General features: G+C 47.5%; 3 protein-coding genes across 4 annotated transcripts; 1 reads left to right on the top strand and 2 right to left on the bottom strand.

The window, feature by feature from the left end:
- The first annotated feature begins 3,484 nt into the window (after window positions 1–3,484).
- CCDC78 (coiled-coil domain containing 78) lies at window positions 3,485–13,170 on the top strand. Of its 2 annotated transcripts, none has more exons than XM_044303755.1 (15): window positions 3,485–3,617; window positions 5,870–6,001; window positions 6,288–6,374; window positions 6,550–6,729; window positions 6,994–7,152; window positions 7,695–7,745; window positions 7,889–7,977; window positions 8,057–8,135; window positions 8,232–8,357; window positions 10,226–10,428; window positions 10,963–11,137; window positions 11,224–11,258; window positions 11,767–11,842; window positions 11,990–12,090; window positions 12,474–13,170. In XM_044303755.1, the coding sequence occupies exons 2-15, from the start codon at window positions 5,930–5,932 to the stop codon at window positions 12,595–12,597; spliced, it is 1,557 nt and encodes a 518-aa protein (XP_044159690.1). In that variant the 5' UTR covers window positions 3,485–3,617; window positions 5,870–5,929; the 3' UTR covers window positions 12,598–13,170. The 2 variants fall into 2 exon arrangements, with proteins under 2 accessions (XP_044159690.1, XP_044159689.1); XM_044303754.1 differs by lacking the exon at window positions 3,485–3,617 and adding an exon at window positions 5,180–5,525.
- A 5,215-nt stretch (window positions 13,171–18,385) lies between these two features.
- ANTKMT (adenine nucleotide translocase lysine methyltransferase) lies at window positions 18,386–21,644 on the bottom strand. The gene is made up of 6 exons (XM_044303748.1): window positions 21,624–21,644; window positions 20,637–20,800; window positions 20,427–20,531; window positions 20,210–20,350; window positions 19,165–19,215; window positions 18,386–18,932 (listed from the first exon to the last, which is right to left on the bottom strand). The coding sequence occupies exons 2-6, from the start codon at window positions 20,796–20,798 to the stop codon at window positions 18,744–18,746; spliced, it is 648 nt and encodes a 215-aa protein (XP_044159683.1). The 5' UTR covers window positions 20,799–20,800; window positions 21,624–21,644; the 3' UTR covers window positions 18,386–18,743.
- A 28,104-nt stretch (window positions 21,645–49,748) lies between these two features.
- On the bottom strand, window positions 49,749–59,609 carry METRN (meteorin, glial cell differentiation regulator). The gene is made up of 4 exons (XM_044303747.1): window positions 59,369–59,609; window positions 54,023–54,444; window positions 52,785–52,844; window positions 49,749–51,500 (listed from the first exon to the last, which is right to left on the bottom strand). Exons 1-4 carry the CDS (start codon window positions 59,458–59,460, stop codon window positions 51,184–51,186), a joined length of 891 nt encoding a protein of 296 aa, XP_044159682.1. The 5' UTR covers window positions 59,461–59,609; the 3' UTR covers window positions 49,749–51,183.
- Between the last annotated feature and the right edge of the window lie 12,480 nt (window positions 59,610–72,089).

Here is a 72,089-nt window from a genome sequence, read left to right as displayed (position 1 = left end):
CATAATTTTTTTTAGTTTTCTGCAGGGGCTTGTTTTTTGCGAGAAGAGTTGTGTTTTATTGGTACCATTTTGGGGTGCAAATGTTTTTTTGATCATTCAATATTACACTTTATGGGGCAGTTTTTGGCATTTTTTCTTTTTTTACAGAATTCACCTTAGAGGGTAGGTCATGTGATATTTTTATAGATCAGGTTGTTACAGATGCAGTGATACCTAATATGTCTTCATTTTTTCACTGCGGAGTGGGTGTGGCCTAACTGGGTCAGGGCGTGGCTTAGTGGTACCTGGGGGCAGGGTTTTTAAGTCTGTCTTTTGAGGGTGGCCAGAATGGCCACCCCACCTGTCCCCTTAACTATGAAGTCCACAGCACTCCGCTCCCTAATCAGTATCATCCACATCCCCTTTAAAGCTGACCTACAGCAGTTAAGAAAAATGGCTGGGTTGTTATGGAAACCTGGTGTAAAACTGTGTGTGGAGACTAAAGGCCTGCAAGCTTCTATTGGCTGATAAGGGACATGTGACCGGGTGTATGCAGGCTTCTATTGGCTAATACATTTTTGGGGAATATCCTAGAGAGCCGAAAACCTTCCCGGAGGTCTTCCGTCATGCTGGCTAGAATGGCGAGGTGTATGCTTGCTTGCTTACTTAAAGGGGTTCTCTGGGAATTAAGAAAATACAAATACTTAAATATTACTTCATTATAAATATATTACCAAATACCATTCATTAGTTATAATGGCTCGTTTTGTCCGGGAGCGATAATTAGGAAAAATAAAATGGGCTCCATGCTACTAGTCCACACAAAACCTGTCCTAATTATGCAGGAGTATAAGAGCTGCGCCATCTTCCTCTCTTACTTGTCAGGGATTAGAATCCTGAATACAGTTTAATATGATCTTCAGATAAATCTCTGTAGGAATGGAGTTCATTAGGAGACATGAAGTACAGAGAGGATAGTGGGGGTGTAGATAATGAGCAGCAGCACTTGTATGCAGTCTCCATTACCACAGTCTGTCCTGTCAGTCCTCTCTGTACTTCATGTCTCCTCATGATCTCCATTCCTACAGAGATTCAGCTGAAGATCTTATCATCTGTATTCAGGATCATAATCCCTGACAAGCAGAGCAGAGAGGAGGATGAGGCAGCTCTTTAGCTCAATGTTGTAAAGTAACTTGTCCTCCTGTGTGATTAGGACAGGTTTTGTGTGTTCTAATAGGACGGCGGCCATTTTATTTCTCCCAATGATTGCTCCCTAGACAAAATGTACCATTATAGCTAATGAAAGGTATTTGGGAATATATTTATATTAAAGTAATATTTAAGTATTTTAATTTTCGGAGAACCCCTTTTATGACAGCTGTATCCTTACTATATAGCAAGCTGATGATTTACTGGGTAGCCAGTACCATTACTGTTACACAGTCACCACTACTACTACTACCCCTAAACAACTATACACACGTTTACTGCCTTATGTTCCATGATATGCCTCTACTGACATATGTTCCATGCTGTCCTGCTCCTCCTGCTGCTACTTCTGTGGCCACATGCCACTATTACCCTACCCTTTCCACATCCACACTGTACTGCTGCTGCTCCAAATTAAAAAGGAGATTTTTTCCAAGCTTGTTCAGAACAAGACACTCTTTCTTTTGTGCGTGTATAAATATAGGCATTAAAGGGAACCCGTCATCACCTTTATGCTGTCCATACTAATGGCAGCATAAAGTAGAGACAGGTGAGTTGATTTCAGCGTCTGTCATTTATAAGTTAACAGTAAGTGGTTGCCGAGAACCAACATCACAATCATTGCAGACTGGGCCTGGAAAAGAGTCCTGGCCACCTGAGAAGAGTCCTGGTTATTCATAAATTCTGCTCTTCCTGCCCACCTGCTGATGACTGACAGGCGTCTACTTAGTTTTCTCCCTTTCTCTCTAGGAGAGAACTGCCAATCATCAACAGATGGTCGGGGAGAGCAGGAGATTATGAATAACCAGGACTTTTCTCAGGTAGATTTGACTCTTTTTCAAGGCCTGCGCCGCAATCATTATGATGCTGGTTCTCGGCAACCACTGACTTTCAGCTCATGAGTGAAACACCGCTGACATCAGCATTTCTGTCACTAATTTATGTTGCCCTCAGTGAGGTCAGCATAACGTTGATGACAGGTTCCCTTTAAGGCATCATTTCTGGATACTTTTGCAGAACAAGACACATGTGTGTGTATAAACAGAGGCAGGGATCTGTCTTCGTTGAGGCATAATTTTTGGGCGCTTGGTCCCAACAAGCCACAGTTTTTTTCACCATAACACTGGGTATGTTTAAACACCTTATGTGCCCATAAGGAACAATTTTTGGAAGCTTTGGAGTATGAAAAAGCATAAAACGTGTACCGGTGCAGTGTGTTTTTAAACACACTGTTCATTTTCACCGTCATCCATGTAAGTCAGTGTCACTCAGACATGATTTACTATTGATGCAATTGTGTTTAAGAGCTAAGGGAGGGGCTGAGAAAAAGCAAACATTTATTTTAAAAAATTAACCAAAAATATATAATAAATATAGTTGTAGGACACTAGAGGGTGTTATATACCAATGTTTAGGGCAATTGAAGCAACTTCGATTCGCATAGAATTGATTTGAATATTAATTGAACTTTTTGAAAAATTTGTCAAAGCAGATACGAAACAAATTTGAAGAAGTTGGTGTTCTTGTTCAGACTTTTAATCAGCCAAAGTCTGTTTGATGTATCTGTGATTTGGGCTGAGTCTCGGTCAGCTCTGTGATCCTCCTGACGACTCCTCGGTCATTGACCCTGGGGCAGTTGGCTGCTCGTCACAATAAACACTGGTCACCATCCATTATGAATATGGAGAGCTGCGTTCATGATAAGGGCACACCTGCAGCCGGAGCACCATAACAAAGGGTTAATGTGACCTGTACAAAAAGGGGAAAGGATAAGGAGTGATCGAGGGGGATTCACCGACCCAGAGCAGGAGCAATCAAGGGGGTCCCATTCAGCAGGAGCGATCGAGGGGGTCTCACCCACCTGAAGCAGGAGCGATTGAGGGGGTCCTACCCACCCGCAGCAGAAGCGATTGAGGGGTTCCACTGACCAGGAGCAGGGGTGATCAAGGGGGTCTCACCCACCAGGAGCAGGAGTGATCGAGGGGGTCCCACCCACCAGGAGCGTTCAAGGGGATCCCGCTTACCAGGAGCAGGAGCAATCAAGGGGGTCTTACACACCTGGAGCAGAAGCGATCTAGGGGGTCACACTTACCCGAAGCAGGAGCGATCGAGTGGGTCGGACCCACCCGCAGCAGGAGTGATCAAGGTGGTCCTACCCACCCGGAGCAGAAGCGATTGAGGGGGCCCACCAACCAGGAGCAGGAGCGATCTAGGGGGTCTCACCCACCCGAAGCAGGAGCTATCGAGGGGGTCCTACCTACCTGCAGCAGGAGTGATCGAGGGAGTGCAAGAAGGCTGTAAAATTGCAATCATATCCAAAGCTGCATAGATAACTGTACTGGTCATCAACAGACTCCTGAATAGCTCCACCTGCTGTCCGGCATGTGAAGTCTAACGTTGAGCTTTTACTTTTGAATGCAGCTTTGCATGTGAGTGGAGTATGTTATTATTGATATTGGGTACCGTACAGTATTATGGGGGTGTGGTCTGATGAGTTGCCATGTTATTGGGGGTGTCCTAATGTACAGGACATAGAGATAAGATGCTAGAAATCCCTAGTGGAGGGTGCGGGAGGCGTCACGTGTTTACAGATCAGGGTTAGGGTTAGATAAAGAGCTGACGACACTTCCACGATTTTATGGAACAAAATGTTCCCGGGAGGGTGACCTATAGACCTACTGTAAGTCTACAAGCGAGGACACGTTGGTCACTATACCGGGGAGCATTGACTTCGAGGAACGTGTCACAATCTACACCAAACCTTGCTGCATTATTAAACACAGCGAACGTCTCATCCTGGAGAGAGACACAGAAAGATGGCGGCAGTGACCCTGGAGTCCAGACTGCTTGTACCCGAGCTATAGATTGTATGCAACTGCAGGAGAAGGATGGCAGACTGCAGGGTCCGTGTCTACATAATCCAGATACATGAGTCTCCAGTCACATCCAGAGCTGCAACAAGCAGGACATAGATAGACCATCAGAATTGTGAATGCAGCTCTGGATGTGACTAGAGTATAGACCACAGCTATGATGATGATGCCCTGAGGTAGCCAGACACCCACTTCCTGAGGCTCTAACTTTGTCCACCATGCTTTATACCACAGCACATCTTGTTGGTTAGTGCAGACATCCGACAAGTGCCCCCCCCCAGCCCATAAATCAGAATACTGTATGTGGCCTGTGAAGGGTGCCATTTGTTTCAGCATCACCCATACCCCCAGCGTCAAGCACCTGGGTCCCCATAACTGCGGAGGGAAACAAAAAGATGAGACAGGGAAGAATCCAACCCAGTGGGTTCTTGTTTCCCTCCAGCCATCCGCATAGACATTAGATAGTCAGTGGATCGGGCCAGGATCCAAAGGATCGGCTGAGCTGGACCAGTAAAGGATTCTAAATCCTGACAGATCCCATTAAATTCTAATGGGTCCATCAGGTCCCCAGTGTTTTCTATCTGTATTATGTTGCTTTTATTCTTTAGCACTGTCCCTTTAAATTATTTACCTGTTGCTAAGCAACACAGCCTTCCCCAGGAGTCACTGAGCTGTTCCTAGAAGCATGTGACAGCGTTTCCTTAGTAACCAGCTAGAACTTCATCACACATGTGGAACGCAAGCCACTTCCTGTTTCTGGCTGTCTGTGACAGGAAGTAAGCGTTGCTTAGTAACCATAAAGCTACAGCTGTAAATTCAAGGGGTTGTACAGGATTGCAGAAACATTTTAGGGTTTCTGTCATCAGTATTAACCCTATTAAACTAGCTGACATTAGCGATGTGCTAATGTCAGCTAAACCTAACTAGCCTATTCCTACTTTTATCTATGCCCCCGTTGAAGCACCGTTCTCCCACCTCTGGACGTGCCCCGCTGCACTTGATTGACAGGGCCAAGCAGCCTTGGTCTTCTCCTGCCGGCCCTGTCTGCCACCACTCACTGCGCCTGCGCCGAACACTTAACGGGACAGCGCAGGCGCGAGATACATGGCAGACAGGGTTAATTCTGATGACAGAAACTCTTTAAGACTCGTCTCGTGTGTTCTCCTCCACACACACATAAAGCTTTGTGCTGGTGTCATCACAACTGCATTATAAATAGACCTGGTGACGTCACCGCGCCTTCGTTGTATCCTGTGCTGCAAGCCTTGCATTCCCCTCCCTGTCACTGGGGAGTCACCGGCTGATTGCTTGCCAGGTCTCCATGGTAACTCCTCTCCCGGCTGTAAACACATCCAGCCCGGGGTGCATTGTTCTGCCTTTCTGTGCTGTGTGACAACCATGGACGCCTCTGAAGACAGTGACTTCTCTCTGAAGGAGCAGGTCAGGCAGCTGAGCAACGAGAATGTGAGTAGATCGCGACGATTTAAGAAAAAGTGGGTCTCTGAATGAGGTTGCAAGGAATCAACTAGTTATGCCTGATAAAGTCTTGTCTCTCTTTGGAGCCCTCTCGGAGTACATAACAAGCCCTTCATCAGGTCCAGCTTGACGAAGGGGGTCAGCATTTTGACCGAAATGCATGAGAGTCTATACGTTACACCTCCAAATAGTGGGTCTGTGTTATGGTTTGGGAGGTTGGGGGGTGCTGTCCTTCTAGGTTCTCATTCATGGTCACCGGAGGACCTCCATAGTTGGAGCACTCTTCTATATCTTGTGCCGTTGAAGAGGGTCTGATTTCTTTGATCTCTCAGGTTCAGCTGCAGGATCGCAACGAGAGACTGTACGCCAAGCTGACCGAACTGCAGGACAAGATGGGGAAACTAGCTGGGTCCAAGACGGATCTGTCGTCACGACTGGTGCTCAGCGAGGAGGGGAAGCTGAAGGTACGAGATGTTCTATGGACTCTAGAACGAGGTGGGTCATGCTGGAGAAGTTGGATGTTCTAGAACCCTACCTTTCGTGTTTTAGTACGAGGTGGGTCATGCTGGAGAAGTTGAATGTTCTAGAACCCTACCTTTCGTGTTTTAGACTCCTACAGAACCTTGCTGTGTATGTTCTGCAGCATTTCATAGTGGTTGAGACAGCTGAGATATGAGGAGCTGTTTGATGGTGACATGGATCTTCATGCATTTTACGTCCCCCCCCCAAGTTACATTTTTCTCTTCACAGATTTCTAAGGAGTTGATAGAACTTCAGATTGAAACCAACAAGATCAGGGAGCACTACGAGGCCGAGATTTTTGAACTTAAGAACATAGTAAGTTGGACTGAAATCAAATCTCCATGGACTCACTTCCTGCAGAGCTTTTGTTGATACATAGCAGCCAATGTGAACAATCTGAGCTGCAGTGTAAATCATGGAGGAGAGACAGAGCAGCCTCCTGAACCTTTGATGAAACAGGCCCCCTAACTACATTCTGCCTTCCACGTAGATCTTGACACTGGAGAACAGACTTATGACTGTAGAACTTCATAAGGAGAAGTTATCTGGAGAGTACGAGGCCTTGAAGGAACGCCTCCGATCTGTGGAGGTGAACCGTAAGGAGCTGGCTGACGAGTACATCGTTTTAAAGAGTAATTACCTGGCACTGAGCAAAGAGCATGAACGTGAGGTGAGGACCACGCCTGCAATCAGTCTGTGTCCCTGCATGCCTTTTATTTTACTGTTCAGCTTGTGTGTTAGTTTACACTGTAGTTCAGGAATTTTATTCATGAACCTGGAACATCAGGATGGATATATATCTATAGGGCTTCATGGAAAAACTATTTTCTACATTTTTTGCCAATCTCATTGCTCTATACAGTATTTCACCAACCTTCATAGATTGTTGTTTTTGGATTTTTTTCACTGTTGTCTAATGTCTCCGTCTGCACAGGTTGCCAAGAATGATGAGCTGAGCATGGAGCTTCTCAATTTGGTCAACCGAGAGCGAAATGATGCCTACACGCAGTCTCAAGCTCTGGTCAATGAGGCCACGTCAGAGCTGGACAGAGTGCGAGCCATGGTCAACCACATGTCAGCGCGTAAGATCAAGGTAGGTGGGTCACATTCACACCATTGCCTGCAATGTAATATGTTCATACGGCGGTTTATGCCGCTGGAATTTCAGCGCATACTCCACACCCGCAATTTCCTGTGCCAGCTGCGTGGTGTCTGCCGCCCATTGTTTGCAATGGGTCACCCATGCATTAGTCATCTGAATGGCCACCATGTCCACATCGCTCCTGTAGTGGACACATTTATATGACCTACTGGAGCACATAGACTGGGGTCACCATGATGGGACAACACCTTTAAAGGGGTGTTCCAGGATTAACATATTGATGACCTATCCTCAGGATAGGTCATAAATATGAGATCGGAGGGGGTCCGACGCCCGGGACGCTTTTCAAATTGTGAATCTATGCCACAGGGTCTTCCAGAATTATCCTCAGGTAGGTGTCCTCTCCATGACTGACCTTGCGCTCACCATATATAGGTTGAACTATACGGGGTTTGTAGACGGTATCACAGGTAAATGTTACTAAAAATCACGGAAATTCAAACAAGTAATTATGAACACGTTGGGTTTTTCAGCCTGAAGAGCTGGTGGCCTCAGAGCATGAACGGAAAAAACTAGAAAGAAACGTAAGTCATGATTTCATGTTTAATCAACATCTATAGGACTCTGGTTTTTAGAGAAGATGGTGGAGCTTGCTCCAGGCTGGCGGTCAGCAGGAGCGGTTTATCCGTCTCTATATCTTCTCACTTTGACCTTTGTGTCTTTGCAGCTTCTTGGGAACCAAGATGAAATCAAGGAAGAGATTCAAAGCATGAAGAAAATCCACGACACCCAGCAGCAGAAGTTAGAGGAGCGAGTGTAAGTTGTATTCAAGGTTACTTCAAGATCTAGAAAACTCCGTAAGATGTCTGTCTCACGTGTTTTTATCTAACCACAGCATTGCCATGGGTAAGGAGCTCCAAGAGGCGAAAAGAGGCATCCGCAACACTCAGCACAAGATGGCCGAACAGTCTGCAGTGAGTGATGGCTCTGTTGTGTCCTTTGTGTCTACTCTTATCACCTGGGGAAGTTGAATTTTTAGATAATTATTTTTTATCTACCCTCTGCCTTAGGTTCTCTTGACATCTCAGAGTCAGCTGAAGGAAATTGAAGCTGAAAACTCTCGTCTCCAGATGCAGCTGAAGGAGCTCAATGAGGAGTATCGATCAAGGCTTAACCACTATATTCAGGATCTAGCTGTGAGAGCCTTTATAAGCTACGGCTACTCATAAACGTGGAATGGTGGTAGGGTTGTGAGATGATGGTGAGATGAGGGATGAAGGAGGGGATGTAGGATGATGGTGAGATGTAGAATGAAGACTGGATGTAGGATGATGTATGGAAGAAGACAGGATGTAGGGTGATGTGAGATGAGCACTAGTAGTATGATGTAGGACAGAATGATGATGGGATTTAGGATGATGGGTTGTAGGATGATGATGGGATGTAGGATAATTTTAGGATGTAGAATGATGGCGGGGTGTAAGATGATGGTGGGATGCAGGATGATGATGGGATGTATGAAGATTATAAAATATAGGATAATTGCAGGATGTTAAGAACATGGCGGGATGTAGGATGATGATGGGATGTAAGAAGATTATGAGATATAGGATTATGGTGAGATGTAGAAAGATGATGAGATGTAGGATTATAGTGAGATGTAGAAAGATGATTAGATGTAGGATTATGGTGAGATGTAGAAAGATGATGAGATGTAGGATTATGGTGAGATGTAGAAAGATGATGAGATATATGATTATGGTGAGATGTAGAAAGATGATGAGATGTATGATTATGGTGAGATGTAGAAAGATGATGAGATGTATGATTATGGTGAGATGTAGAAAGATGATAAAATGTAGGATTATGGTGAGATGTAAAAAGATGATGAGATGTAGGATTATGGTGAGATGTAGGATTATGGTGAGATGTAGGATTATGGTGAGATGTAGAAAGATGATGAGATATATGATTATGGTGAGATGTAGAAAGATGATGAGATGTAGGATTATGGTGAGATGTAGAAAGATGATGAGATGTAGGATTATGGTGAGATGTAGAAAGATGATTAGATGTAGGATTATGGTGAGATGTAGAAAGATGATGAGATGTAGGATTATGGTGAGATGTAGAAAGATGATGAGATGTAGGATTATGGTGAGATGTAGGATTATGGTGAGATGTAGGAAGATGATTAGATGTAGGATTATGGTGAGATGTAGGAAGATGATTAGATGTAGGATTATGGTGAGATGTAGAAAGATGATGAGATGTAGGATTATGGTGAGATGTAGAAAGATGATGAGATATATGATTATGGTGAGATGTAGAAAGATGATTAGATGTAGGATTATGGTGAGATGTAGAAAGATGATGAGATGTAGGATTATGGTGAGATGTAGAAAGATGATGAGATGTAGGATTATGGTGAGATGTAGAAAGATGATTAGATGTAGGATTATGGTGAGATGTAGAAAGATGATGAGATGTAGGATTATGGTGAGATGTAGAAAGATGATGAGATGTAGGATTATGGTGAGATGTAGAAAGATGATGAGATGTAGGATTATGGTGAGATGTAGAAAGATGATAAAATGTAGGATTATGGTGAGATGTAAAAAGATGATGAGATGTAGGATTATGGTGAGATGTAGAAAGATGATGAGATGTAGGATTATGGTGAGATGTAGGATTATGGTGAGATGTAGAAAGATGATGAGATGTAGGATTATGGTGAGATGTAGGATTATGGTGAGATGTAGGAAGATGATTAGATGTAGGATTATGGTGAGATGTAGAAAGATGATGAGATGTAGGATTATGGTGAGATGTAGAAAGATGATGAGATGTAGGATTATGGTAAAATGTAGGATTATGGTGAGATGTAGAAAGATGATGAGATGTAGGATTACAATGGGATGTAGAAAGATGATGAGATGTAGGATTACAGTGGGATGTAGAAAGATGATGAGATATAGGATTATGGTGATTATGAAGTGTATGATAAGATGTATGATGATGGTGGGATGATGAGTAGAATGGTTTACTCTTTGCTCCCTTATAGGATTACGTGGATGGGAATCTGAAGAGTGGAACAGGAGGTAAATTGGAGCCGGCTCGCATGAAGCAATATGTGGACAACATGCTTGGTGACATCAAAGCTTCTCACAGGTCTAGGGAGGAGCAGCTGGCGACGGCAGCGCGGCAGTACAAGAAGAGGATGCAGAACCTCCTCAAGAAACATGAGAACCTGATGATTGCATACCGGTAATATCAGACCAGGAGCAGGAGGAGACACAAATGTGGCCCTGGGCAGAAATCCTAGTGGGGGCCCCAGCATGGTCACTGAATCTGACACCCAAACCCATGTCTCAATCGGTTCCTGTTGGGATCTTTACCAGGAAATCTCTTCTATGTATGCTCTAAATGGCTATCCATAGCATAATGGGAGTTGTAGTCCCAGGTAATTTGGAAGAAGGTCTCAGATTCAAGTAGGGTCCATATTAAAATCGCTTCTTTATTTGGACATCATACAGACATGACAGACTGCCACACAGTCATGTCTGTCATGTCTGTATGATGTCCAAATAAAGAAGCGATTTTAATATGGATCCTACTTGAATCTGAGACCTTCTTCTAAATTACCTGCAGCTTGCGACGGGGTCACTCCCCTAGAGTTTCAGAATCGGGATTATACTTACTGGGAGGTGAGCTGGATTTAAGTTTTTCTCTCAGTTGTAGTCCCACACCCCTAGCCACTTCCCTTATACCGTGCAGTGATGATTTCCCATCCATTTCCAGAATGCAGAGGGAGCAGATCCTGGCTTTGGGGGACAGCGACGTTGACCCCGGCCCCCCCGAACATCATTTCTCTATCACTGACCCCGATCTACAGTCTCAGTCGTCCCTGGAGTTAAACCGACTGAGAGAGGACAAGGCCCGGCTGGAGTCACAGATCCAGGATCTGAAGGAGAAGGTTGGTAGATTAAGTAAATATTTATGGTGGGCGGAGTTACCTGTTAATTATTCCAATTACTAATTGTTTGCCGTTTCATGTTGCAGAGAAGAATAAATGACAATGCCGTATTCAATCAAAAGTAAGTTAGAGGGCGGGGCTAGATTTAAAGGGGCTTGTCCACTTATGACTGTACTGCAGCTCATTGCCCGGGTTCTCTCTTATACTTCCATTTGATAACGTAGTGGACAATCCCTTTAAGCTACTGCACTTCAAGCAGGCAGGGTGCTCATCACTGTTGGCAAGTCTCATGTGCCCCCCCCCCCCTTCCATGACGTGGGTGGGGAAACAGGACATGTGACCCTCTCAGCATTGCTGAGTGGCTGACAAGGCTCTGGGCAGATGCATAAATACATACTGATCACCACGCTAGTGGGCCGTTTAAAGGGACTGTCCAAGGTTAGAAAAACATGGCTGCTTTCAGTTGCGCTGATATGGGGTGGAGCTGCAATACCGCACACACCCTGTGGACAAGTGTGGCGCTGTTTTAGGTAGAAGCCAGATATGTTTTTCTAACCATGGACAACCCCTTTAAGAGATTCAGTCGGATCAGAGCCCACAATCGGTGACGCGTCTCCTTTACTCTACAGACAACGCAACCAGCTGAGCGAGGAGAACTGGGCAGAGATCAGGAAGCAACTGAGAGAGTTCACCCACAACACACAGGTAAGTGAGGGCGTCTCCATACTGAACCCCAGGTCCCGCCTTTCCCTGTCGCTAGCGGCCATAAACTGTTCTAATGACATCAGAGTAATGGCCACTACTGCCTCCTAGTGGTGGGAGAGAACATTGAGTCCTTTTTGCTCCCCCTAGGAGGACTTGGAGAAGGAGAGGAGTCAGCTGCTGGCGAGAGCGGTGGTAGCGGAGGAGCAGGTAGCGGAGCTGCAGGAGTATGTGGATAAGCACTTGGGAAGGTGAGGAAATCTCTATAAAAATCTCTAGAAAACCACCTATGTCCACCTATATTATACTCCAGAGCTGCATTCACAATTCTGCAGGCTTTAGAGCTGAAATCTCCAAGCGTTCTCTGCTAGAACTGTCCTCGTAACACTGGACTCTGTGCAATAATCTAACGTACAAGAACTGGGCCCCTCTGACTGAGAGGAGGCTTTTGGGGAGTGTCTGTCCGCAGGCTTGCTGACTGTTTCCACTGACTGCAGCTCTGTAGTATAACAGGCTGTAATGTAGTCTGTGTCTACGCTGCAGATGTACTAGGTGCGCACAATAATGTGCAGGGGGGGGGGGGGGATTTATTATGACGCACGGCAGAACTGTAGCTCATGATATCTTTCCACAGATATAAACAGGAAATCATGCGGCTGCGGAAGCTGATGGGCAGCGACGGTCAGAGGGCCTTCAGCGCTGACGCTCCTCAGTCACTGCACATCAGGGCTCTGAGGAAGAGCAGCCATGAGATGTGATCCCCCTCTACAGGCCGTCAGTGGTACTGCGTGCCGGACTCTTCACAGACTGTGTCACCTATGGAAGGTCTCCGGCTGTAATCTGGGGTCGGAGGACCTCTCTGTCATTGACTTTATTAACGACCATATTATAGTCAGAAATATTTTTTTTTACAAAAAATTTCTGCTTCTTGAAAATCTATTTATTCTTATCAATCAGTGCAAGATGAGGTTGCTTAATCCTACTCCATGAGTGTACAGCTCAGCTGCCTCGTCTGTTGGAGTCTATGGTAGCCTGAAATCCACCTCTCGCCTGTATTATCCTTATACTTTACACTGCCAATTTGCTCCATTATTGCACGGCCATGACCAGCGACTTCAGCTCATTGGGAGTCTGAGTTAGCCAGAAATCTACCTCCTGTCTCGTCAGAGGCACAGACTGCTGCTGTATCCCCCATGCTTTACACTGCTGCTCTGCCTGTTGACAACTGCTACGTAAAAACTCAACAGGAAGTCAGTACATGATTATTTCTATTCCTGGACATAATGATTATAAACTGCAAGAGGAAAGAATATTATCAGGAGCCAGATGCATCTGGAGTAAGGGGAGGGACCATAACAAGGGGGAGGGGGGGTCTGTCAGTGAGGGGGAGGGGCTTCAGTAAGGGGGAGGAGTCCAGACTAGCTGCCAGTAATAGAATTGAAAATGCTCCAAAGGGAGGGCTGACAACTTATCTGACAACTATCATGGGCGATAAATAAGTGGTCACCCAGCTTTCCCAGAAACAGATAAAACTGAAAACTCTTTTCTACCAGGAACAGCACCACCCCTGTGAGTGGGTTGTGTCTGAAATAGCAGCTCGACTTCACTGAAGCTTATGGGGATGAGCTGTAATACCACACTTGACCTGTGGACAGGCGTGGCGCTGTATCTGGAAGAAAGCAGCCATGATTTATTTATTTTTAAACCTGGACAACTGGAGAAGTCACAAACCTTCCAGTTTAAGGAAGTGATAAAAAAAAAAATGAAAATTCATTAAAATGATATAAGTGATACGTTCTCAGAGAATTAAAAAATGATCGTACATTGTAAAATCAGAGAAAAAACTAAAACCTACATAAATAGCAATAAAATGATCATTGTACAGTTCATAAAATACATTACAGCCTGTGTTATACTCCAGAGCTGCATTCACTATGCTGCAGACGTCAGAGCTGAAATCTCCCAGCATCCCCTCCAGAACCTGCTGTAGTGACGAGCTGATCGTACACTGCCCCAATGTTATAGGGCGGGTCTGATGACAAGCTTGCTGACTGTTTCCACTGACAGCGATCGGTAAACAGAGGACACAGTGACGGGATGTGAATGTGCAGTACGCAGCCCTGCAGGGTGAGCGAATGGTGAGGTCACAGGGGTAGTTAATAAACCAAGGGTGTTCTTGGTACTCAGTTTTTATATACCCTGGGCAGGCATACAGCAGTGATGGAGAGGCTGGCACAGGGATCCTCTGGGGCACTCTCTATGTATAGGGACCAGGCCGGGTGGTAGGTGAGGTGCCCTGGGTGTTGCAGGTTTAGTGTGCCTGTGGCAAGATCCCTTATAGTTTGTGACGCCAGTGCCGGTAACGGGGGCACACCGATTTGTTGTAGGAATAATTGAGGAACACAAGTTGCAGTGAACCAGAACTTCTTTTTACTGAACAGTTCAACTATTTACATTCTTTAGTTAGTTCCACACGTAAAAGGTTGGTAACAGGCAGGCTCCTGTCTGGCTTTCGACAAGGCCCGTATGCCCTATTGCTGGCTTTATCCTTAAACCTTCCTCTGGTATATATCCTCTTGCTGTAAAATATCCTTCTGCCCTTCAGCTCTCTACTTGGCTGGATAAGAGTGGCTCTGCACTGTACTTTTAAAGGAACTAGGTTTCTTCAGGAGGCAACTTCTTCCCCTGGATGCAAGCTAGGAACCTGGGCTATCTAGCTGCATGTTAGAAGCTGATCTTCAGCTCCTCTCTAGCTAAAGTGCTAACTTCACTCCCTTCTGGACTGACTCTTTCCTGTCTGGGCCTTACTATATATACTAGGGGGTTCCCTAGCTCCCTCTACAGCTTAGGAGGAGGAACTACACCCCTAACAGGCCTGGTACAGGAGATAACAGGAAAATACACATTAAAAATACCATATAAAACACAATGACCATGTTCCACAGGAGGTGGAGAACAACGTGTCCCAATTGACCCTTGAGTAGTGCCCACATTTACATAGTGGGACACTACATACCCCACTGCTTTGAGGTTGCCCGTCCTCGGCGCAACACAGGGGGCCCGCCCAGCTGGAAACTGTGACCTGAAAGACAAAAAATGCAAAGCAGGCATATACAATAATCACTACATTTGCAATAAAATATCAGGCAGCTCCGCTGGAAAAGGAACAAGTACGTTGAAAAGGGGCGTCGTTCTCTTCACAGGATAGAACAGGGAACAGGGGCGCTGACCTGGTACAGCGTATCAGGAATAACCAGGATAGGCCATAATAATAAAATACAATAGTCCTATAAAACAGCATCTCAGAGTCCCACATGTGTTGGGGTCATCTCTGGGCACAGTTCTTGAATTAAGATTGCACATAAAAGTCACAGCACAAAACTCCACATTTCAGGGATACTTTCCCCTGGCGAGTCCTGGTAGATAAAAGTGGTGCTGTAATATCCCTATTCAACCTGATAAGGGGGTTAAAAGGGTAAAGGTGCAAAAACAGCAGGCACAACTTGGATTAGCACTTAAAGCAGGCAGGATGTTCTGGTAAACAGTATGGCAGCAGAGCAATTGGAATTCTCAGTGGCCTTACAACCACCACTGGGCCGTGGGAAAACTGGCAGCAGCTCATTGTGCCAAAACATAGGACTCCAGTCCTGAAACAGTTAAGTTACTGTAAGGGTCCCTCAGTAATCAAAGCCTAGCAGGCCTACTCACAGGTACGTGTCCAGTTCATACTGATCGTCAGACGTGGTGCATCCTGGTTCCGTTCTGAGTCTTGGCCTGGAACGGGAATCCGCACTTGGCTGGGCCCATAAAATGGTATTAGCAGGCAACTGTAGAACAAATGGGGCTGTCAATGGTATAGGCTCCGCAAGCCTGGGGGTTAACGATGCAGGAGGCTCCATGGGTCTGGGTGTTGCCGGCTTTATGCGACGGACCCGACTCCTGGTATAACAAAGTTTTTCGGGCACAGTGATGGTGGTCGCCGAACTGGTGGCGGCGGGATGTTTCACTGCAGGCCCGGGGACATCAGAGTTCTTGGACGACTCACCATTGTCCGGTGGTATTGGTGCCACTCTGGACGCGGCAATTTGGCGCAGGCCATCAAGATGGACTTCTCGCCTGGGGATTTGATCCTCCAGAGTCTCATGTAATGCTCCGCTGCAGGGATCCGGTACTGTCGCAGCAGGTTCAGGTACGGAGTCACAACTCTTTCCTCGCCGCAGGACGTCAAGAGTCTCATGGAATTTCTGCATGTTTTCCATCTCCACTTGTGTCTTCTCCCTGCGGGGCAACTCAGTTTCTCTAGCACTGTTTTCTGCCAGAAGATATTAGGGCCGGTGAAGGAACCCCTCCTGGTAAGTATTGCAAGCAGGTTCCGCTGGACTCTCTGGCTCGCATTCTAGACTGGCGGGCTCCTCAGGCTCTTCCCAATCCTCTGGTCCCGGCTTGGGACGGGTTATTGCCGTGGCATAAGGACCCCTCAGGCCCTCGGCGGGGTAAATTCCACTTTTTCCCCTTTGCGGAGGTTATGCAAATGTTCGGGTAAGTAACTGCGTTTTACAGACCTCTGATTCACAAAAAGGTCTCGGCCTGTGGAGAAGTCCTTGATGAACCCGAAACCTCTGCCTTTATCAAACGTTACCACCACTCCCATCCTTCTCTCCAGATGGGGCTGAGTATTTGAGTGGGGCTTGTATACTGTCTTCGCGAGCTCCTCGAAGTAGATTTTTTTTTCAGTAGTCTTTCGTATTGCCGCGGCGCGTATCTCGGCCATTGCGCAGAGGGCTTGGCAAATCCCCTACACGAGCCAAGGCATGGCTCGGACTGCGACCGCGATGGGAAGCAAGGTGGCCTCTCCGGTCCCGAAGTATAGGCAGGCGGTGCTTCTCTCTCTTCAATCATCTCAGGCTCTGGGGTCTTGTTCGCAGATAAGGCCATTCCGGCAGGAGACTCTCCCCTCTGCAACATTCCCGATCCTTCTACTGCACACAATTGGGCGGCACGCAGTACTTCACACAAGACCTCCCACTGCTCCGGGAGGCCGCCCCCTAGGTACTCCAACATGGGGGAGGCGGAGTCCATCTTGGCAGAATATGCAAATTAAAGGCTGTGGCGCGAAAATACAGTCCTTCCTGCTCTCTCAGCAGAAGGCGCCAAATTCTTCCCGCCAACAAAACACAGCGATGGCACAGCAATAATTCCAGTCAGCTTAGGCGGCCATCTTTAAGCATAAGGCTGTCCATTCACTGACAGCAAGAGGTGACTTAAGAAGCAGCAAACAGTCCACAAAATACAGTTTTCACACCGCGGTTTCTCACAGTTCTTTGGCCCAACAATTTTCAAATAAACAGATAGGGCATTTATCACTTTTTTAGGCAATAATGGCACACAGTTCAGATTCCACTATGGCGTAGGGATATTCGTATCCTGTTCGTGACGCCAAAATATGCAGTACGCAGCCCTGCAGGGTGAGCGAATGGTGAGGTCACAGGGGTAGTTACTAAACCGAGGGTGTTCTTGGTACTCACAGTTTTTATATACCCATGGCAGGTGTACAGCAGTGATGGAGAGACTGGCACATGGATCCTCTGGGGCACTCTATGTATAGGGACCTGGCTAGGTGGTAGGTGAGGTGCCCTGGGTGTTGCAGGTTTAGTGTGCCTGTAGCAAGATCCCTTATAGTTTGTGACGCCAGTGCCGGTAACGGTGGCACACCGATTTGTTGTAGGAATAATTGAGGAACAAAAGTTGCAGTGCACCAGTCTTTAGTTAGTTCCACATGTAAAAGGTTGGTAACAGGCAGGCTTCATATAAATGGCAGGCAAAGTCCTTGCAAGATACTCAGAGGGAATAACATTTACAGATCAGGCTGCATTTTCCTTAGGTCCTGTCTGGCTTTCTCCAAGGCCCGTATGCCCTATTGCTGGCTTTATCCTTGGGTAGGGAAACCTTCCTCTGGTATATATCCTCTTGCTGTAAAATATCCTTCTGCCCTTCAGCTCTCTACTTGGCTGGATAACAGTGGCTCTGCACTGTACTCTTAAAGGGGTTGTCCAGGTTCAGAGCTGAACCTGGACAACCCTCCATTTTCACCCAGGCAGCCCCCCTCACATGAGCATCGGAGCAGTTCATGCTCCGATGCTCTCCTTTGCCCTGCGCTAAATTGCACAGGGCAAAGGCATTTTTCTGAGTGACGTACCGGGCTCTCTATGGGGCTGACAGGAACCCCGGTGACGTCACCGGCACTGATGGGCGGGATTTGGCTCTGCCCTAGCCAGTAAAACGGCTAGGGCAGAGCTAAAGCCCGCCCCTCAGAGCCGGTGACGTCACCGAACACACTACTGGGCGGAAGTTACCGCCCGGCAGTGTGTTATTGAAAACACAAGAGCCCGTGCCCTGCGCGATCTAGCACAGGGCACGGGAGCGCATCGGAGCATGAGATGCTCCGATGCTAGGCTCAGGGGGGCTGCCGGGGTGAAAATAAGGGTATGTCCGGGTTCAGCTCTGAACCTGGACAACCCCTTTAAAGGTACTAGATATCTTCAGGAGGCAACTTCTTCCCCTGGATGCAAGCTAGGAACCTGGGCTATCTAGCTGCATGTTAGAAGCTGATCTTCAGCTCCTCTCTAGCTAAAGTGCTAACTTCACTCCCTTCTGGACTGACTCTTTCCTGTCTGGGCCTAACTATATATACTAGGGGGGTTTCCTAGCTCCCTCTACAGCTTAGGAGGAGGAACTACACCCCTAACAGGCCTGGTACAGGAGATAACGGGAAAATACACATTAAAAATACCATATAAAACACAATGACCATGTTCCACAGGAGGTGGAGAACAACGTGACCCAATTGACGCTTGAGTAGTGCCCGCATTTACATAGTGGGACACTACAAATGTCCCTTCCGTGGTCACACCTCGGTGCCCGGCTCTTTGGTCTTCACAGCTTGCCGTACAGTCCTAATATCATAGGCCCAGGCTCGGTCTACACCCTCTCCGATGATGTCACTGGGTACCCACGTGGGTAGTGGGAACCGTCCAGCCACCACCCGGGCACCGCTGGGCAGCTCCGCCAGCATCTTGTTCTCCAGCAGCGAGAGCTGTGAGCAATAAGTAAATTATAATCCGTATAAACACACCAGGCAATCGCTTAAATAGCAGCTGCATAATATATCACTGGGATGGCAGACTCCAGGCTGCTGTTTATACCGCCTCCACACTACAGGCTGACGTAAAACAGCAGCGCGCTCCACGACTCATCTACAGTCCTGTGTGTCAGGCTGCAGCACATCTGGCGATTGCGAGAAGCGTCCGGAAGCAGCGACCACTTACCACGCTGGGGGCCAGAAATACGGAGACGTTGTCACAGTCGTGCAGCTTCACCTGCGCAAGGAAGACGCCATGTTATTATAGACACTGCAGATGGCGGATTATCAGACGCTCTGGATTATCGGACGGCCGTAGCCCCTAAGAAGACAGCGGGTCAGCCATCGCACCGCCCCGGAGAAGGGGTGATGTGCGCCATCAAGAGGAGGCTGCCCGCCAGTGCAACTATGTCCCGGGGGTTCCCTACAGCAGCAGCAACCAAGAGGTTTTATAGATACAGTACGTGTGAAGCTATTACATATCATAAAGTGAAAAGTTCCCGTGGACTTTGTGAAGATCTCTGCTTGCTGTCAGTGAATTTGAACCTTCATGTTGCTAACCAGAGGCTAAAAACCTTCCAGACCTAATACTTCTCACAGCTGGGGGTTTGTCACAGTTGTGTCCAGTCTGTGAGGTGAACCCACCGGCAGCACAGATCTCTCTCTCCTGTCCTGACAGTTTGTTACAATGTATCAGTGCAGGTAAAATACATCCAGACCGATCAGCTGGCAGAGAGTAGGCTTTACTGGATACAATTGTAACAAACCCTCAGCTGTGAGAATTAAAGGGGTTGTCTGATCTGGGACTTTGATGCCACATCGCTAGGACAAGCCACCAATGTCAGATAGGTGCCGGTCCCACCTCTGAGATCGGAACCTATCCCTAGAAATGAGAAGAGCTCACCCTGCGCACGTGCGGCCACAGGTCTATTCCCTTCTACGGAAACTCCGGAAGTCCCATAGAAATTAACAGCGCGCACACTGTGCATGCGCCCCTGTCAGGATGGGGCCAGGGCGGCTGGACATAAGAGCACAGCTAAGCGAGTCCGATCGGCCTTCCTGGTCGCTGCATCCATACGAATGGCTGAACTGGGAGTGTCCCTTTAAGAGACCAGGATAGGTTTTCCACTACTGGATGTAAACAAGGTTGTTTTCATTCACTGGCAGCAAGCAGTGATCTTGACACAACGCTGTGTACATGTTAAGCGGGGCTCAGACGGCAGGGGCGTTACCTTCCACAGGTCCTCTCGTAAGTATGTGACCCGCCGGTGGTATCCAGCCCTCCAGGCGTAGAGATAGGCCACGCGCACCAGCCACGGGTTCAGCTCGTACCCCACGGTAGGATGGAACCCCCTCCTGGCGGCCTCCAGCACCTGCAGGGTGAGCAGCGTCATCAATATGGCCGCAGCCGTAAACATGCGCCGTGACATAAAGAAGTGAAAGTCTCACGATTCTGCCGTCCCCGGAGCCCAGGTCCGCCATCTTTCCTGCGCGCCCCCTCAGCAGCGTCATGACGTTCTCCACTTGCTTGGCACTGGATGGCACGTAGGGCACCTGGGTACAGAGAAAGAGATACCATCACGCAGCCAATCAAATCGCGGGAAGCTGATGACATCACTGAACCTCATGCGGTGAGCTCATAGGCGGTGAGAAGTTTACCTGTAATTTTAGCGGCACTTTTCGGAAGCCGGGCATCAGCACCAGGGCCCAGACCAAGTAAGCCACCAGCCCTGTGCCCCCTGCTATCTGCAGAAGCCCCCAGCCGCCCACATCTTTCCCCTCCAGCTCCGACGCCACGTCCTGGGCGCCATCGTCATCCATTCCTGCAAGGAAGAACTAGTATTACTGACACCTTACATAGGACTGCAGGTGACATCTACTACATGATCTGTACTCACAGACTTATCACCGTGTTATCTGTGGTGTTACATAGGACTGCAGGTGACATCTACTACATGATCTGTACTCAGAGTTATCACCGTGTTATCTGTGGTGTTACATAGGACTGCAGGTAACATCTACTACATGATCTGTACTCACTGACTTATCACTGTGTTATCTGTGGTCTTACATAGGACTGCAGGTGACATCTACTACATGATCTGTACTCAGAGTTATCACCGTGTTATCTGTGGTGTTACATAGGACTGCAGGTGACATCTACTACATCATCTGTACTCAGAGTTATCACTGTGTTATCTGTGGTCTTACATAGGACTGCAGGTGACATCTACTACATGATCTGTACTCAGAGAGTTATCACTGTGTTATCATTGATGTTACATGGGGACTGCAGGTGACATCTACTACATCATCTGTACTCTGAGCTATCACTGTGGTGTTACATAGGACTGCAGGTGACATCTACTACAGTACATTATATGTACTTTTCTCTGCAGGTTTTATATTATGTCTTCTACCACATACAGTGATATATATGGGGAGGTGACAGTAATGGCCTCCTGTCAGCGCTATGACCGCCGCTGCCTCCCCCCCTCAGAACTCTAGAGGTCACGTGTAATCCTCTCTTCATCGCAACCCGTTTCCCGCCCAAAAGTTCCCACAATACCCCGCGCAGACTGACAGCTGCTCTCCCAATGCCCCTTATCTAGCGCCTATCACCATAGCAACTAGAAAGCGTCTTACCCCTCTTAGCCGAACTGAGAGAACCGGAAGTGTGCGCACTTAACAACCGACCGGCCGGAAAATTGTCTGACGTGTTGTGTTCCGTGTAGGTGACTTTGTGTCTCAGGTAAGTGGTGTGCAGTTGAATGGAGATGCTGGTAATTGTAAGAAGCATTGAGTAGTCGGCCTGGAGACCACCAAATGTTCGTCCAGTAAACGAGTCATTAAAATCAATGGAGTTAGTTCCCACACAACATCAGAATTAGGTTTCTGTTCAGAAAGTCTAATCATATTAACACCGATGACTGCAGATTCCCCCTAGACCTGTCAAATTAGAGGAACTCAGATCTAACAACAGACCTCAGACCGGACCCCCTGAAAATACAGACCTCAGACCGGACCCCCTGAAAATACAGACCTCAGACCGGACCCCCTGAAAATACAGACCTCAGACCGGACCCCCTGAAAATACAGACCTCAGGCCGGACCCCCTGAAAATACAGACCTCAGGCCGGACCCCCTGAAAATACAGACCTCAGGCTGGACCCCCTGAAAATACCGACCTTTAGACCGGACCCCCTGAAAATACAGACCTCAAACTGGACCCCCTGAAAATACAGACCTCAGACTGGACCCCCTGAAAATACAGACCTCAGACCGAACCCCCTGGAAATACAGACCTCAGACCGGACCCCTTGAAAATACAGACCTCAGGCCGGACCCCATGAAAATACAGACCTCAGACTGGACCCCCTGAAAATACAGACCTTTAGACCGGACCCCCTGAAAATCCAGACCTCAGACCGGACCCCCTGAAAATACAGACCTCAGACCGGACCCCCTGAAAATACAGACCTCAGACCGGACCCCCTGAAAATACAGACCTCAGACCGGACCCCCTGGAAATACAGACCTCAGACCGGACCCCCTGGAAATACAGACCTCAGACCGGACCCCCTGGAAATACAGACCTCAGACCGGACCCCCTGAAAATACAGACCTCAGACCGGACCCCCTGAAAATACAGACCTCAGACCGGACCCCCTGAAAATACAGACCTCAGACCGGACCCCCTGAAAATACAGACCTCAGGCCGGACCCCTGAAAATACAGACCTCAGGCCGGACCCCTGAAAATACAGACCTCAGGCCGGACCCCTGAAAATACAGACCTCAGGCCGGACCCCATGAAAATACAGACCTCAGACTGGACCCCCTGAAAATACAGACCTCAGACTGGACCCCCTGAAAATACAGACCTCAGGCCGGACCCCTGAAAATACAGACCTCAGGCCGGACCCCTGAAAATACAGACCTCAGAACGGACCCCCTGAAAATACAGACCTCAGACCGGACCCCCTGAAAATACAGACCTCAGACCGGACCCTCTGGAAATACAGACCTCAGACCGGACCCCCTGGAAATACAGACCTCAGACCGGACCCCCTGAAAATACAGACCTCAGACCGGACCCCCTGAAGATACAGACCTCAGACCGGACCCCCTGAAGATACAGACCTTAGACCGGACCCCCTGAAGATACAGACCTCAGACCGGACCCCCTGAAGATACAGACCTCAGACCGGACCCCCTGAAGATACAGACCTCAGACCGGACCCCCTGAAGATGCAGACCTCAGACCGGACCCCCTGAAAATGCAGACCTCAGACCGGACCCCCTGAAAATGCAGACCTCAGACCGGACCCCCTGAAAATGCAGACCTCAGACCGGACCCCCTGAAAATGCAGACCTCAGACTGGACCCCCTGAAAATACAGACCCCTGAAGAAATATAGACAGACCAGACAGTCCCTAAAAAATAGAACCTAGACGAGGGAATAAACACAGACCCCCTAAAATATATAGACCTTAGACCAGAGCCCCTAAGATATACAAACATCAGAATGAATAGAGACCCCCTAAAAGTATGAACTCCAGACCAGAGCCACTAAGAAAAAAACCAGACCAGTTCCCCTGTTTACAGACCCCAGACCGGACCCCCCTCCTGCATAACGGAAACAGATGGATCCGTTTTGCAGCCCATAGACTTCTATTATGACGGAATGAATAACGGAATGCCTCTAAAGGCGTTCCGTCGTAGAATCGCGTCATGCTCCGAGGTAATGGAATCTATAACGCAATTCTGCTTTTACCAAACGAAGCGCGAGCGGATTTCACCCCTAATGCTAGTATACGCTGTGTATGGTTGGATTATTGCATGCCGGATTTCTGGTTCTAATAGATGGTCCTTAGGACTGAAGAGCCGCTGATTCCCCCCCTGAATAGGACCCTCCACCATTACCTAGACCTGGGAGCGGTGGGGTTCGTGGGGGCTCCTGACACCCGTCCTCTGAGTTCTATGTGAACCTCCAGCCGTGTCCACATGTTACCGATGTGGAGGATTTCTGCCTCCTGCAAATATTAAAGGATTTCTTGAAGACAGACCAAGTCTGCGAGGGGGTCTTCCTTGATACCTTAAACAATCCCAGCTGCCCCGTCAGTCATATTCTGGGGGGGTTCGGTGAGAATCGACAATACTGCTCCAAATCAAGAACAGACCTCAGCTCTATGGGGGGGGTTTATACTATCTTCCTGCAGTACCCTGTGCTGACACTAGGTGTCGTCCTGCACCGCTCCCTGCGCACATGCCATATGTAATGACTCCATACACTACGAGAGCACAGGCCGTATACATCTATAATGGTGACGAAGGACTGACGGGTTGTATATGACGGATGTATATAGTGTATATGACGGGTGTATATGTAGTATATAGTGTATATGACGGGTGTATATGTAGTATATGACGGATGTATATGTAGTATATAGTGTATATGACGGGTGTATATGTAATTTATAGTGTATATGACGGGTGTATATGTAGTATATAGTGTATATGACGGGTGTATATGTAGTATATAGTTTATAAGACTGGTGTATATGTAGTGTATATGATGGGTGTATATAATGTATATGTAGTATACAGTGTATATGACGGGTGTATATGTAGTATATAGAATGTATATGATGGATGTATATGTATTATGTAGTGTATATGACGGGTGTATATGTAGTATATAGTGTATATGACGGGTGTATATGTAGTATATGACGGATGTATATGTAGTGTATATGACGGCTGTATATGTAGTATATAGTGTATATGACGGGTGTATATGTAGTATATAGTGTATATGACGGGTGTATATGTAGTATATGACGGATGTATATGTAGTGTATATGACGGGTGTATATGACGGGTGTATATGTAGTATATAGTGTATATGACGGGTGTATATGTAGTATATGACGGATGTATATGTAGTGTATATGACGGGTGTATATGTAGTGTATATGACGGGTGTATATGTAGTGTATATGACGGGTGTATATGTAGTATGTAGAATGTATATGACGGGTGTATATGTAGTATATAGAGTGTATATGACGGGTGTATATGTAGCATATAGTGTATATATAATCTGCACTCCCACAATGCAGCTCTGGCTGTGACTGGTGTATAAATCATAGCCGTCTGTGTAGGTATTCAGTATTGCACAGGGGTTTACACCGCGACGCGGACTCGTGTCCTTAATGGCTTCCTCCTTTGTCACTCGCGCAGTAATTGGGTTGGATAATCCCCGAAAATCTCGAATATTCAAAGTACTCGTTAATTAGCAATGTTTTGCCTTAATCCCCCTCCTAGAGGCGACAGAAGGAGGCACAATGGGGGGATTGGGAGACAATAGAGAGGTGTAACCTGAGGGCCAAGCGTAGGAGGCGTCCGGACTTGTCACCTGTGCGTGGATCAGCAAGGCCACCATTTTGAGGGTCGGCTTCGCCCCCCGGGGGCAGCGCAAATGTTCAGACTTTGTGACACTTCAAGGGAACACATCCGTGTGTGAATGACATGGTGACCTGAGGGTCACTCCTGCCGATTAACAAGACCCCCACCTGTCTGGAGGATGGGGGTCCGGAGCAAGCGACTACGATGGCGGGAGCAGAGGAGATCCGTCCATTCGCTCCCCACCTGCATTTGGGGTCTGAAGCTGCTCGCTATGTACATCGGGGCCCCCCGGGGGGAGGTGGTGGTACCTGAGTACCTGCTGTGATGCTGAATCCTCCAGGACATTAACATCTGAATGACTCCATCTGTCCTGCTGGACAAGTGAGGACACGTCTGAGGTTACCTGCGGACTGCCCGGGCTGCCATGATGACCTCTCCGTCCTCAGGAGCGTTCTCCATGATCAGTGACAGCGGATGTGGCTGTGATGTCACACGGGGCTCATTGGGTTACGGTGATGTCACAGTATAACGAGGCAGGAAAGCTGGGTGATGGCCCCCGAGGGAGCTGTCATGGCCGCCAGGGTCCAATAGCAGACCTAGTGGGCCATAGCCGTTAATGGGGTCCTCAAATTGCGGATCTCCAAAACACGGACACCGGCATGTGCGTTCCGCATTTTGCAGAACTGAACGTCTGTCCCTCTGTAGAACAGTCCTATCCGTGTCTGTAATGTGGACAAGAATAGGACACGTTCTATTTTTATGCGGGGCCGCGGGATGGACATACGGATGCGGACCGCACACAGAGCGCTGGCCACATACTTTGCAGCCCCATTGAAGTGAATGGGTCCACACATCCAACCCGCAAAAAACACGGATCAAATACGGACCAAAAATACATTCATGTGCATTAGACCTACAAGAGACGTATAATGTATGTAGTGTATATGACCGGTTTATATGTAGTATATAGTGTATATGACGGGTGTATATGTTGCGCATAGTGTATATGACGGGTGTATATGTAGTGTATATGACGGGTGTATATGTAGTGTATATGACGGGTGTATATGTAGTGTATAGTGTATATGATGGGTGTATATGTAGCGTATATGATGGGTGTATATGTGGTGTATATGTAGCGTATAGTGTATATGACGGGTGTATATGACGGGTGTATATGTAGCATATAGTGTATATGACGGGTGTATATGTAGCGTATAGTGTATATGGCGGGTGTATATGTAGCATATATGACGGGTGTATATGTAGCATATAGTGTATATGACGGGTGTATATGTGATGGATATGACGGGTGTATATGTGATGGATATGACGGGTGTATATGTAGCATATAGTGTATATGACGGGTGTGTATATGTAGTGTACAGTGTATATGTAGCGTATAGCGTATATGACAGGTGTATATGTAGCATATAGTGTATATGACGGGTGTATATGTAGTGTATATGACGGGTGTATATGTAGCGTATAGTGTATATGACGGGTGTATATGTAGTGTATATGACGGGTGTATATGACGGGTGTATATGTAGCGTATAGTGTATATGACGGGTGTATATGTAGCGTATAGTGTATATGACGGGTGTATATGTAGCGTACAGTGTATATGACGGGTGTATATGTAGTATATACTGGATATGGCGGGTGTATATGTAGCATATAGTGTATATGACGGGTGTATATGTAGCGTATAGTGTATATGACGGGTGTATATGTAGTGTATATGACGGGTGTATATGTAGCGTACAGTGTATATGACGGGTGTATATGTAGTGAACAGTGTATATGTAGCGTATAGTGTATATGACGGGTGTATATGTAGTGTATACTGGATATGGCGGGTGTATATGTAGCATATAGTGTATATGACGGGTGTATATGTAGTGTATATGACGGGTGTATATGTAGCGTATAGTGTATATGACGGGTGTATATGTAGTGTATATGACGAGTGTATATGACGGGTGTATATGTAGCGTATAGTGTATATGACGGGTGTATATGTAGTGTACAGTGTATATGACGAGTGTATATGTAGCATATAGTGTATATGACGGGTGTATATGTAGTGTATATGACGAGTGTATATGACGGGTGTATATGTAGCGTATAGTGTATATGACGGGTGTATATGTAGTGTACAGTGTATATGTAGTGTACAGTGTATATGACGAGTGTATATGTAGCATATAGTGTATATGACGGGTGTATATGTAGTGTATATGACGGGTGTATATGTAGCGTATAGTGTATATGACGGGTGTATATGTAGCGTATAGTGTATATGACGGGGGTATATGTAGCGTACAGTGTATATGACGGGTGTATATGACGGGTGTATATGTAGCGTATAGTGTATATGACGGGTGTATATGTAGTGTACAGTGTATATGTAGCATATAGTGTATATGACGGGTGTATATGTAGTGTATATGACGGGTGTATATGTAGCGTATAGTGTATATGACGGGTGTATATGTAGTGTACAGTGTATATGACGAGTGTATATGTAGCATATAGTGTATATGACGGGTGTATATGTAGTGTATATGACGGGTGTATATGTAGCGTACAGTGTATATGACGGGTGTATATGTGATGGATATGAGCAGTGAGCGGTCTCGCTCTCGGCTGCGATTCCTCTGCTAATGAAAGCCATTCTCTCCCAGAAGCCGGGCTGTGGGAAAGTTCTGAGCGGAGACAAAGGTGGGCCTGAGAGCGGAGGAGGGGGCAGTGAGGGCCGCGGACCTCCTGAGCCCCTCTCCTTCTTTCTCACACATCTGGATGGAGGCCGGACAGGTGCAGCGCGGCCCCTCTGCCTCCAGGACGCGGGGCTTACAGCCAACAGGTGCAGGAACCGTACGAGGGGGCCGCGAGGACAAGGCAGGGACACCGCTACCTCCACGCCGTGAAAAAGCCCAGATCTGGGCATGAAGGGGTTACTATCATTTTATAGGCTGCATTACCCATAATCCTGTGCTCCGCACATCTGTCTGCAGGGGGCTGTCTGCTGCCAGTGGGCACGGGGTGTAATGTCAGCCCCCCGCCAGCTGTGCGGACTGGCGGGTTATCAGATACCGTCTGACACGTCTGATGCCCGCGACAGGCAGGAATTTTAACCCCTGGAATGATGGAGGATTAACCCCCGGCATGCTGGGATGGTGCATGGAAGATTAACCCTCGGCATGCTGGGATGATGCATGAAAAATTAACCCTCGACATGCTGGGATAATACATGGAAGATTAACCCCCGCCATGCTGGGACGTTGCATGGAAGATTAACCCCTGGCATGCTGGGACGTTGCATGGAAGTTTAACCCGTGGCATGCTGGGACGATGCATAGTAGATTAACCCCTGGCATGCTGGGACAATGCATGAAAGTTTAACCCCTGGCATGCTGGGACAATGCATGAAAGTTTAACCCCTGGCATGCTGGGACAATGCATGAAAGATTAACCCCCAGCATGCTGGGACAGTGCATGAAAGATTAACCCTCGGCATGCTGGGATGATGCATGGAAGATTAACCCTCGGCATGCTGGGATGATGCACACATGTGTACACTATGTGTAGGTGTGTGTGTGTACTGTGGATGTAGCATGTTTGTATGTGTGCTGGTACATGTATTGTACATGTTTATATATGTATGTATGTTGTATGTACAGGATATGCATGTTTGTGTGTATATTGTGTGTCTGTATATGTTTGTGTACATGTATGTGCCCGCTCCCTCATCCTCCTGGCACCTCGCACTCATTTTCCGGTAAGAAGCGAGTATAATTGTGTTGCTGAGATTGCAGCAGGTGGAACGTGAAACCTTCGAGGGTTGTCATATGTCTTAATGACAGAGCCATGTACGGGCTGCTGGGAAAGTGGGCTCCGGGCCCTCAGAGGCTGTTAAGTAGCAGTGAATGCAAAGAATTTGTCACTATGCATTGGGAACGATGGTCTTCATCCAGCTGTCGGCAGCCACTGCTTCCTGGAGACACAGGGAGGAGAGAGGCCGCCGAGACCCCGATAACATACCCCGAGACACAGGGGAGGAGAGGAGAGAGGCCGCCGAGACCCCGATAACATACCCCGAGACACAGGGGAGGAGAGAGGCCACCGAGACCCCGATAACATACCCCGAGACACAGGGGAGGAGAGAGGCCGCCGAGACCCCGATAACATACCCCGAGACACAGGGAGGAGAGAGGCCGCCGAGACCCCGATAACATACCCAGAGACACAGGGGAGGAGAGAGGCCGCCGAGACCCCGATAACATACCCCGAGACACAGGAGAGGAGAGAGGCCGCCGAGACCCCGATAACATACCCCGAGACACAGGAGAGGAGAGAGGCCGCCGAGACCCCGATAACATACCCCGAGACACAGGGGAGGAGAGAGGCCGCCGAGACCCCGATAACATACCCCGAGACACAGGGAAGGAGAGAGGCCGCCGAGACCCCGATAACATACCCCGAGACACAGGGGAGGAGAGAGGCCGCCGAGACCCCGATAACATACCCCGAGACACAGGGGAGGAGAGGAGAGAGGCCGCCGAGACCCCAATAACATACCCCGAGACACAGGGGAGGAGAGAGGCCGCCGAGACCCCGATAACATACCCCGAGACACAGGGGAGGAGAGAGGCTGCCGAGACCCTGATAACAAACCCCGAGACACAGGGAGGAGAGGAGAGAGGCCACCGAGACCCTGATAACATACCCCGAAACACAGGGGAGGAGAGGAGAGAGGCCGCCGAGACCCCAATAACATACCCCGAGACACAGGGGAGGAGAGAGGCTGCCGAGACCCTGATAACATACCCCGAGACACAGGAGAGGAGAGGAGAGAGGCCGCCGAGACCCCGATAACATACCCCGAGACACAGGGGAGGAGAGAGGCCGCCGAGACCCTGATAACAAACCCCGAGACACAGGAGAGGAGAGGAGAGAGGCCGCAGAGACCCCAATAACATACCCCGGGACACAGGGAGGAGAGGAGAGAGGCCACCGAGACCCCGATAACATACCCCGAGACACAGGGGAGGGGAGGAGAGAGGCCACCGAGACCCCGATAACATACCCCGAGACACAGGGGAGGAGAGAGGCCGCCGAGACCCCGATAACATACCCCGAGACACGGGAGGAGAGGAGAGAGGCCGCCAAGACCCCGATAACAAACCCCGAGACACGGGAGGAGAGGAGAGAGGCCGCCGAGACCCCAATAACATACCCTGAGACAGAGGAGAGGAGAGAGGCCGCGGAGACCCCAATATCAAACCCCGAGACACAGGGGAGTAGAGGAGAGAGGCCGCCGAGACCCCGATAACAGGCCCCGAGACACGGGAGGAGAGGAGAGAGGCCGCCGAGACCCCGATAACATACCCCGAGACACAGGGGAAGAGAGGAGAGAGGCTGCCGAGACCCCGATAACATACCCCGAGACACAGGGAAGGAGAGGAGAGAGGCCGCCGAGACCCCAATAACAGGCCCTGAGACACAGGGGAGGAGAGGAGAGAGGCTGCTGAGACCCCAATAACATACCCCGAGACACAGGGGAGGGGAGGAGAGAGGCCACCGAGACCCCAATAACATACCCCGAGACACAGGGGAGGAGAGAGGCCGCCGAGACCCCGATAACATACCCCGAGACACAGGGGAGGAGAGAGGCCGCCGAGACCCCGATAACATACCCCGAGACACAGGGGAGGGGAGGAGAGAGGCCGCCGAGACCCCGATAACATACCCCGAAACACAGGGGAGGAGAGAGGCCGCCGAGACCCCGATAACATACCCCGAGACACAGGGGAGGAGAGAGGCCGCCGAGACCCCGATAACATACCCCGAGACACAGGGGAGGAGAGAGGCCGCCGAGACCCCGATAACATACCCCGAGACACAGGGGAGGAGAGGAGAGAGGCCGCCGAGACCCCAATAACATACCCCGAGACACAGGGGAGGAGAGGAGAGAGGCCGCCGAGACCCCAATAACATACCCCGAGACACAGGGGAGGGGAGGAGAGAGGCCGCCGAGACCCCGATAACATACCCCGAGACACAGGGGAGGAGAGAGGCCGCCGAGACCCCGATAACATACCCCGAGACACAGGGGAGGAGAGGAGAGAGGCCGCCGAGACCCCGATAACATACCCCGAGACACAGGGGAGGAGAGGAGAGAGGCCGCCGAGACCCCGATAACATACCCTGAGACAGAGGGGAGGAGAGGAGAGAGGCCGCCGAGACCCCGATAACATACCCTGAGACAGAGGGGAGGAGAGGAGAGAGGCCGCCGAGACCCCGATAACAGGCCCCGAGACACGGGAGGAGAGGAGAGAGGCCGCCGAGACCCCGATAACATACCCCGAGACATGGAGGGAGAGGAAGTGGGCGGACTGACAGGACATGCAGAAACCTGCCTGCCCCCCAAAAATGTCCAAAATCTCCAGTGCTGCGAACCTCCAGAGAGATTTACATCCATATGTGACTGATATCAGCAGCTCCTCTTATTACGCTCCTGCACTATTATAAGCTGCAGATGGTTACTAGCCCTTTAAATCCCGTTTCACTTTTAGGTTAAATGCACAATGAGTTTAATACGTTCCTGATGTGCATACTCTCAATCGCAGAGTTAAGTATAATGCTGTGAAATATGTACGCCATATCTACCCAAATAAAAGTAATCTATGACCAGCTCTGGGACGACGTGACGGTAACACATCAGCCCACGTTCACACACTGACACGTCCCATTGCTTCACGTAAACAGGACCGATCTCCAGATCGCGGCAGCGCGTGAAGCCTGTGAATGGGAGAAGTTACTCTGTATTCCCAGGATAGCGGCTCAGCATCCAGCACGTCCCTCCATGACCTGCAAGCATTCATTCACTAGAAGTACATGACCCCAAAGCTTAGGACAACCGGGGTGAGATCATAGAGAGCAGAGGGAGAGGAGGCATTAAAAGTAACAACGGCACCGAGCAAAACCCCAAAATAATATAACTACTATACTACTGCCTCCTATGTACAAGAATATAACTACTATAATACTGCCTCCTATGTACAAGAATATAACTACTATAATACTGCCTCCTATGTACAAGAATATAACTACTATAATACTGCCTCCAATGTACAAGAATATAACTACTATAATACTGCCTCCTATGTACAAGAATATAACTACTATAATACTGCCTCCAATGTACAAGAATATAACTACTATAATACTGCTCCTCTGTACAAGAATATAACTACTATAATACTGCTCCTCTGTACAAGAATATAACTACTATAATACTGCTCCTATGTACAAGAATATAACTACTATAATACTGCTCCTATGTACAAGAATATAACTACTATAATACTGCTCCTATGTACAGGAATATAACTACTATAATACTGCTCCTATGTACAAGAATATAACTACTATAATACTGCCTCCAATGTACAAGAATATAACTACTATAATACTGTTCCTCTCTACAAGAATATAACTACTATAATACTGCCCCCTATGTACAAGAATATAACTACTATAATACTGCTCCTATGTACAAGAATATAACTACTATAATACTGCCCCCTATGTACAAGAATATAACTACTATAATACTGCCCCCTATGTACAAGAACATAGCTACTATAATACTGCTCCTATGTACAAGAATATAACTACTATAATACTGCCTCCTATGTACAAGAATATAACTACTATAATACTGCCTCCTATGTACAAGAATATAACTACTATAATACTGCTCCTATGTACAAGAATATAACTACTATAATACTGCCTCCTATGTACAAGAATATAACTACTATAATACTGCTCCTATGTACAAGAATATAACTACTATAATACTGCTCCTATGTACAAGAATATAACTACTATAATACTGCCTCCTATGTACAAGAATATAACTACTATAATACTGCTCCTGTGTACAAGAATATAACTACTATAATACTGCTCCTATGTACAAGAATATAACTACTATAATACTGCTCCTATGTACAAGAATATAACTACTATAATACTGCCTCCTATGTACAAGAATATAACTACTATAATACTGCTCCTATGTACAAGAATATAACTGCTATAATACTGCCTCCTGTGTACAAGAATATAACTACTATAATACTGCTCCTGTGTACAAGAATATAACTACTATAATACTGCTCCTATGTACAAGAATATAACTACTATAATACTGCTCCTATGTACAGGAATATAACTACTATAATACTGCTTCTATGTACAGGAATATAACTACTATAATACTGCTTCTATGTACAGGAATATAACTACTATAATACTGCTCCTATGTACAAGAATATAACTGCTATAATACTGCCTCCTGTGTACAAGAATATAACTACTATAATACTGCTCCTATGTACAGGAATATAACTACTATAATACTGCTCCCATGTACAAGAATATAACTGCTATAATACTGCCTCCTGTGTACAAGAATATAACTACTATAATACTGCTCCTGTGTACAAGAATATAACTACTATAATACTGCTCCTATGTACAGGAATATAACTACTATAATACTGCTCCCATGTACAAGAATATAACTGCTATAATACTGCCTCCTGTGTACAAGAATATAACTACTATAATACTGCTCCTGTGTACAAGAATATAACTACTATAATACTGCCTCCTATGTACAAGAATATAACTACTATAATACTGCTCCTATGTACAAGAATATAACTACTATAATACTGCTCCTATGTACAGGAATATAACTACTATAATACTGCTCCCATGTACAAGAATATAACTGCTATAATACTGCCTCCTGTGTACAAGAATATAACTACTATAATACTGCTCCTGTGTACAAGAATATAACTACTATAATACTGCTCCTATGTACAAGAATATAACTACTATAATACTGCTCCTATGTACAGGAATATAACTACTATAATACTGCTTCTATGTACAAGAATATAACTACTATATTACTGCTCCTACGTACAAGACTATAACTACTATAATACTGTGCCTATGTACAGGAATATAACTACTATAATACTGTGCCTATGTACAGGAATATAACTACTATAATACTGCTCCTATGTACAAGAATATAACTGCTATAATACTGCCCTCTATGGAGTCTATGATATCTGCTCTATATGGAGATCACATGGAGCAGTAGTAGCAGTCTTCTGTACAGTGTAGTCAGTTTGTTGCCTCTCTCCCCCTGTCTTTAGGACGGTCTCTTGGGCCCCGAGTGTGTCTGTTTTCCTGGCATCTGTCTCTCTCACTTCATCCGTCTTATCTCTCGGTGCCAAGTATGAGTTCAGTGTGACCTATGGAAGAATTTTTGGCCGTCTCTCTCCTTAACCTTCGCTGGATTTTATCTGAATATCGAGTTCCCAAAACTGTCTATGAAATGTGAACTTCAGGAGGAATCTTTGTGATGAGTCCACAGAACGGCTCGGCCTCGAAACACCTCGCAGCGCTGAGAAAGTGCGTGCGCCCACTGTCTGCCGCGGTCTGGACCCCAACTACAATCGCCATTAGGGGCACCTTGTCACCTCTGCCACTGCTCATTCTTTATTCATAAATCCTGATGAATATTCATGAGTGATTTAAATTATTAATATTTATGCATAAATCAACTAATTAAAGGGGTTGTCACATGAAGACCACCCGACCGTATTCCATTGTCCATGTCTGGCTTGCCACAGGTTCCTTGTTTGAACCCTCAGCGATCAGCTGATTGCCGCGGTGACGGGTGTTCAGTTTCCCTGCAGTACCCCCACAGGTGAAGGCAGGCATTGCTCATTTACTATAGCAATCAAAGGACTGTCTGTGCCGGGTCCTCCAGAGAGAGAGGCGCTCTTTCTATCCGCTCAGCCTGGGCTGTCTGTGCCGGGTCCTCCAGAGAGAGAGGCGCTCTTTCTATCCGCTCAGCCTGGGCTGTCTGTCCTGGTCCTCCAGAACAAGGGGCGCTCTTTCTATCCGCTCTGCATGGTCTGTCTGTGCCGGGTCCTCCAGAGCGAGAGGCGCTCTTTCTATCCGCTCTGCATGGGATGTCTGTCCTGGGTCCTCCAGAGAGAGGGGCGCTCTTTCTATCTGCTCTGCATGGGATGTCTGTGCCGGGTCCTCCAGAGATAGGGGCGCTCTTTCTATCCGCTCTTCATGGGCTGTCTGTGCCGGGTCCTCCAGAGCGAGAGGAGCTTTTTCTATCTGCTCTGCATGGGATGTCTGTGCCGGGTCCTCCAGAGATAGTGGCGCTCTTTCTATCTGCTCTGCATGGGATGTCTGTGCCAGGTCCTCCAGAGAGAGGGGCGCTCTTTCGATCCGCTCTGCATGAGCTGTTTGTGCCGGGTCCTCCAGAGCGAGAGGCGCTCTTTCTATCCGCTCTACATGGGCTGTCTGTGCCAGGTCCTCCAGAGCGAGAGGCGCTCTTTCTATCCGCTCTGCATGGGCTGTCTGTGCCGGGTCTTCCAGAGCGAGGGGCAATCTTTCTATCCGCTCTGCATGGGCCGTCTGTCCTGGGTCCTCCAGAGCGAGGGGCGCTCTTTCTATCTGCTCTGCATGGGCTGTCTGTCCTGGGTCCTCCAGAGCGAGGGGCGCTCTTTCTATCCGCTCTGCATGGGCCATCTGTGCCGGGTCCTCCAGAACAAGGGGCGCTCTGTCTATCCGCTCTGCATGGGCCGTCTGTCCTGGGTCCTCCAGAGCGAGGGGCGCTCTTTCTATCTGCTCTGCATGGGCTGTCTGTCCTGGGTCCTCCATGGGCCGTCTGTCCTGGGTCCTCCAGAGCGAGGGGCGCTCTTTCTGTCCGCTCTTCATGGGCCGTCTGTCCTGGGTCCTCCAGAGCGAGGGGCGCTTTTTCTATCTGCTCTGCATGGGCTGTCTGTCCTTGGTCCTCCATGGGCCGTCTGTCCTGGGTCCTCCAGAGCGAGGGGCGCTCTTTCTGTCCGCTCTTCATGGGCCGTCTGTCCTGGGTCCTCCAGAGCAAGGGGCGCTCTTTCTGTCCGCTCTGCATGGGCTGTCTGTCCTGGGTCCTCCAGAGCAAGGGGCGCTCTTTCTGTCCGCTCTGCATGGGCTGTCTGTCCTGGGTCCTCCAGAGAGAGGGGCGCTCTTTCTGTCCGCTCTGCATGGGCTGTCTGTCCTGGGTCCTCCAGAGCGAGGGGCGCTCTTTCTGTCCGCTCTGCATGGGCTGTCTGTCCTGGGTCCTCCAGAGCGAGGGGCGCTCTTTCTGTCCTCTCTGTAGTCTGTCTAATACATTTTTCAGCCTGGTCGTTAGTCCTGATGGGAGTTTCTGACCGTTTACCCGCCATCCCGCCGCCGCCTCCGTCCTTATATTGGTTTTTTCGTATCTCGCCGCTGAACGTTTACGCTCCTTCCATCTTGAGGATTAAATGTAAACTGTAAAGTTTTGGAAATGTTAAAAAAAAAAAAAAACCCTTGACCCGTATGTGAGAACGGTGCTTCCTGGTCCCGCGGCGCGATGTGGCGGTTTACACATCAGGTCAGGGGTCAGAAACAGGAAATCTCTGTATTTTTAGTGAGGGGAATAAATAAACAGGAGCAAGAGTGAAATCCGCTCCATGATTCCTGGGAAATGCTGGAAATAACGAGTGCCCCCCCCTCCGGAGCGCGGTATTTACAGTACAGCGGCTGTCATGTGTCAGCGACTGTGAGAAAAGCAAGTGTGGGAGCGCAGCTCTGGAGGAATGTCACACATGTGGAGGTTAACCCCGCAGTGACTGCACACAGCCGGCCCATGATAGGAGAACTGAAAGCTGAGATACACTGAGTCAGCAACCTGTATCACACAGGACAGGATTAGATACACAGCTCAGCAGACTGTATCACACAGGATAGGATTAGATACACAGCTCAGCAGACAGTATCACACAGGATAGGATTAGATACACAGCTCAGCAGGCAGTATCACACAGGATAGGATTAGATACACAGCTCAGCAGACAGTATCACACAGGACAGGATTAGATACACGGCTCAGCAGACAGTATCACACAGGACAGGATTAGATACACGGCTCAGCAGACAGTATCACACAGGATAGGATTAGATACATAGCTCAGCAGACAGTATCACACAGGATGGGATTAGATACACAGCTCAGCAGACAGTATCACACAGGATAGGATTAGATACACAGCTCAGCAGTCAGTATCACACAGGATAGGATTAGATACACAGCTCAGCAGACAGTATCACACAGGATAGGATTAGATACACAGCTCAGCAGACAGTATCACACAGGATAGGATTAGATACACAGCTCAGCAGACAGTATCACACAGGATAGGATTAGATACACAGCTCAGCACACAGGATAGGATTAGATACACAGCTCAGCAGACAGTATCACACTGATAGGATTAGATACACAGCTCAGCAGACAGTATCACACAGGAGAGGATTAGATACACAGCTCAGCAGGCAGTATCACACAGGAGAGGATTAGATACACAGCTCAGCAGGCAGTATCACACAGGATAGGATTAGATACACAGCTCAGCAGACAGTATCACACAGGAGAGGATTAGATACACAGCTCAGCAGGCAGTATCACACAGGATAGGATTAGATACACAGCTCAGCAGACAGTATCACACAGGAGAGGATTAGATACACAGCTCAGCAGGCAGTATCACACAGGATAGGATTAGATACACAGCTCAGCAGACGGTATCACACAGGAGAGGATTAGATACACAGCTCAGCAGACAGTATCACACAGGATAGGATTAGATACATAGCTCAGCAGACAGTATCACACAGGATAGGATTAGATACACAGCTCAGCAGACAGTATCACACAGGATAGGATTAGATACACAGCCCAGCAGACAGTATCACACAGGAGAGGATTAGATACACAGCTCAGCAGGCAGTATCACACAGGAGAGGATTAGATACACAGCTCAGCAGACAGTATCACACAGGAGAGGATTAGATACACAGCTCAGCAGACAGTATCACACAGGATAGGATTAGATACACAGCTCAGCAGACAGTATCACACAGGATAGGATTAGATACACAGCTCAGCAGACAGTATCACACAGGATAGGATTAGATACACAGCTCAGCAGACAGTATCACACAGGAGAGGATTAGATACACAGCTCAGCAGACAGTATCACACAGGAGAGGATTAGATACACAGCTCAGCAGACAGTATCACACAGGATAGGATTAGATACACAGCTCAGCAGACAGTATCACACAGGATAGGATTAGATACACAGCTCAGCAGACAGTATCACACAGGATAGGATTAGATACACAGCTCAGCAGACAGTATCACACAGGATAGGATTAGATACACGGCTCAGCAGACAGTATCACACAGGATAGGATTAGATACACGGCTCAGCAGACAGTATCACACAGGATAGGATTAGATACACAGCTCAGCAGACAGTATCACACAGGATAGGATTAGATACACAGCTCAGCAGACAGTATCACACAGGATAGGATTAGATACACAGCTCAGCAGACAGTATCACACAGGATAGGATTAGATACAACGCTCAGCAGACAGTATCACACAGGATAGGATTAGATACACGCGCTCAGCAGACAGTATCACACAGGATAGGATTAGATACACAGGCTCAGCAGACAGTATCACACAGGAGAGGATTAGATACACGGCTCAGCAGACAGTATCACACAGGAGAGGATTAGATACACGCTCAGCAGACAGTATCACACAGGATAGGATTAGATACACGCTCAGCAGACAGTATCACACAGGATAGGATTAGATACACGCTCAGCAGACAGTATCACACAGGATAGGATTAGATACACCGATCAGCAGACAGTATCACACAGGATAGGATTAGATACACAGCTCGCAGACAGTATCACACAGGATAGGATTAGATACACGCTCAGCGACAGTATCACACAGGATAGGATTAGATACACAGCTCAGCAGACAGTATCACACAGGATAGGATTAGATACCACGCTCAGCAGACAGTATCACACAGGATAGGATTAGATACACAGCTCAGCAGACAGTATCACACAGGATAGGATTAGATACACGGCTCAGCAGACAGTATCACACAGGATAGGATTAGATACACAGCTCAGCAGGACAGTATCACACAGGAGAGGATTAGATACACGGCTCAGCAGACAGTATCACACAGGATAGGATTAGATACACGGCTCAGCAGACAGTATCACACAGGATAGGATTAGATACACGGCTCAGCAGACAGTATCACACAGGATAGGATAGATACACGGCTCAGCAGACAGTATCACACAGGATAGGATTAGATACACGGCTCAGCAGACAGTATCACACAGGATAGGATTAGATACACGGCTCAGCAGACAGTATCACACAGGATAGGATTAGATACACGGCTCAGCAGACAGTATCACACAGGATAGGATTAGATACACGGCTCAGCAGACAGTATCACACAGGATAGGATTAGATACACGGCTCAGCAGACAGTATCACACAGGATAGGATTAGATACACGGCTCAGCAGACAGTATCACACAGGAGAGGATTAGATACACGGCTCAGCAGACGGTATCACACAGGAGAGGATTAGATACACGGCTCAGCAGACGGTATCACACAGGAGAGGATTAGATACACAGCTCAGCAGACGGTATCACACAGGAAAGGATTAGATACACAGCTCAGCAGACTGTATCACACAGGATAGGATTAGATACACGGCTCAGCAGACAGTATCACACAGGATAGGATTAGATACACAGCTCAGCAGACAGGATCACACAGGATAGGATTAGATACACAGCTCAGCAGACAGTATCACACAGGATAGGATTAGATACACAGCTCAGCAGGCAGTATCACACAGGATAGGATTAGATACACAGCTCAGCAGACAGTATCACACAGGATAGGATTAGATACACAGCTCAGCAGGCAGTATCACACAGGATAGGATTAGATACACAGCTCAGCAGACAGTATCACACAGGATAGGATTAGATACACAGCTCAGCACACAGTATCACACAGGATAGGATTAGATACACAGCTCAGCAGACAGGTTTACACAGGATAGGATTAGATACACAGCTCGGCAGACAGTATCACACAGGATAGGATTAGATACACAGCTCAGCAGACAGTGTAGGATTAGATACACAGACTGTTGATGGAAGATTTCCATATGATTACCCAGCATCAGGCGGAGGGGCGGGGCTGTGACTACCTCTTGGTTGTCCCTAATAATAAATGATAGTATAAGGTACGTGAACGCTCCATATAACGACTAGTGAGCTCTGTTTCTGTGGGAGGAGTCAGTATGTAAATGATATGATAATGAGATGCTCATGTGAGATGACATTTACTACAGTTCCCACAGCAGAGGTTACGTGAGGCGAGTATCAGAGTATGGGGGGATTAGTCCGCATGGGGGTCCCTGCTGGGAACGACATGAGTTCCTGTAATAAGGAGGTAAATGATTAGATTACATAACAGATGGTTGTATGGGGAGTGGCCCCTCCGTGCCCCCAATATATTCAGAGACCCGTCCATGAGAAACCCCTTTATGTGACTGTTTCCTATTCATCGTCACAGGTCCTTAAAGGGGTATTCCCATTTTAGACAATGGGGGCATATCCCACCTCTGGGACCCGCACCTACAAGGAGAATGGAGCCGGGGAGAGTTGTGGCTGGAGGACCCTGGGCTCAGGGGTCCATCCACCACCAGCCACAGCTCCCATTCATTTCTATGGGGCCGACGGAAGTAACCAAGCCAGCGCTCGGCTATTTTCGGCTGCTCCATAGAAATGAATGGAGGGCGACTGCACATGTGCGGTGCGCCCTCCTCAACTTTCTTTGCTCCGTTCTCCTTGTAGGTGTGGGTCCCAGAGGTGGGACCCGCACCGATCACACAATGGGGGCATATCCTAGCGATAGGCCCCCATTGACTATGATGGGATAACCCCTTTAAGGATGAGACCCTTTATGTGAGATCCTACAGTAAAAGGGTGAAACTACAGAGAAATATATATCACTAATACTGTACTGATCCTGAGTTACATCCTGTATTATACTCCAGAGCTGCACTCACTATTCTGCGGGTGCAGTCACTGTGTACATACATTACTTATCCTGTACTGATCCTGAGTTACATCCTGTATTATACTCCAGAGCTGCACTCACTATTCTGCTGGTGCAGTCACTGTGTACATACATTACTTATCCTGTACTGATCCTGAGTTACATCCTGTATTATACTCCAGAGCTGCACTCACTATTCTGCTGGTGCAGTCACTGTGTACATACATTACTTATCCTGTACTGAACCTGAGTTACATCCTGTATTATACTCCAGAGCTGCACTCACTATTCTGCTGGTGCAGTCACTGTGTACATACATTACTTATCCTGTACTGATCCTAAATTACATCCTGTATTATACTCCAGAGCTGGACTCACTATTCTGCTGGTGCAGTCACTGTGTACATACATTACTTATCCTGTACTGATCCTGAGTTACATCCTGTATTATACTTCAGAGCTGCGCTCACTATTCTGCTGGTGGAGTCACTGTGTACATACATTACTTATCCTGTACTGATCCTGAGTTACATCCTGTATTATACTCCAGAGCTGCACTCACTATTCTGCTGGTGGAGTCACTGTGTACATTCATTACTTCTCCTGTACTGATCCTGAGTTACATCCTGTATTATACCCCAGAGCTGCACTCACTATTCTGCTGGTGCAGTCACTGTGTACATACATTACTTATCCTGTACTGATCCTGAGTTACATCCTGTATTATACTCCAGAGCTGCACTCACTATTCTGCTGGTGCAGTCACTGTGCACATACATTACTTATCCTGTACTGATCCTGAGTTACATCCTGTATTATACTCCAGAGCTGCACTCACTATTCTGCTGGTGCAGTCACTGTGTACATACATTACTTATCCTGTACTGATCCTGGGTTACATCCTGTATTATACTCCAGAGCTGCACTCACTGTTCTGCTGGTGCAGTCACTGTGCACATACATTACTTATCCTGTACTGATCCTGAGTTATAGTTGCTCTTGCTGCTGCTGTTTGGCGCACAGGGGATGGCGGTTGTTTATCGGCTGTTGAAAGGGGATTATTATACGCGCCCGACTCTATGACAATGGGAGCCGCCAAAGTAGGGGAACCACTGACTGTAACCCCGAGGCGCACATCTACCCTGCAGAGCATACTCAGTGGTCTTATCTGATAGGCGGTGACCACCTTGGTCTTCCAGACAGCAGGGAGATCCATTGTGGTCACCGGTGGCTGCGGTCGTCTGTTGCTAGGCAACCATTTATACTGATTTCGGCTCTTCCTCGGCCTTGCCGCACTGATTTGCTGTGATTATTCATTAGGGATGTAACGGTCTCCATAATAAACAAGTACAGTTTTTTTGGTCTGGAGTTCCCCTTTAATTTTTGATACAGAACATTTGAGGGGCAGTGTGCAGAGAGATCTGGAGAGTCAGGGGTTAAAGTATGCTTTTCCAGGGATGAGTCTTCCAGCGGGAGGAATTCCAGAGCAGAGGATGAAGACGGACTCGGATTTCATGGGAAGCGAGCTGCTCTCGGGCCTCGGAGAGAAACCTTTTTTTTTTTTTTTTTACACAAATCATGAAAATTGATGCGTGAAAATGTGGTTTTTATGCTCCGAGAACTTGGGAAAGTGGAACAAACCTGAAATTGTGCCCGTGGTGCTGCCCCTCCGGGCCCCGGGCCCCCCCTCTGATCTTAACCTTCTGCTTGGGTTTGATTTTTGACGATTTCATGTGCCAGATGTTTGGGGCAGCAAAATATCACCGTGTGAACGCGTCCTAGCGCCCAGGTGCTGAGGGCCCTTTAAGAGCCATTCCCACAGATTGCAGCCGCGCAGGCGGCGCTCGAACCGATGAGAACCAGCGCTTTGACTGTATACACCAGTGTGTAATAAACGCCTCAAGGCCCGACTCTGCACTCACTTATTATAGATATGTACATCCTGAGCCTCCTGGTTCATGAAGGGAATCAGGACTGGATTAGAGGCAATTAATGATTACTGCATGGTAGTCTTTCTACTGTATAGCAGTATGGCGGTGCATAGTCTATAGCGCTGTATGGCAGTATTATATACACACTGTATAGCATTATGGCGGTGCATAGTCTATAGCACTGTATGGCAGTATTATATACACACTGTATAGTAGTATGGCGGTGCATAGTTTATAGCACTGTAGGGCAGTATTATATACACACTGTATAGTAGTATGGCGGTGCATAGTCTATAGCGCTGTATGGCAGTATTATATACACACTGTATAGTAGTATGGCGGTGCATAGTCTATAGCGCTGTAGGGCAGTATTATATACACACTGTATAGTAGTATGGCGGTGCATAGTCTATAGCGCTGTATGGCAGTATTATATAGACACTGTATAGTAGTATGGCAGTGCATAGTCTATAGCGCTGTATGTCAGTATTATATACACACTGTATAGTAGTATGGCGGTGCAGAGTCTATAGCGCTGTATGGCAGTATTATATACACACTGTATAGTAGTATGGCGGTGCAGAGTCTATAGCGCTGTATGGCAGTATTATATACACACTGTATAGTAGTATGGCGGTGCATAGTCTATAGCGCTGTATGGCAGTATTATATACACACTGTATAGTAGTATGGCGGTGCATAGTCTATAGCACTGTATGGCAGTATTATATACACACTGTATAGTAGTATGGCGGTGCATAGTCTATAGCGCTGTATGGCAGTATTATATAGACACTGTATAGTAGTATGGCGGTGCATAGTCTATAGCGCTGTATGGCAGTATTATATAGACACTGTATAGTAGTATGGCGATGCATAGTCTATAGCACTGTATGGCAGTATTATATAGACACTGTATAGTAGTATGGCGGTGTATAGTCTATAGCACTGTATGGCAGTATTATATACACACTGTATAGTAGTATGGCGGTGCATAGTCTATAGCACTGTATGGCAGTATTATATACAAACTGTATAGTAGTATGGCGATGTATAGTCTATAGCACTGTATGGCAGTATTATATACACACTGTATAGTAGTATGGCGGTGCATAGTCTATAGCACTGTATGGCAGTATTATATACACACTGTATAGTAGTATGGCGGTGCATAGTCTATAGCACTGTATGGCAGTATTATATACACACTGTATAGTAGTATGGTGGTGCATAGTCTATAGCACTGTATGGCAGTATTATATACACACTGTATAGTAGTATGGCGGTGTATAGTCTATAGTACTGTATGGCAGTATTATATACACACTGTATAGTAGTATGCCGGTGCATAGTCTATAGCACTGTATGGCAGTATTATATACACACTGTATAGTAGTATGGTGGTGCATAGTCTATAGCACTGTATGGCAGTATTATATACACACTGTATAGTAGTATGGCGGTGCATAGTCTATAGCACTGTATGGCAGTATTATATACACACTGTATAGTAGTATGGTGGTGCATAGTCTATAGCACTGTATGGCAGTATTATATACACACTGTATAGTAGTATGGCAGTGTATAGTCTATAGCACTGTATGGCAGTATTATATACACACTGTATAGTAGTATGGCAGTGCATAGTCTATAGCGCTGTATGGCAGTATTATATAGACACTGTATGGCAGTATTATATAGACACTGTATAGTAGTATGGCAGTGCATAGTCTATAGCACTGTATGGCAGTATTATATACACACTGTATAGTAGCATGGCGGTGTATAGTCTATAGCGCTGTATGGCAGTATTATATACACACTGTATAGTAGCATGGCGGTGTATAGTCTATAGCGCTGTATGGCAGTATTATATAGACACTGTATAGCAGTATGGTGGTGCATAGTCTATAGCACTGTGTGGCAGTATTATATACACACTGTATAGTAGTATGGCGGTGCATAGTCTATAGCACTGTATGGCAGTATTATATACACACTGTATAGTAGTATGGCGGTGCATAGTCTATTTTCTGTTTCCGTTTGCGATCCGCAAAAAACTGATCGCATACGGAGATGTTTTTGTGGAAGTACGGAACGGAAATAAAAATCGGAACAACGGATCCGTGAAAAACGCACCGCAAAATACAGCAAAATACATACGGTCGTGTGAAAGAGGCCTTTTGCACACGACCGTATGGCTTTTTCAGTAGTTAGCGGTCCCCAAAAAAACTGATACGCATAAAATACGCATAACGTCCGTGTGCATTTCGTTTTTTGTGGAACGGACCAGCTGGCCCCTGATAGGACAGTCCTATCCTTGTCCGTTATAAGGACAATAATAGGACATGTTCTATCTTTGAACAGAACTGAAATACGGAAACGGAAGGCATACGGAGTACCTTCCGTTTTTTTTGCGGATCCATTGAAATGAATGGTTTTGTATACGGTCCGTATACAGAGCGCAAAAAAAAACGGAACGGAAATAAAAAAAATGCCTTATATAGATACTATATGGCAGTATTGTGGTGCAAAGTCTATAGCACTTTTATTTAGGCGCTGTATGGTAGTATTATTTAGAGACTGTATGCAGTATTGTGGTGCATAGTATGTATTGCTGTTCTTTCGCCACTGTATGGCACTATTACTCAGATACTATGTGGCAGCACAGTACATAATGTACTGTACTATATGGCAGTATTATTTGACCAATGTATAGTGTTATTCCTTGGTAATTATATGGCACTGTTAGACGTACGGTGGACTCACAGTGCACTGTGTATGGTACTGTATGAGTGTGTTGAGCGCTATATGGTAGTATTATTAGGAACTGTGTGGATTTATTTGCCTGTTGTATGGCACCATTCATTAGACACTTGTGTGGAATAATAGTGTGCGGTGTGTTACTGTATGGTAGAGTTTGTATGTTCTCCCTGTGTTTGTGTGGGTTTCCTGCAGGTACCATAATGGTATTGCTTTACATGTCGTATACTCCATTCACACCCAGAGCTGCATTTACTGCTTGGAGGGAGGGGGTACTGTGATGGTTTCATTTTACATGTCGTGTACTCAATTCACATCCAGAGCTGCATTTACTGCATGGAGGAGGAGGGGGGAACTGTGATTGTTGCCTTTTACATGTCGTATACTCCATTCACATCCAGAGCTGCATTACTGCATGGAGGGAGGGTATACTTTGCTGGTTTCGCTTTACATGTCGTATACTCCATTCACATCCAGAGCTGCATTACTGCATGGAGGGAGGGTGTACTTTGCTGGTTTCGCTTTACATGTCGTATACTCCATTCACATCCAGAGCTGCATTACTGCATGGAGGTAGGGGTACTGTGATGGTTTCGTTTGACATGTCGTATACTCCATTCACATCCAGAGCTGTATTACTGCATGGAGGGAGGGGGTACTGTGATGGTTTCACTTTACATGTCGTATACTCTAGTCACATCCAGAGCTGCATTACTGCATGGAGGTAGGGGGTACTGGGATGGTTTCACTTTACATGTCATATCTTTGCTGGTTTCGCTTTACATGTCGTATACTCCATTCACACCCAGAGCTGCATTTACTGCATGGAGGTAGGGGTACTGTGATGGTTTAATTTTACATGTTGTATACTCCATTCACATCCAGAGCTGTATTACTGCATGGAGGGAGGGGGTACTGTGATGGTTTCATTTTACATGTCGTATACTCCATTCACACCCAGAGCTGCATTACTGCATGGAGGGAGAGTATACTTTGCTGGTTTCGCTTTACATGTCATATACTCTAGTCACATCCAGAGCTGCATTTACTGCATGAAGGGAGGGGGTACTGGGATGGTTTTGCTTTACATGTCGTATACTCCAGTCACATCCAGAGCTGCATTTACTGCTGATTTCCTCTTCTGGTTCAGTTGTGAGGTCACCTGCTGTTTATGTGTTGCGTGTAGGTAAACACCAATCCAGATAAAGCAGCACAGTTGCATGCAGCTCTGGATGTGTCTGGAGTATGAGATGTGATGTAACTCTAGATCCGTGCAGTATTAAGTATTTTCGGGGTTATGCCATATTTACGCAGCTGTGCCCTGTGATGTGGCGCTGCCTTTGGTTAATGCCGGTGCCGCCTGCCAGATAATCGTGCCCTCAGAGTGACGGGCATGGCGTGCCCTACTTTGGCATCTGGTATGTAGGTCATGCCACCGCCAGCTCCTCCTGTGCACTTCACTCATCAAAGGGGCCGTGTGGTAGAAGGGGGGGCTCCTGGGGTAGGCATACCAAGGATATCACGGTGCCCGTCTAGCATTTCCACTCGGCTGCTGCTGCAGCTCCAGGTTGTGCCGCTGGGAAAGTATGTGGCGGCGGCGGCGGCGGGCACAATGGGATGTTTTGGTTTGGACTGTCCAGCAGGGATTATCTGTGACAGCCTCCATGGGAATATCATGCACGCTGCCTCCCTGAAGCTGCGCCAGCCGTAGGGGGCCACAGCGCCGGGCGAGAGCAGAGCTACCCGCAATATGGCTGACCGTGCCACGGAAGGTGGCATTAGAGGGAGCGTGGCGGCTGGACATTTATGGCGTCTCGATGGGCAGTGCCATAGATAGGAGATAGATAGATAATAGATGATAGATAGATATTTCTATGGCTGTATTGAGTGCCGCAGTCGGCATTCATCTTATTAGTGGTATATGGCGTCTTGTGTATGCCCCCCCCCCCCCCATTCTCCGCTGTATATTAGCGGTCCATATACAATAACGGTATGACCCCCCCTTTATTAATCTTCTCACCCGGAGCCGCCTTTGATCTGCTGCTTCAGTTATGGCGGCAGATAATAAGATTAAGGGATTATAGGAGAAGAACAATATTTGCCGCATAACATCGTAATTAAAAAGTCACTTCCTCCTCGCACTGACGGCAGCGACGCGCTTATCCCGCCGGCCCTACACGAATAGCCGCGCCAGAAACCCCGTACTCCATAATAGGACTGTCTAGACTGGATGCCATTGCGAGGGAATGTAATTAGGAATGTTCCCATTCACTGACAGCAAGCAGAGATGATGAAAGCGTAAGGAGGACAGCCCAGCATACCCGTACAGTGCAATCTATGGATGTTTCTGGATTATTGGACGAACCGGAAGCGATAAAACCCACGCCGCCACATCTGACCCCTCATGACTTTGACCCATGAAATAATACATAGAATTAAAAAAATTGGATAAAACAGACCAAAAATTTCTTAGATTTTAGTTTTTTTTTATATAAAACACACATATAGTAAAAATCACATATAAAGTAACATAAAAAGCGTTTCACGGTACAAGTCATTTACGTCAGGTTCTGTCAGACACGTATGTACAACGAGGCTTCATATGCAGGATACAAAACAAGATCTGCCCCTCCCCCGCTCCGCCCCTCAGCAGAATGGCCCCTTTAAGACGTTGTTTTCTGCGGACGGTGCGAAGTTTCGGAAGGCGATCCTGTCTGGCAGTGATCCAGCTATTACATTACATCTCTGCGGAGGCCGAAACATCCTGATGTTTCAGATTCTTCACGGTAACAGTCGCCCAAGAGATGAAAATGAAAACAAAAAAATATTTAAAAAAATAAAAAATTCAAGCTTATAGTCAGAAAAAATGTGGAACTTTTTTGTCCATGCATAAGATGCTGCCACAATCTAGAAAATTAAAACAAACAAAAAAAAATTTTTAAACTAATTCCAGGACAAAATTTTAAACAATTTCAGATAAAATAAAAATAAATGAAAGCTGAAATCTGATTGGACGCTGTGATCAACCCCACAGCGTTGTCTTTTTGCACACGGGTCCTTATAAGTAACTTGATTTAAAAAAGGCAATGTTCAGCTGTGACAGAAATGAAAAAGTGAAAAAAAACCACATTTTTATTTGAAAAAACAAAAAAAATTTTTTTTCTGTAGATCTTCCCATTAAAGAGCTGAATGGGGGGGGGGGGGGGGGGGGGACAACCAAAAACCTGAAGAGTTGAAAGGAAAGAATCTCAGATTGGGAACACTTTCAACAGTTTAAAAAAAAAAAAAAAAAACACTAAGAAAATTAGTTCCCGATGAGATGAAACAAAAACATCCTATAAACCATATTTTTGGCTCTTTGGAAGTCTTCACCCCCCCCCCCCCCCCTTAATTTACAGGACAGTGTGAATAGCCCAAAAATTTTGCAAACATTGAATCAATTTAACAAACAATAATAAAAAAAAAATTGATTTTGGTTTTATAAAAAATAAATGCATATATTTAGTGCACATTTCAAATAAAAAAATAAATAAAGCAAAAAAAAATCTAATTTTTTATTTTTTATTTTAGATTTCACTCTAAAGCAATGTTTCCCAACCAGTGTGCCTCCAGCTGTTGCTAAACTACAACTCCCAGCATGCCCAGACAGCCTTTGGCACACTGGTTGGGAAACACTGCTCTAAAGTATTATAGAGACCAGTCGGAATAAGGAGAATAATTGTGGTGAGTGGAGTGGTGGTGAATTCATACTTATTTCTGGTCCGTGCTCTGGATCATACGCCGTTATGTGGCTCCAAAATTATGTGAAATTATGTAAAAATCCCACGGAGTGGACTGATCGACTGCTACCAAGGATAATGCCCATGGAGGACACTCCGAACAACGGGTAAATGTAACATATAGGGCGTACATAGTCTAAGGGCAGACCTTTGATTTCATATGGGCCCTATGGAGAATCTGGCCCAAGTTTCCCTGAAAGCTTGTCCAGTGAAGACTATGAACCTGTGTAGGGTTCAGTTATGGACCAGTGATGGAAGCAAGCAAGTGCTGGATCTGGAGGCTGTGGTGGAATCAACCATCACCAGGTGAAGGGTGGTCTCAATTTTGGTAATGCTGTTGGACCCTTTCTCCTCTATGTACGCCCCTATTTGAAGGCAAAATATATTAATGATGTGCTTTGTAGACCATGAAAAATAATCAACAAGGACTCTACCACTACCACAATAACACCGGGTTATAGCAGTATGACGTAGCGCCAGTAGCGGTTTAGTACCCTTCTATGTTGTAAGCATGGCCAGCCGTTGGCCTATGCTTACTATACCGCCATTTTCTCCCTTTTACTGGTCTCGGGAGGGTGCTCAGAGGGAGCTCAGAGCCGAGCACCCATAGTGTTCAGTGTTCATCACAAGCTGCCATAGAGAACGTTCTTGATTTCTTGGAAAATACATACAGTCTCACCATCTTGGAGGTGGCTGCATGTTTATCATTTGTAATAAGTACTCCCGAAAAAAATTAAGAGAGTATAAGAACTGGCTCAGTTCTCAAGCAAGTCTTTCAAAGAGTGCAAATTCGAGAGGGGTGAGATCAGAAGGGTTTGTTCAGAAGAAGACTCCATAAAGGTCACAACCACCCCTTACTTATGAATTCACAGCACTGGAAATGAGACGGACCATGGCTCCATTTGAGACATCATCTGATCCGAAGGTCATATGTCATAGTCCTTGACCAAATTCTTCAGGGAACTTCATATCTGTCCCGGATGCTCTTAAGGTCTTTTGGGTAAAATATCCAGATCGGCACCTGAGGTCTTCCAGACTGAACCGATGTGTTGATATTTGGAAGGAACTATAGAGTCAGGTCGAAGGTAACCTAAGCTTCTGAGGGTTCAGAGGACTCCAGATACAAGTAAGATGATGGTCTTCCAATTTTGGCACGCTGGACTTCCTCATAGAGATGCTCTTGCATCCATTGGTTGATCATCACTCATTATGCTAACATCAGTCCAGAGATATCTCACATGGGTTTGAATGGAGCTTTGTTGCAGATTCATAAACTCTTTTGAAGTCTTTGTAACGTGGGGCACAGCCCAACCAAGCATCACCAAAGTGTACCCAACCCATGAAAAGGAAGCTGCCAGGCCCTGGTTTGACCCCACAGCTGATAGGAGTCCTTATTTCCCCATGGGACCTCATTGAGTGACCTCTAGGCTGGAACAATGTGAACTTCTGTCGGTGAACCCTGGTGGCACTGATCCCGATCACAGACTCTTGCAGTTCGTTGTTGTTCTCCACTGACTTGATGTTTCCACGAACAACTGTGAGGAAAAGAAGTCAAAGGGTGAGCTCAGCAATGGTGAAAGTCTCAATTAATGTGAGGGTTATATGTGCCCATCCTGGAGTCTGACAAAATTGCCTGTTGAAGGAGCAGCATGACTTTTTATGGTTTGGATTCAAGGTGGCCATACTCATTAGATACAGGTTGGTTAATGGCTGAACAACGATCATTTGCTGAACGATTGTTTTGCTGATGCAGCCATACTCATGATGATGCCCTCCGACAAAAAGGTGATAAACAGTCGGATCACCTAACAATTGAGCGTCTGCTGTTTTGTCAGGTTATTGGTGATATAGGACAATTATCAGGAACGTGTGTTCCTACAAACATTCATTCTCGACAGTCGGCCAGATAATTTGCCTGTGTAGACGTACAGTCAAAAACTATAGTTCAGCAGGTTCTTCCTTTTAGCTTTGCCTGCTCTAAAGGAAGTGGCTGCTCCTGGGGCCTACACCAGAATAAAGACAAAGTCTTTGCCTTAGGCACCATCGTCAAGGAAACTTGGTCTCCTCCGATATTCCATCCCCGCAGACAGGCTCTTCTTTCTCTTTATTAGAATGCAGCAGGGGGCAAAGTAAGCTTAGGTAGGGAAGCCGAAAAAAAAAAAATTGGCAATAGGGGGAGATCGGGAAGGAGTGAACGCTTCACTGGGTCATTACTGCATTCCTCTGAGCCAAGCCAAGCCCCTGAGCTAAGACTATAAAATCTGTAACTCATGCCAGAGGGCCTTGACAGAACCGACAGAGACAACTCATAAATATCAGTAGCTCTAATGGCAAGTTTTCGGAGCATGGGGTGGATGGTTGCTACTCTGTTTACTACTCAGGCTATAGCCTACCAATCAAAGGGCCACCAAAATATCTGGAAGACGTTAAACCTTAAGGTGCCCCATTCAGTAGCTGTTGGCCAAACTATTGTATGGGGAAAGCCACTGCCAGGCACTTCTGGGGGTGGCTTATCTCCTGGGAGAACAAAAGAGTCTGCTGAAAATATTTATTTTGCCCAAATTTTGCCCAATCCTTCTCTCCCTTGACATCATCTGTTTGGGGAGAGTCTGTAGCTCCCCACATACGAGTGTCGGCCGAACCTGCTGTTCTCTGCAGGTTCGACTGTCAAAAAGAGTAATGCGTATGGGGGCCTTTAGACTGATCCCGTCATTATCATTATGGGCGAGGCCAGTGAGTCTACCCATAACTCGTGCATCTCACTGGGGTAATGAGGTCGACCTCAGAATTAACAGAAACTGAATAAAATATACACTCACCAAAGTCACTAGTGCACATGGCCATCAGGATCTCCGTGTCGTTACACGGCCGGCAGGCACCTAAGAGAGGACAAAAGAGAAGAAAACTTCAAAACACGGAAACCAGAGAGGAGATGACCTGAGTCTTTGACACTATTGGCACACCTCGAATTTTTTGCCTCCTCCCACTTTAACCTGGATTTGTAATTTCTTGGCTTGTTTATTGTGAATGCAGATATGCCCTTGATGTTTTCAGATGTACCCAGATGTACCCTTGATGTTTTCAGATGTACCCTTGATGTTTTCAGATGTACCCTTGATGTTTTCAGATGTACCCTTGATGTTTTCAGATGTACCCTTGATGTTTTCAGATGTACCCTTGATGTTTTCAGATGTATCCTTCATGTTTGCAGATATTCCCTTCATACTCGTCATGTTTGCAGATGTGCCTTCATGTTTGAAGATGTACCCTTCATGTTTGAAGATGTACCCTTCATGTTTGAAGATGTACCCTTCATGTTTGAAGATGTACCCTTCATGTTTGAAGATGTACCCTTCATGTTTGAAGATGTACCCTTCATGTTTGAAGATGTACCCTTCATGTTTGAAGATGTACCCTTCATGTTTGAAGATGTACCCTTCATGTTTGAAGATGTACCCTTCATACCCTTCATGTTTGCAGATGTGCCCTTCATGGTTGGTAGTGGTCGGCTGAGTTGTTTTTCTTCTGGTTTGTTTTAAATGAAATGTGAATGAAAATGTCTTCAGATTTTGTATTTCTTTTAATAGTTTTTTATATGTCTTTATGTTTTGTAGCTGCTGAGATTGTAACTGGGGAAGTTTCAGTGCTGGAAATGCAGACTGTCATGGTAACCCGCCCCTTCCCAGCAGCTTCTTATCTCGCTAATTAATGGGGTTAATGGTTATATCCTTAGGCCCAGCAGGACACTGCCCTGTTGTTTAGAGAGGGAAAGGAAGAAAGGGGGATGGGAAGAGACTTCAAAACATTTCTTTCACCCCCCATCAGGCCATGACGTGACCACTGCACCCTGCCTGGACTTCAAATACTCAAGATGGGGTCAATTTGCAACACTGATGTTGATGAGAAATCAATCCCCAGGAGCTGAAATCACAGTCTGTCCCAGCACGTACAGGAACTGGGGCACATCAGGAGTCCTATTCCAGCAGTGTCATTGTCTTGTAACCCCAAACGTCATTGTTATGGGATGACCACTTCCTAATGACCCCCAATATCTTACCTTTCATGCTCAGCTTGTTGAGTGGTAGCACCAGCCGTCCATCCCAATCCCCTCTGAGCTCATAGCGGATAGCCGAAATGCGCCTACTAATGTCCTGGTGAGGAGTGGCTTGTAGGAATAGCGCCACCTTCTGGTGTGGCAGCCATGTGAAGCATTGCACCCTGGACAGCATGGACGGCTCTCCCTCAGACATCAACAGCTCCAGCTCTCCTTCCTTCTCCAGGTATAACTGAGCACCCCGAAACGAAGCTGCTGGCTTGATGCAGGCCGTGTAGCGGCTGGAGCCTGGTCCTGAAGATGAGACGGGGAGGCGCGGTAAAAGGCTGAGGCGTAGTGCTCCCGTTGGGTACAACCATTCCACTGTGCCCTCCGCACAATGCAGTGATACTTGCTCCACTGACTTTGGCTCTAGAGATAGCCCACTGCAAAGACCAAGACAAAAAAAATGCAGAACATTATTTAATATTCTGGGACTTTTTTTGCAACCTTCTAAGTACGCGAAATGAAATAGTGCCGACCTATGTGTTAATACGTTCTTGGTAACTAATGGTTAAATTTGCATCCTAATCCAGGCTCTGATCTGCTGGGAAAAGCAATTGACCCGAGCTTGTAACCCGGGCCTTACAGAGCTGTTAGGTCTGAAATTGGGTAAAGTCCTTAATGACAGACATGCAGGCAGCAGCTGGAGGCAGCCTTAAAGGTACGGCGCAGCAGATGATAGGGTTGTGCTAAGGTAAAGAGGCTCGTGCTGGGGCACCATTAAAAATAGGGAGATTCTGCAGCTCATCACACCCCCCTATTAAAGGGGCTGTGTAAAATCTCCGCACTCGACCGGTCGGATTCAATTTGGGATTTAGACACATTTTTGTAGCTGGTCACTAGAGCCCTGAATGCCTTCTAACGGCCCGGTCATCAAGGAAGAAGAAACTAAGGGTCTACAGTAGTGTCATGCTCGGCCAAACACTGCGTGTGCTCGAGTCAGTGTATTTAAATCTAATTTAGCCTCTATTTCTATGCAGAAGATTGATGTACAGTGAGGGAATCTCTCAGTGTGAGTCCGCAGCTTAGGAGTCTCTGCTCTGACTCCATATATATATATAGCTATGGAGTCAGTGCTTGGGGACACCCAGTGTATTTAAATCTAATTTAGCCTGTATTTCAGAAAAGTTTCTGCCGGGATTCAAACTCACGACCTTCTGTATTAGAGGCAAGGCACTTAACCACTCAGCGATAATAGCTGCATAGCCAGTTACAAAAAAAAAGTGAGACTTCTACTGTACTGTACTTCTACTGAGACCTATACAGTAGAAGTCTCATATTTTATGTTATTTTTGTGACTGGCTATGCAGCTATATAGTGTAGTGGTTAAAGTTCTGGGCTGTGATGCAGAAGCTGCAGTTTAAATCCTGTCACAAACTTTTTCAGAAATAGAGGCTAAACTTAATTTAAACATATATATATGTTTTTAGCCATAATATATTTACACATATTATTATATATTTAGAATATATAATATATTATAATATATGTAAATATATTATGGCTCAAACATCAGTAGTAGTTTCATACATATTATGCTTTCATATATATCAGAAGTATGATTATATATATATATATAATTTTTTTATTTATTTTTTATTTTTTAAGTAACTGGCTATGCAGCTATTATAGCTGAGTGGTTAAGTGCCTTGCCTCTAATACAGAAGGTCGTGAGTTTGAATCCCGGCAGAAACGTTTCTGAAATACAGACTAAATTAGATTTAAATACACTGGGGTGTCCCCAAGCACTGACTCCATATATGGACATAGCTATATATGGAGTCAGAGCAGGGACTCCTAAGCCAAACTAGAGTCCCGACACCCTCCCCTCTTCAGAGCGGGGGGTGCCTGGTTTAATGCTCGGGTTCTCCCATTGACTTCCATTGTGCTCGGGTGCTCGGTAGAACACTCGAGCATCGTGAACTGTTCTACTCGAGCCCCAGAGCACCCGAGCACTTTGGTGCTCGATCAACACTTGTCTACGGTGGATCTTCTGATGTATCGTACGATGTTGCGGAAGACGTTATCCCTTTATCCGTAAAATGATAATTATACCTTAACGACCTCTGACGAGGATTGGCTGGAGTGGACTTAAAAAATAAAGCCATACACTTTAGATAAGGTCAGTGGGACCACCCAATGAGTATGGGGGCCAACCGATTCTACCCCAACAGCAGATGTAGGGGGAAATAAAGATTGAGCAGTTTGGTTTCAACATGCCTGTTCCCTTTGTTCACATGGAGATAAAATGCTATCAGAGTTGTCTGGAGAAGACAGAGGAGTCTGAAAAGGAACAGAGGAGTCTGGAATGGACACAGGAGTCTGCAGGGGACAGAGGTGTCCGGAGGGGGACAGAGCAGTCTGGAGGAGACAGAGGAGACTGGAATGGACACAGCAGTCTGGAGGGGGCAGGGATGTCCAGAGGGGGAGAGAGCAGTCTGGAGGGGACAGAGCAGTTTGGAGGATACAGAGGAGACTGGAATGGACACAGGAGTCTGGAGGGGCAGGGGTGTCCAGAGGGGGAGAGAGCAGTCTAGGGGAGACAGAGGAGTCTGGAGGGGACAGAGGTGTCTGGAGGGGGACAGAGCAGTCTGGAGGAGACAGAGGAGTCTGGAATGGACACAGGAGTCTGGAGGGGGACAAAGGTGTCTGGAGGGAGACAGAAAAGTCTGGAAGGGACAGAGGTGTCTGGAGAAGACACAGGAGTCTGGAGAGGGACAGAGCAGTCTGGAGGAGACAGAGGAGTCTGAAATGGACACAGGAGTCTGGAGGGGACAGAGGTGTCTGGAGGGAGACAGAGCAGTCTGGAAGGGACAGAGGTGTCTGGAGAAGACACAGGAGTCTGGAAGGGACAGAGGTGTCTGGAGGAGACACAGGAGTCTGGAGAGGGACAGAGCAGTCTGTAGGAGACAGAGGAGTCTGGAATGGACACAGGAGTCTGGAGGAGGACAGAGCAGTCTGGAGGAGACAGAGGAGTCTGGAGGGGACAGAGGTGTCTGGAGGGAGACAGAGAAGTCTGGAAGGGACAGAGGTGTCTGGAAGAGACACAGGAGTCTGGAGAGGGACAGAGCAGTCTGTAGGAGACAGAGGAGTCTGGGGGAGACAGAGGAGTCTGGAATGGACACAGGAGTCTGGAGGGGACAGAGCTGTCCAGAGGAGACAGAGATGTCCGGGGGGAATAGAGGTGTCTGGAGAGGACACAGGAGTCTGGAGAAGACAGAGCAGTCTGAAGAAGACAGATGAGTCTGGAGGGGACAGAGAAATCTGAAGGGTCCAGAGAAGTCTGGAGGGGACAGAGGAATCTGGAGGGGACAGAGAAATCTGGAGAATACAGAGGGATCTGGATAAGATGACTGAAGAGTCTGGAGGAGGACAGAGTTTTCTGTAGGGGACAGAGGTTTCTGGAGGACGACAGAGGAGTCCGGACAGGATAGTGATGTCGGGAGGTGAAAGGGGAGTCTGGCCGAGCTGAGCTTACGTCTGGTGACAACTAGTCATGTATCTAATGTGTATGCCCAATATTAGGGTCCTTCCTCACAGCCCAATGTGGAGCCATAATGAGCGCCAATCGGAGATGGAAACTGTATGGGGCGCGATTGGTTGACAGTCCGGCATACAATCCGCATACTGTGGGCAGCACGTACTATTTACGCAGAGCGCTGTGCTGCCGACACACACTTTTTGCGGCTGTAAAAATCAAATTAGTTCACAAACAAGAAAACTTATCTGTTGGCGATCAGTGAAATGTTTAGATTGAGCGAGGATTGATCATACCATACGACCCACGCATTTCATACCGCTAGCAACCCACTGAAAGACGGGTGACAGTATGTACACCGAAACAAGTCTCGCAGGTGTTGTCACTACTTCCTGCAACATTCACGCCTCATAGCTGTCAATAGATACTTCGCATATGGCCGATTGATATCTATGGTAGGAAGGGGAAGGTCAGGTGACATTTGGCTTTGAGGGACTGAAATGCGTTGCTCAGACTCTGGGATCCAGTAAGGGATTTGTACGGAGAACCAGACCCCACTCTCTGTTGCTGCGACTTCCGCCTTTCTGGATATTACACTATCAATGCTGGTCCCTGCGGGATTTATAAATAATACAACAGCCGCTGATCACTTCCTGGCCGAGATTAACGCATTTCTGGGACACCATCCAAAAGTTCATCTACATGTCAGCATTTTGGCTCAAAGAACTTGCAATCTAACATGAATTGTCACAAGATACTGAAATGAAGTCAACCGTAACCTGAAAATATGACCAGCAATGGTTAATGGTCACTGGGGCGGCCGGCCTGTCGTAATTGATCTATCACAACCTGAAACAGGAAGGTCGTCAGGTGGCCACAACAGACCGTCAGGAGGCCACAACAGACCGTCAGGAGGCCACAACAGACCATCGGGTCGCCACAACTGACCGTCGGGAGGCCACAACAGACCGTCAGGAGGCCACAACAGACCTTCAGGAGGCCACAACAGACCGCCAGGAGGCCACAACAGACCGTCCGGTGGCCACAACAGACCGTCAGGAGGCCACAACAGACCACCAGGAGGCCACAACAGACCGTCCGGTGGCCACAACAGACCTTCAGGAGGCCACAACAGACTGCCAGGAGGCCACAACAGACCTTCAGGAGGCCACAACAGACCGACAGGTGGCCACAACAGACCATCAGGTGGCCACAACAGACCATCAGGTGGCCACAACAGACTGTTTGCCTTCTGAAGTCGTACACATAAATTTTTTTTGAGTCTACATTAACGGGCGGTCACAGCTGAGAGAAAAAACAAAAATAATCATTTCTGGGCTGATTGGTCGTTAATGGTCATATGGGATCGTTAGCGACTTACAAACCTTAATTGGATTGGGGGTGCCACTTGCACTGAAAAAAAAAATCACATCGGGAGGTCTCGCAACTATTTGAAATTCCCAAAAAGTTCTGAAAAATTCCTCTGAATCCCAAGGGGCACCTCACTGCAATCCTACTGGTGGCGACTGTCACTATGCTTCATTAGGAGGCGCTTTTGTTTTGATGGCGCCACATACAAATATAATCTATATAAAATCTATACAAAAACATGAAAAACTCTAGTAAACAAGTAAAAGGTTCCGACTATCATTTTGCATTAGTTATAGCGCGACCACCGTAGATCTCTTCATAATAAGGAGTCTATGTTCATATTGATAACCGGTCATTATTGGTAGCGCATGTGAGGATGGGAAAGTAGTGTCCAGGTCATGGCAAGATATGGTAAGATAGGTCCACCCATGGTGGCTTCGGTTTGATGGAGGTCTTACCTTCCTCTCCAGTTGCACTGGTTTTCCAGAGAGCTGGCGGTGACGGAATGAAGGATACCGATAAGAAATGTCCAGGCGTACAGGCAGAGCATCTTCAGATCCTGTCCAAGCTCCTCACACACGGCACATGGCTGGAGCTACGCACTCTTAGAACATGGCCCTCTCCTGCCCAGTCCCTTTAAATGTCCTCCAGCCATGGGAACCGAAAGATCCTAGAGATGATGACGAGACCACCCCTCATATCCAGAATACCTCTACTCTGGGAAACCCTAGGACAGGACATAGGGAGGGGGGAGGGCGACAAAGAGGGCTGAGGAATGTCCAGCCAGCCAATCAGCAATGGACAATACAAAACTTTCAGCCAATAGGAAGGAAGGAAAGAGTGGAGAAGTTTGGTCCCATCCCCCTTCACATGGGTAACTACAGAACAATGCAATTAAAGAGTAAAGAGGGGGAGTAGAAGTATCCTTCTCCAGATGTTCTGCAGCATTGAAGTGGGTTTAGCAGTCTGGAGAATGCCCAACGTCCTGGCACAGAACAGAACTTCAAGGATTTGACATTTCCCATAAAACAACTTGTGGGAGCTTAGGAGACATCTTGTGCTGGGGATAGAAACCTCTAAAAGCAGAGACTAGAAGTAATTATGCTGAAGATAGATAGATAGGAGATAGATAGATGATAGATAGATGGATATGAGATATATAGATAGATAGATACGAGATAGATAGATGATAGATAGATAGATACCAGATAGATAGATAGATGGATACGAGATAGATAGATAGATACGAGATAGATAGATAGATAGATACGAGATATGAGTTAGATAGATATGAGATAGATACCAGATAGATAGATGGATAGATGATAGATATTGGATAGATAAGCATGAGATAGATTAAATAGGTAGATAACCGGTGCCCCCCATCACTGCTGGTCTCAGATACACAATACATGGGACAGTGGCCGATGTATGTAAATAAGCCCCAGCAGTCCCACTGAGACCAGTGCTCCCCCCCAGTAAAAAGTATTTGCCCCCTCCCCCCTTTGTTGTCTGTGCGGAATGCAGGGCATTGTCCCTGGCTGTTCCTCGGCGGGCTGTCGCTGTAATGGGCCTTTAATGAGTGATGGCCGCACAGGACAATGCAGTCTGTAGGGTGACATCATGAGGTGTGGGGCTATAGGGGGCAGAGGTTACAGCAGCACCCAGGAGCCAGACACTGTACTGTAGGTGCCCGGTTACAGGTGGGGGCTGGTACATCTACTGGCATCTTCATTGAGAAGACTTCCCCCCCCCCCCCCTCTAGCAGACCACTTTTCAATGTCATTTTGTGTGGTCTTTTTGTGGGCTTGAAGAGGTGTCCCTGTGGTCATATATGGGTGTATGGCCCTTTAACAGTGAGTGGTGACTGCTGCTCTCACCCTCCTGTGACTGTGACATTTCACACCTTGTCCCCAAACAGATACCGGGAAGGTGCCGACCCTCACACCCCCTGCTAATGTCCTACACCAACGAAACCAGCCGCAGGCGCAAAGTCCAACACCTGAGAAATCGCAGAGCACAGTGTAAATGTTAGCGCATCACTGTGGGAGTCAAATCTATCTATTAACATAGGTGGGTGTCATGTTGGACCCCATGGCGGTCCCACGTAGCTGCTGGATCTGTTCCCCCCCCCCCCCTCCCAATTTTTATGTTTTGTTCTTCTGACGGATCGGAAGAGCAGAAAGCTAAATGGTGATGTGAACTCGGCCTGACACGGCACAAGCCGCACCGCCGGAGAAAGGCCTCATTGTGCGGGGAATAAAGCGCGGACACCGCCATCTATCTTACTCTGGAACGCTGCCGCTTTTTTTCTATTTTGGATTATCCATTGACCTGCGGTCTGAGGGGGATCGCTCCCGTATCTGCTGACATCTGTACATAGCTGTCTGTCTATCTATCTGTCTATCTATCTATCTATTATCTATCTATCTATCTATCCAGTATGTAATAACACTTCTACAGTATACATCTGGTATTCTGTGTATTCGCCCCCCTCCCCCCCTGCTGTGTATCCCAGAAACTGGGTGTGTTTGCACGAAACTGCTGCATATTCGGGACAGTGTGTCAGGTCCCTCTCTGTAGAGCAGGACTCCCGGCTGTGGCGTCGGGGACAATGGGGCACATTTATCACTAACATCACAGGGAGGACACCACAAAATGATGGAGATTGTACGCTCCACTTTCTGGGGCTCCGTACTCCCAAATTATCTATCAAAAATATCTCTCTCATATCTAAATAAGTGACATATGATGCATCTCCTATCTATCATTTATCTATCTCTCTCTCTCTCTCTATCTCATATCTATCTGTCTATCTATCTATCTATCTATCTATCTATCTATCTGTCTGTCTATCATTTATCTATCTATCTATCTATCTCATATCTATCTGTCTCTTGTCTATCTATATAATTTATCTTCTATCTATCTGCTTGAGAAAGATCCCAGAAAGCGGATCGAAACGTCGCGGGTCTGGTGAATAAAGCCTTTTCTACTTTTTTACGCCTTGGATGTGCTGTGGAATTTTTTCATTTATCTTTATTGGAGGTGGATCGCCCCCCCAGCCGCTGGCACTCCGGCCGCACCTTACAGACAGCTGTGCTGCCCACACCTTTCTACCTTTATTTATCTATCTATCTGTCTATCTAATAAATCTCCGACAGATCCCAATGAATCCGGATGGATCCCAGAGAGATCTGTGGATGATATCCGTGGTCTCCGTGGTCCATGTGACGTCAGTGACTTCACGGTTAATGGTGGTGGTCCGGGGTCCCTGGGGGGTCCTGTCCGCCCCATTATCATAGCTGGAAGCTCCTGTTCTTCAGCTCCTCACCTGATGTTATCTGTTGTGGAGTCGGAGGCCTCCCGGAGCTGGCAGGGTTTCATCTCTGACATCTTTTCTTCTTAATTCAAGGACGACCTTTCACGTCTGTCCAGTCAAACCAGTTTAACGTGAACCAGTATAAGTCTGCCATCATCAATGGAGGGGAAAGTTCAAGGATGTGCAACCATCACAGTTAGTGCACCCACAATTAATGTCCTTAAAAACAGCACCCCCATAACAGTGACATCCACAGTGCCCCCATAACAGTGACCTCCACAGTGCCCCCATAACAGTGACCTCCACAGTGCCCCCATAAAGATGACATCCACAGCGCCTCCATAACAGTGACATCCACAGCGCCCCCATAACAGTGACATCCACTGTGTCCCCATAACAGTGACCTCCACAGTGCCCCCATAACAGTGACATCCACAGAGCCCCCATAACAGTGACATCCACAGTGCCCCCCATAACAGTGACATCCACAGTGCCCCCATAACAGTGACATCCACAGTACCCCCATAACAGTGACATCCGCAGTGCCCCCCATAACAGTGACATCCACAGTGCCCCCATAACAGTGAAATCCACAGTGCCCCCAATACAGTGACCTCCACAGTGCCCCCATAACAGTGACATCCACAGTGCCCCCATAACAGTGACATCCACAGTGCCCCCCATAACAGTGACATCCGCAGTGCCCCCATAACAGTGACATCCACAGTGCCCCCATATCAGTGACATCCACAGTGCCCCCATAACGGTGACATCCACAGTGCCCCCATAACGGTGACATCCACAGTGCCCCATAACGGTGACATCCACAGTGCCCCCATAACAGTGACATCCACAGTGCCCCCATAAAGGTGACATCCACAGTGCCCCATAACAGTGACATCCACAGTGCCTTCATAACAGTGACATCTACGGTGCCCCATAACAGTGACATCCACAGAGCCCCCATAACAGTGACATCCGCAGTGCCCCCCATAACAGTGACATCCGCAGTGCCCCCCATAACAGTGACATCCACAGTGCCCCCATAACAGTGACATCCACAGAGCCCCCATAACAGTGACCTCCACAGTGCCCCCATAACAGTGACATCTACAGTGCCCCCATATCAGTGACATCCACAGTGCCCCCATAACAGTGACCTCCACAGCGCCCCCCTAACAGTGACCTCCACAGCGTCCCCATAACAGTGACATCCACAGTGCCCCCATAACAGTGACATCCACAGAGCCCCATAACAGTGACCTCCACAGTGCCCCCATAACAGTGACCTCCACAGTGCCCCCCTAACAGTGACATCCACAGTGCCCCCATAACAGTGACCTCCACAGCGTCCCCCATAACAGTGACCTCCACAGTGCCCCCATAACAGTGACATCCACAGCGCCCCCATAACAGTGACCTCCACAGCGTCCCCATAACAGTGACATCCACAGCGCCCCCATAACAGTGACATCCACAGCGCCCCCATAACAGTGACATCCACAGCGCCCCCATAACAGTGACATCCACAGCGCCCCCATAACAGTGACATCCACAGAGCCCCCATAACAGTGACCTCCACAGTGCCCCCATAACAGTGACCTCCACAGAGCCCCCATAATAGTGACCTCCACAGTGCCCCCATAATAGTGACCTCCACAGTGCCCCCATAACGGTGACATCCACAGAGCCCCCATAACGGTGACATCCACAGTGCCCCCATAACAGTGACATCCACAGTGCCCCCATAACAGTGACATTCACAGTGCCCCCCATAACAGTGACATCCACAGTGCCCCCATAACAGTGACCTCCACAGCGTCCCCCATAACAGTGACATCCACAGTGCCCCCATAACAGTGACCTCCACAGCGTCCCCCATAGCAGTGACCTCCACAGTGCCCCCATAACCGTGACATCCACAGTGCCCCCATAACCGTGACCTCCACAGTGCCCCCATAACAGTGACATCCACAGTGCCCCCATAACAGTGACATCCACAGAGCCCCCATAACAGTGACATCCACAGAGCCCCCATAACAGTGACCTCCACAGTGCCCCCATAACAGTGACCTCCACAGCGCCCCCATAACAGTGACATCCACAGCGCCCCCATAACAGTGACATCCACAGCGCCCCCATAACAGTGACATCTACAGTGCCCCCATAACAGTGACATCCACAGTGCCCCCCATAACAGTGACATCTACAGTGCCCCATAACAGTGACATCCACAGTGCCCCCATAACAGTGACATCCACAGTGCCCCCATAACGGTGACATCCACAGTGCCCCATAACGGTGACATCCACAGAGCCCCCATAACGGTGACATCCACAGTGCCCCCATAACGGTGACATCCACAGAGCCCCCATAACGGTGACATCCACAGTGCCCCCATAACAGTGACATCCACAGTGCCCCCATAACAGTGACCTCCACAGTGCCCCCATAATAGTGACATCCACAGTGCCCCCATAACAGTGACATCCACAGTGCCCCCAATACAGTGACCTCCACAGTGCCCCCAATACAGTGACCTCCACAGTGCCCCCATAACAGTGACATCCACAGTGCCCCCATAACAGTGACCTCCACAGTGCCCCCATAACAGTGACATCCACAGTGCCCCCATAACAGTGACATCCACAGTGCCCCCATAACAGTGACATCCACAGTGCCCCCATAACAGTGACCTCCACCATCTCCAGCCATGATGTTCACTTACAATGCAGTTTCATCCATGTCGTGACCTGAGAAACCAGACGTCTCGGGAGGTCGCAGTCAGTGTTTATTTTAGGACCATGTAACCCTAACTGTAAGTAACAGTCACTTTACAGCTGGGAGACCCCTGTGCCCCCCCCCCCCCCGTCCCGACCCCGCAGATGACCTACCTTCTCCTGGGGAGCCTGGTATTTTCGGAAGACTTCTTGGGTGGCATCTTAAATATCTATAACAAGACATCTGCGGGACAGAAGAGATGTCCTCCTCTCTTACGTCAGTTTACAGACCTTCATAAAATGCCCCTTAGCGGTGGCTCGATGTCATACAGAGGGTGCAGGCCTCCGGCCGGGTACTCCTATTGTATGACGGCATCCGCCGCGGTGACAATGCAGACTTACACAGGGTACAATGTGAATGGGAAGGGAGATGGTTGGTGTAGGAACTCTTTCCCTAATACCCAGTCCTTCTCACCTCTGCCCAGGGGTCGCCCCTGATGGTGGGGCTCCCTGTCCGCGTACCCTATAACACCCTAACCGTGATAGTCTGATGTAAACATATAACATATAGACGATACCGCCACAACAGAGATGATTGTTGTACAAAGCAATGCCCCAACACGTTTCGCCCATTCAAGGGCTCCTCAGGGGGTCTCGGTTCCAGTGATGCAGATAGTATAGTGACACCTGTTACAGTGTTTATCCCAAGATATAGACAATGACACTAAGTAGATGGTACAGTCACCATATATACATGATCCCATTCGTCGTCTCAAATAGGTATTGCAGACGTCATAATCAACAATGGTACAACGGACCTTATCAGATGGGGGCCGGGGATCGCGCTAGCTCCAGATTTGATGATGGGCGCTGTTACCTGTAGTCCAACATATATAGTAAGGAACACGTACTGGATGCAGATAGGGTTGTATCCAGAGAGACCCTTAGTCGAGGTCTTACTCTTTACTTCAACATCCAAGGACATTCAAGTGCACCTACAGTTTAGCTCCTGACGTGACGGCCTCCTCCCAGGGTCGATATGGCAGTGGCATACAGAAGAGCTATCCTCCTGTGATCTGTGCCTATAATGTGCCCTAGATGTGTCTATATCTATCTATTATCTATCTATCGAGGGGTGGGCGATATTAAATATATAAGATATTATCGTCGTCAATTCGGCCGACGATATAGATTTTAGTTATATCGCCATATCGCGATAGATGACCACAGAGCGGTAGTGAATTAAAGAAGCTTTCTCACTCACCGCTCCGTGGCTTCCCAACTCTGCACCGCGCTGCAGGGCCTTGCGTTCACACATTGTCAGCGCGCTGGCTGACGCTGTGTGTGACGTCAGGTCCCTCCCAGTGCATGCTGGGAAGAAGACGCGGGCCGTCTCGTCTCCTGCGGACTCCATCAGCCAGCCGTGCAGGAAAGGTAAGTAGCAGCAGGGGCCTGAAGGGGGTCGGGTGGATGGATGGCCATTGCAGGGGGCTAATGATGGCGCTGGCTGGGGGACATGATGGTGGCAATGGCATGGGGCTGATGGCGCTGGCTGGGGGACATGATGATGGTGGCAATGGCACATGGGGCTGATAAATAAAAATATTGTTTTCATAAAGCAATTTTAGCAATATGTTGGGTTAAGGTTTTTCTAATTAGAGTAGAGTACTCGATTAATACTCAATTGCTAAAATAATCGTTTCCTGCGGCCCTAGATGTCATCAAGCTGTGTGCCTGTTTTGGTCAACTCGCAAGCATGGAGGAGCTTACACGTGTGGAGGAGGAGGAGGTGCTCATGAAGAAGACCGGTGCGACATCGGTCATATGGACCTGGTTTGGAGTCAGATGTTGAGCAGAAAAATATAATCTGTGAGAATAATAGCGAAGATGGGGAATGCAACAAATTTGTTTTATCACCTCAAAACGAAGCATGTTTTGGAATACGAAGATAGCCAAAAACTGCGTCCTCCTCCACAAACGCCCAGTCAGTCAAGTGGAAACCAAAAAGGCGGCCCTGCCCCGTCACGCCAGATTCCTATTTTAAAAGCATTTTCTAAAGACAATCCTTATGAAATGGGCGGTGGATTGATGCCATTACCCTGTACCCGTGTAAGGACACGGTGCCGTTTCATTCAGAACGTGATAAAGACACTCGATCCACGTTACGAGGTACCGAGCCACAAACACTTTACCCAAACTGAAATGCCCAAACTGTACGACAAAGTCCGCGAGCAAGTGAAGGAAGAACTCCGGAGCATAAAACACTATGTAACCACTACGGACTTGTGGTCCAGTCGCACAATGGAGCCTTACATTAGTCTCACAGTCCACTTCATCAATGATGGGTGGAAGTTGTGCAGCAGATGCCTACAGACAGCTTATCTCCCCGAGGATCATACGGGCGAACTGATATCTCAGGGATTAAAGGAAGCGCTGGAGTCATGGGGACTTAAAGGCGAGTTACAAGTCTGCATAACCACCGACAATGGTGCAAATATCGTGAAAGCCGTGGAAATGAACGGCTAGACAAGACTGCAGTGTTCGGGCCACAGGTTCCACCTCGCCGTTGGTGGGTAGACGTTTCTTTTAGTCCTAGACTAGTTCAACATTATGCGGGGGTATTGTGCTAATAATATCTTCAAATGCAAGAAAATAGGGAGTGCTTTTTCTTACACTTGGAAAAGGAAGAGAGAAATGGCTAATGCCCAGGCTGAGCTAAACCGGTGTCCTCACCGAAACACAAACAAGATGGGGTCTCGGCAACAGATGATTCAGCGGCTGCTTGAACAAGTGAAGGCCATATCACAGGTCCTGAAAGCAGACAGGAAAACCTGGTACCAACTTGGCAGGACATCGATGTGTCAGAATTTATGAACAAGACCCTCAATCCCCTGCTGGAGTTCACAGATGCTCTGTCTGGAGAAGACTATGTGAGTGTGTCGACTGTCAAACCTGTGCTCCACCTTCTAAACACCACACTTCTTCCTCTAGCTGATGATGACATGGACACAGACCTGACGAAGGACATGAAGAGAGCCACCCTCAAGTATCTAAATGAGAAGTACTCAGACCCTGCAACTGATGACCTCCTGGATATGGCCTCCTTTGTCGACCCATCATATATAGCAGAGGACCGAAGAGAGTTCGTCTTCACAAAAGCAGCAGCAGAAATTCAGGCACTGCGAGAGACGCAAGCCGTGTCTGCCACGGAGTCACCGCCATCACACACGAGCACCGGAGCTGATGGAGAACCCAAGGGGAGTAAACGAAGCTTGGGCAGCTTTTTCAAAAATGCATCCTCTCAGCCAGGCCCGGCTGCCCTCACTGGCAGAGAAGCGATTGAAATTGAGCTTAAGAGTTAGGGTCCATTCACATGTCCGTATGTGTTTTGCGGATCCGCAAAACATGGACAATGACAATGTGCGCTCTGCATTTTGCGGAACGCACATTGCTGGCACTCTCATAGAAAATGCCTTTTCTTGTCCGCAATTGCGGACGAGAATAGGACATGTTCCATTTTTTTTTGCAGAACGGAATTGCGGATGCGGCTAGCACATTCCGGCCCCATTGAAAATGAATGTGTCCGCACTGTTCTGCAAAATTGCGGAATGGATGCGGACCCATTTTGCGGACGTGTGAATGGACCCTTACCTGCAGGCACTGGATGTAGAAGGAGAAGCTGACCCACTGGTGTGGTGAGGGCTGCACCAGGCTAATACTCCCAGGGTGGCAAGCCTAGCCAAGAAATACGTTTGCATACCTGCCACGAGTGCCCCCTCAGAAAGGGCATTCAGCACCAGTGGCAGCATAGTAACATGCCACCGATCTGCACTGAAGCCCGAGACTGTGGACAAACTTGTGTTCCTGGCGAAAAACCTCGTCTGATGTGCAAGAAGTTTAATCACGGCACGCAAGGAGCATAAACACGGATGTTCAGTCATGTTCGTATCTGCACTACATACATATTGCAGACAAAGTTTGAAATTTGTTGTACAGTCGTGGCCAAAAGTTTTGAGAATTACATAAATATTGGAAAAGTTGCTGCTTAAGTTTTTATAATGGCAATTTGCATATACTCCAGAATGTTATGAAGAGCGATCAGATGAATTGCAAAGTCCTTCTTTGCCATGAAAATTGACTTAATCCCCCAAAAAACTTTACACTGCATTTCATTGCTGTCATTAAAGGACCTGCTGAGATCATTTTAGTAATCGTCTTGTTAACGAGAATGTTGACGAGCACAAGGCTGGAGATCATTATGTCAGGCTGATTGGGCTAAAATGGCAGACTTGACCTGTTAAAAGGATGGTGATGCTTGAAATCATTGTTCTTCCATTGTTAACCATGGTGACCTGCAAAGAAACGCATGCAGCCCTCATTGCGTTGCATAAAAATGGCTTCACAGGCAAGGATATTGTGGCTACTAAGATTGCACCTCAATCAACAATTTATAGGATCATCAAGAACTTCAAGGAAAGAGGTTCAATTCTTGTGAAGAAGGCTTCAGGGCGTCCAAGAAAGTCCAGCAAGCGCCAGGATCGTCTCCTAAAGAGACGAATGGATTTTCTGTGACTGTTGCTTCGCAGTTGCAGCGCAACACCATAGACCCCCATTATAAATATTGTCGTGCGACATTAGTGCAACAAAATGTTGTCGTGTAGACCTAGCCTTAAAGGGATTCTGTCACCAGATTTTACCCCTATAACCTAAAGATATCCTCATGTCCGGACTAAGAAGAAGAATCCTAAGCTGGCCTTATTAAAAGTCACTGAGGCTCTATTTGTCCAAAAAACAGTTTTTTATAACCTGCCAATCACTTACTTAAGGTGCCCAAGGGGAGGTCCGTTAATACAGGGTGCCCGTCCGCACCCCTCGCCGTCCGGTGCCCAGCGCCGCCTTCTACAGCTCAGCGCCGCCCCTGCAATCCTCCCGTCCCTTTGCCAGATCCCGCGCCTGCGCACTAGGCTCGGCCAATCTGCAGGTCATATTAGGGTTGAGCGAAGTGCGCATCACGCCGGCGCATGCGCACTTCGCTCAATGAAGCCGCTGCCAGGAGTCCGCACGGACGCATCAGGCCGAGCCTAGTGCGCAGGCGCGGGATCTGGCAAAGGGACGGGAGGATTGCACGGGCGGCGCTGAGCTGTAGAAGGCGGCGATGAAGACGGAAGGCGGCACTGGGCACCGGACGGCGAGGGGTGCGGATGGGCACCCTGTATTAACGGACTTCCCCTTGGGCACCTTAAGTAAGTGATTGGCAGGTTATCTTTAGGTTATCGTTATATCGCACATGCTTCAAATTATATTGTGATATAGATTTAGGCCGTATCGCCCAGCCCTGTATCTATCTATCTATCTGTCTATCACTATCTATCACTATCTATCTATCTGTCTATCACTATCTATCTATCTATCACTATCTATCTATCTATCTATCACTATCTATCTATCTGTCTATCACTATCTATCTATCACTATCTATCTATCACTATCTATCTATCTATCACTATCTATCTATCTATCTATCGGTCTGTCCAGACGCTGGCGCCCTTGGCTGTGCCGCCCTTATACGCAGTGATTTATGTGGGTGGCAGCGGCTGCCAGGGCCCAGCGCCATGTAACATAAATAGCTTATGATCTGTCTTCAGACTGGCTGCGGCGCTCGCCTCCTCGGGGTGATGACAGCTGCGGGACGCCACAGTTTGCAGCCACTTCCTAAAATAAAACCATTATGGGCACATGATCCCCTGGCAGGTGTGTGTGCTGCGGAGAAAGCTGCGGCCGAGGGGGTGGGGGCGTCCACGGGGCTGAGACATCTCCCAGGACCCCCCATGTCTGTATAAATGGGTGCAGATCCGAGGAGATCCGTCTAAGTCCTCGTATAATCCTCAGTCACAGACATAGCTGGGTGACAACCAATATGGCCGCCATCCTACGGCGGAGGCTCCAGTGCTGCCTGCATGGACTATGTGTGGGGGGATTTGGCTCGACCCCTCTGTGTGGATGGCAGCTTTGATCTGGTCTGTGGGGTGACTGAGATCCGGGTGTGTAGGAGGGGACGCTCTGTGTCTCTCCATTGATCTTAACCTTGTCCGTCCTTCCATCATGGAGACGGTTCCCGGAGAACTGAGACGCCTTTGTTGGTGTCTTCAGAAGTCCTGGGCGAAGCAACGAGCGCCGGGCGCAGTCAGCGAAGGCCCAGCTCATCCCATGGATGTAATATGGCTCCTGTGGACCTTTCTATCTACAGAACACAATCCATTACCAAAGCCTCTAAGGCCACAAAGGATCCATCAGAACAGCGGATCTATCAGAATAGAGGATCTAACACGGAAGAGCGGATCCACAAACACATGCCGGACTGGATAACAGGGGTGGGGTCCTCACCGACGTCTCCTTATCTGGGGGCACTAGAGGGTCCCCACCCGGTCAGACACCGGGTCACGTTACAGTGATGCTTCACCTTATAGGATTATAGAGCGATTGTCTAATACATTACTATTATATATCTGATGTGACAACAACCGGACACGGGGCCCATAGTAATCCGGTATCAGACAATCGCTCACCGTGCAATCCCCTAATGTAACCGGTACAGCGGGCGGAAGACTGGGGTCCAGATAACATCGGAGAGGGGGCCCCATAGTAATCCGGTATCAGACAATCGCTCACCGTGCAATCCCCTAATGTAACCGGTACAGCGGGCGGAAGACTGGGGTCCAGATAACATCGGAGAGGGGGCCCCATAGTAATCCGGTATCAGACAATCGCTCACCGTGCAATCCCCTAATGTAACCGGTACAGCGGGCGGAAGACTGGGGTCCGGATAACATCGGAGAGGGGGCCCCATAGTAATCCGGTATCAGACAATCGCTCACCGTGCAATCCCCTAATGTAACCGGTACAGCGGGCGGAAGACTGGGGTCCGGATAACATCGGAGAGGGGGCCCCATAGTAATCCGGTATCAGACAATCGCTCACCGTGCAATCCCCTAATGTAACCGGTACAGCGGGCGGAAGACTGGGGTCCAGATAACATCGGAGAGGGGGCCCCATAGTAATCCGGTATCAGACAATCGCTCACCGTGCAATCCCCTAATGTAACCGGTACAGCGGGCGGAAGACTGGGGTCCAGATAAC

This window comes from Bufo gargarizans, chromosome 8, assembly GCF_014858855.1.
Source record: "Bufo gargarizans isolate SCDJY-AF-19 chromosome 8, ASM1485885v1, whole genome shotgun sequence".
Lineage (NCBI taxonomy): Eukaryota > Metazoa > Chordata > Amphibia > Anura > Bufonidae > Bufo > Bufo gargarizans.
This window is presented reverse-complemented; position numbering and strand designations above follow the sequence as displayed.

Excerpts from the sequence above, each read along its gene's own strand:
- ANTKMT (XM_044303748.1), bottom strand. The coding sequence starts at position 20,798 with ATGGATGACGATGGCGCCCAGGACGTGGCGTCGGAGCTGGAGGGGAAA. Across the intron at positions 20,351-20,426 it reads GCTCCGGGGACGGCAGAATC|GTGCTGGAGGCCGCCAGGAG; the intron begins GTGAGACTTTCA and ends CTCACCCTGCAG. Across the intron at positions 18,933-19,164 it reads TATTTCTGGCCCCCAGCGTG|CTCTCGCTGCTGGAGAACAA; the intron begins GTAAGTGGTCGC and ends TATTGCTCACAG.
- CCDC78 (XM_044303754.1), top strand. The coding sequence starts at position 5,460 with ATGGACGCCTCTGAAGACAGTGACTTCTCTCTGAAGGAGCAGGTCAGG. Across the intron at positions 11,138-11,223 it reads TCCAGGATCTGAAGGAGAAG|AGAAGAATAAATGACAATGC; the intron begins GTTGGTAGATTA and ends TTCATGTTGCAG. Across the intron at positions 11,259-11,766 it reads AATGCCGTATTCAATCAAAA|ACAACGCAACCAGCTGAGCG; the intron begins GTAAGTTAGAGG and ends TTTACTCTACAG.
- METRN (XM_044303747.1), bottom strand. The coding sequence starts at position 59,460 with ATGCTCTGCCTGTACGCCTGGACATTTCTTATCGGTATCCTTCATTCC. Across the intron at positions 52,845-54,022 it reads CAACAAGCTGAGCATGAAAG|GTGCCTGCCGGCCGTGTAAC; the intron begins GTAAGATATTGG and ends GTCCTCTCTTAG. Across the intron at positions 51,501-52,784 it reads CATGTGCACTAGTGACTTTG|TTGTTCGTGGAAACATCAAG; the intron begins GTGAGTGTATAT and ends TTTTCCTCACAG.